General features: G+C 41.9%; 1 long non-coding RNA gene across 1 annotated transcript; it reads left to right on the forward strand.

Annotated features, from left to right (window-relative positions):
- The first annotated feature begins 22,638 nt into the window (after positions 1 to 22,638).
- LOC119006446 lies at positions 22,639 to 42,476 on the forward strand. The gene is made up of 3 exons (XR_005070794.1): positions 22,639 to 23,629; positions 40,162 to 40,291; positions 41,665 to 42,476. It is a non-coding gene; the product is annotated as an uncharacterized LOC119006446 (long non-coding RNA).
- The last annotated feature ends 29,613 nt before the right edge of the window (positions 42,477 to 72,089 follow it).

Below are 72,089 nucleotides of genomic sequence, written 5' to 3' on the forward strand. Positions count from 1 at the left end.
CTCATTGCCATAGGGGCTGGAGCTAATGAATAGCTATGGCTAGCCAAGGAGAGAGAGAGAGAGAGAGAGAGAGAGAGAGGGAGGGAGGGAGGGAGAAAAAAGAGAGGAAGTGAGAGGGAAGAAAACGGGGATGTGGCGTTTACTGGCCTTTAAAAAGCCTTTAACTGCATGCAAGTGAGTGTTTCATTGCAGTACTGACCCGAGAGGATTAACATTAAGAACTCATGAAAGTATGTTTTATATGAAATTATATATTCTTTTTTTCAAATGGGACGTCTTAAGATTTTAAGGACAGAAATGTGCGACTATGGTGAGCGACCGCAAGGACAACTTCAAGCACGAGCGTGGAGAAGCGAAGGTTTCCTAAACGTGTCATTTAAAGTAACACTGTCATTTTAATACCTTCACAGAATACAGTCGCTTTCTATTTTAAAGGTGCACTATACAGTTTTGGGTGGAGAGATTTGAACCGGGAGAGACTGACAACCACTCTTTGTTTTCATGACTGCATATACAGAAGAAACAAACCGATTTTAAAGGACAACGCAGTTTCATACTGTTTTACTTTTGTCTCACTGTTTATCTTTGGCAGACCCTGCCAGCTTTCTAGCTTGAGACAGTGTATTGTGGACCTTATTTTCCTCTGAGAACAGTTTGTTCATTCAGTTATGGAAACATTAACATTTATGATTTTATATTATTACTTATTTAGTATAGTAAATCCTGAAATTCAAAGTTTGAATGTCTTCTCCAAAACTACAAATTCCCTCCCTTTAAAACCTGTTGCATATAGAAGCAGAAAGAGTGTACAAGTCAGCATACATTTAATCACAACTGCTAAGACTGCAGAAGCTAATCAACCATTCTGGCAATTCACAAACTAATTCCATTACTTGGTATTTAACTTCTCCGCGAATAATCAGCTGAAGTGAGGTGAGCCAACAGGCTGCGAGCCACAGACTCACCATCTATACTGTATACGCACATCTGCTGAATTCAGCTGCAGATGTATGCAAAGTACAGTAAACGTGTGGAGTGTAGAAAAACAGACTTTGGACAAAGAGAAGAGTGATATCAAAGTCTTCTCTTTGTCCCGCACATAATTTTATGCTAAATCTGAGCGAGGGAGACTCAAACATTGGTTTGAAACACTGGCTTAGAAAATATTCACAAGAGTTCGTCTCCCATTTCAGATGTTTATGTTGCTGCCTCAGAAACGGTGGAGGAAAAAAAACAAGACAAAACAAAACAAAACAAAAAAAAAACTGGGAGCATGCAAATCTGCTTTCAGATGATACAATTCCCACGTTTATTTATCAACAGAGTTAATTGAATTTTAAGGAAGGGCCTTCTCGGGGAAAAGATTTTTGTGCGCTGAAGTATTCGTTTGAAATTACACACTTTGATAGTGGTGTAAAGGATAGACTTATAGATAGAAGGATCAACAAAAAGCATGACAAATGGAATTCTAATGAGGCTGTTTCTTTCATCTGTGATCATGTTGTGCTGCTTTTTTTGCTTTGGTGTGTCTTTGTATACCAACTATTGATAGCGGTTGAAACCTGCTGTTTTCATGTGACTGGACATGCCTCCCCAGGACGCCCCGGCCTCTCACTCTTAACAGCACTGCTATCACCTTGATCACTGATCAGACTAACTCTGTTTCGGCTGCTTTGGGGTTTAAACTTCCCAGAGCGTTTAATTGGTTATAACACACGGGCCGAAAAAAAAAAGAAAAAAAAAATTAAATTAAAGAGAAAAAATATTAGACTTTTTTAGATATTGCCGTCATGGGTAGGTTTGAAAGGGATGCTAGTTCCCTTTCCGGTCTTTTGTGAAAAATATATCATGTGTACTTATCAAGCATCGCTTCAGTAAACTCCGCACTGTTTGAATTCAAATCATCGATGTCATCATGGCTCCTGAGTAGGCTAACCATGGGTCCCGCCCCCCTCGCCCTGGGTGTTGTGGGGGTCACAGATGAAAACAGCATTCTGTCAAATTCACTTATGCAGTAATGACTTATAGCCACAGCGATCTGGGACAGGGAGGGGGGTTGTTAGAGGGCAACCACCAATCTCCCCCCCCCCAAAAAAAAAAAAAAGAAAGAAAAACAGGGTTCCAAAGGGGTTTACAGGCTATTGATGTATTAGATTAGCTCTTTGTGGCACAGATTAGATCTTTCCATTGCAGCTGAGCAGGGACAAACTACATGGATGCTTCTTTTTCTCTGTTTAGACAACCATGACAAACCTCGATATGAGCCGAAAAAAAAAAGAATCAGGCTGAGCGCCCCGGAGTAATACAACCTGAGATAGATATGTCATTCGGTGATGCTGAAGATGATTCTTTAGGTCGGAGGTTCGTTGATGTTCCCCAGACGAATAGAAATGAATGCGATTGACCCAACACTTGGATGTCTACCTACTCATTTCCCTCTTTTCATTAATTCTCATGACTAAATTGGAGCAAAACATCCATTAGCGAAAATCATCTGATTTATCATACTGCAGTCATATTGCAAAGATGTCCAATAGTGCATGTGTGATTTGAATCAAACTGATATATTTTGTCTAGTTGTTTTTTTTTTTTTTTCATTAGGCTCGGAAAAGTGAACAGTGAAATGACCACATCACATCACAGACGAGGCAATTTGTCTGAGTTTATTGTTATAGTTAGTCACCTTCGCCGACTCTTCCTCACACACTGGCATAGCATACTGTGTTCACCTGGAGGTTACAGTGACAGGCAGCCAAATGAAACACACCTTTAACCAGAGTGGCACTCAGTAGAGTGCATACCTCTGCCAAGGCCCCAACCGTTCTCTCTCATTCAATCAAGCCCAATCCTATATCAAATGACACATAGTTTAATAAGCTAGCTTACCCGGACCTGCATTGGATTGTACTGCGACTGTATTGGGGGAAGAAATGCATCAAAATGCTGCTAAACTTTCATGTTAGCGGACAATTAGTTTTGTTTTTCAAGCTGCGATATGCAGATGACACGTAGAACCTGATGTGGATTATACTGGAGCTATTCATTTGCTACTTTTATTTAAAATGATCTGACTGGATGATCCCAACAATGGAACATAAATGCCTGTGGACTTCATGTAGTGGAGAGAAGTTCACCCTCACAAGGGCAGTTCAAAAAGCCCTTAAAGGAACAAGGGCGCTCTTCTATTTTGAGTGCGGCGACGGTGTTAGTCGGGAATGGGTGGCAGGTTGCGGCGCCGCTTTTTACATCACGGCCGTGTTGAAGCATCATTGATCCCAGCTGAAAAGGGAAAACCAATCTGGACAATGAAGTTCAATAACAACTGTCTCCCGTCTCAGAAGGGGCCAGCTGATCTGGCGCAGTGTAATGCTTTAGCATTAGTGGCACTCAGCTGTTTCTGCCAAACATTGGCCCACACCATGAAATCTCTTGTTAAGAAGAGAGAAATAGTGTTCGGCTTGTAATTGAACCATTTTATACCCCCCCTCCCTCCCACCCTGCCCCTCTATCACTCTTGTTACCCCCTTTTTTTTTCCCCACCTTCTTTCTTTCTGTCCCATCCTGCTAGTCCCCCATTTGTTTTCCGCTCAGCCCCGTCTGAACACACACACACACACACACACACACACACACACACACACACACACACACACACACACACACACACACTCCTTTTGTATGAGCAGCAGCACCCATCAAAATCTGGATCGATCCCCTGGTGTCATTGTGTGAGGAGGTTATTTATGTGGGCATCCAATCTGCACCTGCCGTTGTGTTTGAGCAAGAGGGGAACACGGCCAGAGTTTGTTAACAGTGAAAGGGGAAACATCAAAGCTGGGGGTGGGGGGTGAGGGGTGGGGGGATAGAGAGAGAGAGAGAGAGAGAGAGAGAGGGAGAGAGAGAGGGAGAGAGAGAGAAAGAAGGAAAAAAGAAGGGGTGGGGTTGGGGGGGGGGCATCCACCTCGGAGCCCCATGAGTACCCGCCAGCTCACTGCCTCGTCTCTCGTGAAATGAGCACTTTCACAGTCAGTTAGTCTTTAAGTAATAGATATATTGAGTTCATCCCTTGTAACGTTAGACAACTAATTTATTATTATTTTTTCCTCCCCCCCCACCCCTCGCCGCCCTCCCCCTTGTCCCCCTTCCATCTCGTCCCCCCTCGCTCCCCCAGCGTCCCCCCTCTCCCTCCGCTCCCCATCAACACAGGATTATGAAGGTTAAATAAACTCTGTGAAAATGAATGAATATTGCCGCCGACCTCCTCCCCTCCTCGTACCCCTTCTGCAATCAAACCACCGCCGCTGCCGCCACCCTCTTTCTCTCGCTACCCACCACCCTCATTGCCTGCAAAAAAATAAAAAATAAAACTCCAGTCCAGGCTATCTGGCGGCAGAATGAATGATCCTATTTATGTTAATGCATACATGAACGTTACACAGGTTTTTCCCCTGATAAGGCGATAGGTTAATGAAATGCTCATTTCATTTTACCAGTTGTTTTCTCTGTGAAGTTCCGATAAGTAGCAAACCAATGAAGCTTGTAATTACAATCTTACAGAAACCCGGCCAATCTGTGTATAAATCTCACCATCCAATTACAAGATGTAATAATTTTGCAGTCAAGCTGGTAATGAGGTCTAATACTCATGCATGTGATAATCCCCCCTGGATGCTGACTCTATCAGATGTTAGCTTTGTAATTATATGAGCTTGAGAAAAAAAAAAAAAATCATTATTTCATGTTCAAGTAGAAAATGAGGTTGGTGGGAAGTTAATTTTCTCTATGCTCTGTGAAGCGTAGACAAGAATTTAATGATTTAATTACAGTTGTTAGCCCTTTTTTGCGAGAGGCTTAAATTGAGCTAAGCATTTTTCATAGCCCCCGACATCAAGAGTCGGCAAACATCAAAGATTTTGACAGCATACAAAGTGATGAGCAGGCCCAGTGGCTCTGAGATTTTTTTTTTTTTTTTTTAACACCCATCTTGGTCGCCAGAAAATAACGTTTCCTTTCCTTTCCTTTGGGTTCTTCTCCTTTTTCTTTTTATCCCCTCCTTTCCCCTTCCTTTCCTCCCCTCGTTCCTCTCCTCATCGTCAGGGTAACCACAGCCCAGGGACACCAGACCCGCTGGATAAAAGCAACATCAACAAATATTAACCGCTCTGGCTTTCACCACCGGCAGCTAATCCACTGTATGTGAATTTGTCATATCAGATTACTATGACAGTCATGGTGCAGCGCAGAATGGAAAGCATCCTCCTGCATCCTCAAAAGGACAATATAGTTTTACTCCCCACCTTCTTTGAATTTCAAAACAGCCCATGAGTGGTGTCTGTAGTCCTCTGATTTCCATACAGCCTTTATATGAGAGAAAGAAACTGTAAATACATTCCTCAGAGTAATCCCTAGAAAGAGGACTGGCTGCTTTTGGCACTTTGAAAAAAAAAAAGTGCTTTGAGCAATGTAATTCAACTTCATAGTAACAGTAGCTACTTGGTTATGCAGGGTGTGTGTGTGTGTGTGTGTGTGTGTGTGTGTGGTGTGTGTGTGTGTACTGCTGTCATCCATCCTTTTATCAGGTTTTTTGGAACCTGGCATCTGGGAAGTTATTGATTCAGAATTTAATAACTTATTTAAGCTTTCAAACTTGACATGAGAAAAAATTTTGAATTTATAAATAATTCGTGACGGTGTAATAGTTTTATTTTCCCCATTTCTTGACTCGTGGGATGTTTGTACATCACAGACCATGATCCACGAAGATGCTGTATTAATGTATGTATTCATGTATTTTTATATGTATATTAGTTAGTTACATGTAGGCTTTGCTGCAAGGGCTGTTGCCAGCAGCATCTTGTCAGGAACATTACAAATATATATTTATACATATATATATAGTGTATATCCCCGAGCACTCAGAGCAATATGCATGGGTTAAACAGTTTTGATGGAGGTTAAGCCCAGTTATTTTAGTTCAGTTAGACCAAATTATTATGTTTAAATAAAAGCTTTACAGCGGCACAAAAACAAATCGATCAGTATAACATGATGACATGAAAGGTTTATTGTTATAACAATATAATTCTTTCTTGATAAAAAATGTCTATTTGTTGTTTATGTTATCATCATATAAAAACTATCCTGTTATGCCAAGAACATTTTGTTTTATAATAAATGTACATGACTACATGCAATGATCTTTTGTATCGCAATGTGATGCTGATGCGTTTATCTTTTCCTGGCGTGGTAGAAATATGCTTCAGTAAGTAATTTTACATGAGAAAAAAAATGACATCCACATGGTATGCATTCTTTGTGGATCATCTCTCACAATGTGTATATATTAAAAAGTTCTCTACCGCACCCTGATTTTCTTAAGATCATAGCAGTTGTACATGAAATAAATACCCTAAATACGACTTAACAGATTGGATTTTTAGTCATACATAAAGGTAATGTAACCATGGAATTTTGTTTTCAAGCATTTACACTGTCAATGTGAGCATTAGTCTTACAGCATCAAATACACCCGATGGTTTGAGAGTAAGCAAAACAAAAACTTTTGCAATACTTTTGCAATTAAAGCTGAGTTGAAACATTCAATTCAAATGCTCATCATAACTAAGAGCTATTAGAAGTTACACAAAGCATAACTTTTGAGAAGTGAGATATAAACAACAAAAACTAATTTACAGTTGATAATTGTATTAAGATAAATGGTTGATTGTGAAATGGATTAATTTACTTATGCTCTTGATGTTGTTTTTATATGTTGTCTGCCACAGCACGTTTGTAACATTTGTTCATGTGTACCCTGAAATGCCGAATATGTATTGACCTTTGTACATTTTTCACTCGCATATTTAATCCATTATGTGGATAAAAAACTGTTTAAAATTGAACATTACACTCCTACGGTGTGAAGTCACCCTTAGGAATCATAAAAAAAAAAAAAGAATAGCTTCCCTGATTCTGCTCTCCCCGCACTCTCTCCCCACTGTCTCTCTCTCTCCCCCCTGTCATCCAGTAGTCCCGGCCTCCTCTTTTGACCTTTTTTAATCTCCCCCCAGCCCTCTCACTCCTTTTCTCTGTGCTTGGCCATGTCCTGTTAAACAAGGAACGTGTTGCGGTGTTGTGACCCACAATTGTGGGCAGCTTCACGGCAGGTTTTGCAGGCCTTTTTTCTGCTCTGGTGTCCAGTCTGCCTCCATCTGCCACTGCCTCACCACAGTCCCACCGGGGGAGATGGGGCTAATTCTGCAGTCAATTAGCAGAAGGGCCGCTTTTGTTCTCTCGCCGGCTCCCATGGGCCCTATCTGCTTCACTGCTCCCTCACTCTCGCTCCATTTCGATGCTTCTCACTTTCTGTCTCATTTATTTGCTCGTGGTTCTCTATCCCTCTCCGGTTGTGTCACTCCTTTTGTTTCGTTTTGCTCCCCTCGCTTCCTGTTTTATCCTCTGCGCCTTTACTTTGTCTGTCACATTCTCTTCATCTCTCCTGTCTCGCCCGTCTCCCTCCCCGGCACAGATTCTTTGAGGTATCGAGTGTCCGCTCGCCATATTTCTCCTCCCGGCCCTCCCTCGCTCGGTGACCTTTGTGACATTGTTGGCCAAACGCTGTCTCTAGCAATCATGGGCCATAAAAAAGAGACAGAGTTATAGGTAAATAATGCCAGAGAGATTTTGATAAACTGTACCATAAAGAGTTATTAGTCTAAACGACACACAGTAAACCGCAGGCTACAATTCAGTTAACGTGTTGTGTGTTCGTGTGTGTTTGCGTGCGCAGTTTCCTGTGTCACATTTTGTTTTTCGTGTATGAATCACTCATTGTTCATCTCACTTCAACAATATTCTGCATCATTTCTTTAATTTTGCCCTGCAGATGTTGAGTTTAACCTCTGTGCGGTCCGCTTGGCCCATTATAGAAATCGGGTTTAAAATAAATTATGCAAGCTGCAGTATGAAGTCGTGCCCCTGATTTAGAACCAGGGGAGAAGGAGAAAGTGTAAAATTCACATATTGTGAGAAGCTGTCACTGTTGTTTTAATCTTAAAGAAATTTGACATAGATGGACACAAACGCTTGAATTGTTTTCATTTTTTAACAGGTGTGCATTATTATAATAAATGCTCCCTCCACACGGCTTACATAAGAGAGGGGGAAAAAAACAGTATTGGGAAAATATTCACTGTAAAATAAGGTAGAAATCATTCTTTCCCCTCCTTCTTTTGATCGATGCGGCACCCTGTGGGTGTTACCACGCTGTTGTCCCTGTGGCTCTACCTGGCCCTACTGAGCTGTACCTGTCTCAAGTTAATAAATCATTTTGGCATTATAAAATATTCAAAGGAGGGGGGGGGATCAGGCAAGGCCAGGTTAAAGAATTTCTTAAATTTTCATGGCATGACAGCCTGTTCCCCCTTCAGCTGCTGCTTCGTGTTCTGGGTTGTGCGTGTGTGTGGGTGTGTGTGGCTAGGGGTTGGGAGGATCTCCCGTGTCACTCTAATAGTCTAGAATTACACTTGTATCAGTGTCACTAGCATATGGGGTCTATGTATACCCTTAGGCCCATCACACTCCCTTTCCACCTTCCACTGTCATGGCATTTAAAATGATACCATTTGGGCAAAGCTAGTTTTGACAGAAAAAGTGAAAAGCTGTGTGTTTGCCTCCTTAGCCCGACGACAGAGCTGCAGCCACCAGGGGCCCCTGCCACTGAGCAGCCAATCAAATGATATTTTACAGGATAATGATGGAAAGTAGCTTTGCCTCCATACTGAGTGCTCTCTCTCTTTCTCTCTCTCTCTCTCCTTTTTTTTTTTTTTTTTACCTTTTCCCTCTGCTATCCTCTCCTGTGCTGCGGGATATAACAAGATTCCAATGGTAAGGATGGAGGATGACATCCTTAAAGAAATCAAATGTCCATTCATAGGCTGGCTGGTGGAATGAAGCATTATCTATGGTGAGATTTACATTAATACGTATTAATACGGACCTATTGATTATATTGCATCAGAATCTGTTTTTTGGTAACATCTGTTTTAAAAAGCATTGCTTGCATATGATATCGATGGAGCATCCAGGTCTGAAAAGTAAATCCAATCCAGACGTGTCTAAAACCTTCATTATTCCTAATGTCCAGCACGGTGTGACACCACTGGTTTCAAAAATAAGTCTGATTGTGTATAAGCTTATGAGAAGATGACCCAACCTCCCGCTTGAATTATTCTCTCAAAAAAATATTTCCTTGTTAATATATGGACTCAGCTAGTGGTTTCAGGTCTGCTTCAATACAGAATGATTTCAATGTTGTAAATAACTGTTTTGTTCGATGCCAAACTCAGGGTTTCAAAATGATTGTTCAGAAACCAATAGATGCCATCAGTGTGGGTTTACACTTGTTAACAGGCGGTAATGGCTGCAGTTCTTAGTGACAGCTTGTCATTCAAAGTTTGTTGAAATTGTTTAGATATTTGAATTGTTTCATGGCAATGTTCAGACAGATTTATATTAGTGGCTGTGTCTGCAGGGAGGGTGCCACAGACCGTTCCCACAGAAAAACAAAAACAAACAAAAAAAAAAACAAAAAAAAAAAAACTGAACCCCGTTCAAGTTTTGCTGCAATGCAATCCTGGCAAAGCACATTCAGCTGATCTATCTATCTATCTATCTATCTATCTATCTATCTATCTATCTATCTATCTATCTATCTATCTATCTATCTATGCATCCATCCATTCATCCATCATCAAACAGAGGCTTCCATAAACATAGTATGTTGAATAATTAATAACAAATTATTGGAAAGGCTTTCCACTACAAAACAAAACAACAGCAACAAAAAACCACCTTGCAGATCATCGTTTCCTTGCCTTCTCGCATGTTGTGATCACTGTTGTCTGTGACTGGAGATCAGGCATTAAAATCAGACCACTATGAAATGAATCTGTATCAAACAGCTGTAGAAGCCTGAAGTGAGTTAGCCTCACAAAGGTTAAACAGCACATGAAATAGTGATGAATGCATGGATAGAGGGACCAATTAAAGCTTCCGGCGCTGTCTCTCCTGTCTTTACCTCTGTCCCCCTCCCCTCCCCCCCCACACACACCTCTTTACTATCCCTCCCTCACTTTTTCCTCCTTCCTCTCATCCTCTCATGTCAAACCTTTCACCATCCCTTGATCCCCTCTTCCGCCCCACCCATGCCCCCCAATTCCACTCTTCCTCTCAACCCTCTCTCTCTGTTATATTCCATCCATCCATCTATCCTTATATCCTCTGAAAGACAGACAGGTTGATTGATTCCATCTGCATTGAGACTTCACAGTTGGTAATGTGGGAAGACAGGCAGGTGGGATGTTTGTTATGCTGCCACGTAAAAAGTATTCAGAAATATAAAGGACAGCACTGCCATCAAACTGTTTATCTCTGATTTGTACATAAAGAGTAGTGGAATGTGTAGGAAGCAATGTGGGAGAGAAGGTGGGAGCTGGGGTGGATGGTTTTGCAAAGGGTCCCGATGGTGCCATAGAAACATCGACATTAGACATTTACACGAGGGTGGAGAAATAGCTCTGTGACCACCCTCCCTGCAGCATAAAGCATCTTAGCACAGAATCAAATACAGTGCTGTGCATTAGAGGGTGACACAGGAGTTTTCACCTGTTTCCAATCCTGCTGACACAGAAACACTCCACTCATGTCCCAATCCTCACTGCTTTTATTATTATTATTATTATTATTATTATTATTATTATTATTATTATTATTATTATTATTATTATTTTATTTATTTATTTATTTTATCAAAGATTAAAAGGGGTGGTCGTCTTGAGGAAATGCAATGATTCTGATTGGCTTTCACACACATAATGTGCTCATTAGGTGACTGCAACCAACCAACCACCAGTGCAGACGTGAGAGAATACAAACAATGAAAAAAAGTTCACAGAAAGACCAACTTATGTTAAAAATAAAGTGACAATAACTGACCTATTGTAATTACATTTCCCGCCCCGCCTGTTCCTGTCGACTTATTTCCTGTCCTCGTCATACGACAAGAAGTTAAATCGACTTTTGGCAGGCCCTATTTTGAATGAAGAGTGGCCTTTTGACTTTTTAGAAAACCACTAAATGTAGAGCTGTGAAAAACAAAGATATTCACCCTCATTATTGCCTCAAATAAGAGCAATGAAGGAGATGCAGAGGTGATGCTTGCAGCTGCAGATCTAGCTCATTCTAAGCAACAGGTGAATCTTACAGAGACTTCTAAGTGAATGTATTTACCTGAGGACAGTTGGCACCACATGTGTGAAGAAAGTCTGAGCTTAAATGATTTTCTTTTTGTTAGAAGGTCAGGAAACATCAGAGAATTGCTGTCTCAACTCTGCCTCATCTCAACCCTGATGATGATTATGCTAATATGCTAAATCATAGGTCTAACTCAGGCCCAATTAAGCCAAACACATCCTCAGGCTGCATCAGCATCTTCAACAGCTAAGTCACGCTAGCCCTCGCTGCTTTACTGACAAACACACATACACATACACACACTTTCAATATTGATATGTTTTTCCTCTTTATCTCCTCCTATCTCGTCACCCCTTCTGTCATGCTAGTTTGACCTCTCTGAAATCCCTAATAAATGCCAGTAATTGCACTTCAAACCTCCATGCATTATTTCAACCCCAAACTCTCCCCTATATCCAACGCACACATGCATTCACACACAGCACATTCTCGCATGCAAACACACACGTATAAATCTGTAATTGCATGCGTGCATTTACAAGCACACATGCACACACACACAAACATGGCTCGCCGGCCTTGCCGATGGTGTAGGACTCATGTATTTTGATGATATGAAAGTTGACCACATTTACATGCAAATCGAAGTTCCAGATTAATAGGGTCCACATATGAGGGCGAAGGAAGACTGCATGGTAATATGCTATTATGGCTTTTAAATACATTTACCAATGTTTTGACGCAGAATTAGCATGGTCCGAGCACAAGGAAATCATGTCGGTCTGATAGCAATTTGGTTTTCCAATTGGGAATACAATTTCATCAGGTTCAACTGTCGTTTCTAATAATGACTCAGGTTGTGCTCACTAAATTGGAGATTCTTTTCCTCACTTTTTTATTTCTTTTTTTTTTTTTTAATACTCCAACCTTGGTGGATGAAATAAGTGCTGTGTTAACAGAGGCTCTTGCAGTTCAGAAATTGCTGTACCTGATACTATTTACAACACATCTCGCTGGAGATATGGTACAAAAAAATGAATGTGCCTCTGTTCACGTATGTCTATTGCAAGTTTCATGTTTAGAAAATCACTAAATTGTGATAAGTTATTTCTTTTTTTTTCCTTGGAGGGAAAAATCTGTGTTAGCACTGTACTACAAAGTCAAGTCAAAATGACTCTTGGGCACCAGTGATGGTCCTTTTTCTCCTCCTCAGAGCACATTTGCATATTCCACACAAGGCTTAAATCTAGTCCAGACTCTGTCAAGTGATGGAGTAAATATGACCAGTCAAATCACTGCTTGTCAGCCGCAGCCAAAATGTCAATCATCCCTCACCCAAAATGGTCCTGACAGCTAAATACAGATCTCAATTTTCCCCCCAGAGAATTCATTACTTCAGAATAATAAATGGCAAAATAGATTGTTTAATCTTTGCATCTCTTTGCTTCATGTTTTGTCTTCAAAATGGCCAATTTCAATATGAAGGCTGTTGACAAAACTGAGAGATCTAGTCGTCTGTGAATGATTATAGTGGGAGCTGACCTAAAAGGATAAACCGACTGCTCTCTACTGTTATAATCCTTGTTTATCAACGTTGCCTTTAATTAATGCATTCAACAGCACCGTGGTTTGATATCCTTTGAGCATGTGCAAACATGAGAGAAATAAGGAAAAGGAAGGATAAAGGGAGGCAAACCCCCCCAAACTAAGAAGGGAAAAAAAACAGACATCATCCTCGGGTGTTAGACTTGTGATGTATTTCCTTTAAGTTTCCCCACTCAAGAAAAACAAATAATTAACAGCCCCATGGGACATAACACACAAATAGAATAATGTATTTGTGTCAGTCAAATGCCTTTCCACAGCTTGGCGTAAAAAACATAATAAATGAATATGAAATACGTAAACAGAGCCCGGATACCATCCAATTAATAAACACCATTTTTATCGTGTCTTCTGGGGGCTAAAGTACTTTTGAAAAATCGCAGCATGCCTTTTGGCGTCCTTGTCAATTTATGTAAACAGCCTGCAACCATTCTAGGGGCGAGGAGCACAAGGAGATCATAGATTATTAATGGAGTTTGGAAATAACAAAGGCTGTGTCAGCTGCATCCTGTGCCATGGTATCAATGTCACCCAGTCGCTAAATGGTGGAGAATGGTTCCTTGTACACCACAGGTTCAATATCAAGTATTCCTTGGCGTTAGTTACTCCTTCAGGGGCTGTAACATGGGTGGTCTGACCAAATGGTGATAAAAGTTAAAATGGGAAGAAAATAGCAGCAGAAATAATCTTTATCTTACTCAGGCTCTGATGTGTTGAGGGTCTGCTAATAGCGGGGGTGGGGGAGTGAGGCTCCTGGCTGAGCAGGCCAGAAATGTTAGGCCTTTGACATCAAGGATCGATTCCACTCTGAGAGGGCTGAGCGAGGGAGAGAGAAAGGGGGACTGTGGCGATGCATGCCCCTTCTCATTAGCTGACCGCGGGGGAGCGGAGGCGTTAACTTGGCTTCTCCTTTGGGACTCTAAATGGGTCTAGGGCCACTGCCGAATAGGAGGGGAGGGGGGGTGAGGGAGAGAGTTCACAGCCACAAAAGTGGGTCCGATATTGAGTTAAGCTAACTTTGTTTTTCCTTCATCGGACCAGCTGGTCTGCTAAGTAGCTCGCACAAAATGGCCGGGAAGACAAAGTGGTGAAACATGAAGCAGGCAGTGCAGGTATGCAAATTAACATTCACTCACACATTGAACGCACACGCACACGCACAAACAAACACACACACACACACACACACCACTTATTGAAACATAAAAACAACAACAAAAAAAACAAAAAACCAAGCGCACCTCTATAAGAACGAGGCATCATAGCAGTTAACGAGATTACGCTCTTTAGTTAATTAATCTCATACGCCCTGTCATTAAACTTGCGGGTAGCTGGGAAATGTTAGTAGACAAATAGGCCACTTTGACTAGCAAGGTTGAGATAAAGGGTTGAGATAATGAGGGACTAATCATCTGCATCAGTTGAGTCCACCAGGCCCCTTAATTTCCCTAAAAACAAAATACCGTACACATGGAACTAATCTCCACCTTTTATTTGTTAATTTCCCATCCAGAGGTTCAGCAACGCGCTAATAAGGCACAGGAGCCGTGCGAGCATGCATTTCTAGCCCCCTCCTTTCACACACGCATGGAGATTAAAAGGTGTTATGAGCCATGGACTGCAGAACAAAGAGGGAGAGATTGTAAGTAGATAAAGAGTGTGCTCATGAGGAGATGCAGCTCTTAGGATAATGAGGCATTTGAGGCTTCACTGAGGGAGCTTCTCCCTATTCCTCATCTTCCTCCTTCACCTTTCTACTGATTTGGTGTCTCTCTTTGTCTCTTCCCCCTCTCCACCTCCAGCCAGGCTTTTTTTTTGTTTTTTTTTTCCCTACAGTGTTGCATGCTGAACGGAAACGTGGGATGCCTGCATGAGATTGCTTTACTCCAAACAAAAGCGCAAAGTTCTTCTTCTGCCATAGAACACAAATTTAATTGCAGTCTCCCTGCTTTGAATCTGACATCTCGCTGATTGACACTTGCAGCTCTCGGCCCCTCGCTGCCGTGTATAATGCTTATAAACGTTTTCAAATGAGGCGGATTCTCATACATGCTTGAATACTTACAAATCCATCCTTGGTAGATGGCCATTGTATTAATAACCAATTATTTGCACCAGTTGTAGCATAACTGTAAACCCAAGTTATAAAGGAGAGGGGCATTTGCCTGTCTCAAGTGCTCTAATTGGCCAGGCTCGCCGTCTCTGAGGTCTGCTCCGTCTTTGTTAAGCTGACAGATTTAAGGAGATAGAGAGCACGATGGAGAAAGAGCAACAGCCCTCCACTGGAACGAGATGTCTACAGTCTATCGCGACACATTTTTTAAACTTTCATGGCCTCCTGTTTGGCCCCTTTGCCAGCCACGTCCCGATGCACTCTACTGTCAGCGTAAGAGAACACTCAAGATTGTGTTGGTCCTGAATAAATAATATGACATTAATTAATTAAGACACAGCAGTCCCTAAACATAGTGTACATCGGAGAGGGGATGCAAGCGAGGCCTGGAAAAGAAGTTGCGCTGTGTTATTTCTTGGCAAGCGTCATCGGAGTTGAAGCGGGCCTTTTTCGTTCAAAATCGCGCTTGCAGTGCATCTCACTTCATACATCAAGTGCCTATTGCAATCTCTTACTCAAAGCCAATGCGTGGCGCGGCTTATTCCTTGAAAGATGACAGGGTTTGTCTTTAACTTGAAACAGATGTTTTGCATCACGGATCGTACCTTGCCTCCTTTAAAAAGGAAAGGGAGACATTTAACACTCGGAGCCGCTCTAATCCAGTTGTATAATGCAAGGCAGTGCTCCTCGACACGGGGAAGAGAAGAAAAGAACCAGCAGCAACATGGGCTAGCGAGCGCCATTAGAAAAGCTGCATGGACCACCAAAGGCCCAGAGAGCACAGCTAATATGACACCCCAAGGCCTAATCTTCTTAGCGGGGTGGGATAAAATGAGTATCCATTACGGAATCAACCTTCATCCCAACCCTCTCTACCCCATATTACCAACACTACTACTCCATCCCTCCTTCCTCCACCCGCATCCATCCAACCGCCGCCCCCCCCACCCTCCCTCTAGAGCCAGTGCTAGCATTGATAGCCAGCATTGAGACAATTGGCTGACTCTGGGCCCTAATCAGGTATTAGCCACTAAAGCTGTAAGGGAAGGCTGCTAATCTCCATACTCACTTCATATGTAGAGGCAAGGCCCCGGCAGCTTGTTTTCCTCTGGCACAGGCCTAGATCAAAGATGCCTGCTAGAAATCAGATTAGAGTAAAGAAGAGAGGACAGGGTGAGAGGGAGCAGGGTGCGAAGGCCACAGATCCCTCAAACCTCCCTCCACTTTGCCTTGCCTCTTTTAAAAGCTTTTTGCATAATCAGGGAGGGGAGTGGGTGACTTTGGTCCCCCCCCCCAAAAGCCTCTTAGCTGCAGATGAAACAAAAACATGAAGGGGTTGAGAGAAAGGTAAAGTGATGGGAAATGTCCATCGTGGCTTGCAGCTCTGTAATAATGGTAATTTTTCATGTGATCCTTCTTTAGTGACTGATTCACATGTACTGTCATGTTCCGAAATACAGGAGCAGAACTGACGAACGGATACTGTGATGGTGATAATGTGCATGTTGGTTTAGTGGAATTTGATGCTTCTGTTTCATCCATGATGCAGAGAATGAGTAAACTAAATAATATCTGACTCATATCTAAAGAACCGTCCATCCAAACTTCTTCACACTTGGCAGGTTTGTTGCCGAGGACCCATGGAAGTGCAATGTCGAATTTGTTGCAATTCCCAACTTGAAACTTTGGAAGTGACGCTGGGCTCACACGGGATCCTTGCCACCTAATCTCATAGGGAAGCAGATGTAAACATAAAGGAGATTAACGTGCCACAACACCTTGCTAATGGGTTGCGTAACAGCTATTTTTTCTACACACAACCCTCTATTCCTGGAGTATAAACCGTTGATACTAACGGGCATGGTTTGCTGACAGCTTTGAAAATCATAGACAAATACAACTCTTCAATAAACTTTTTGACTCAACAGGTAAGGAGCTAGCTCGCTTGGAGAGCAATCACGATAGTCCCTTTCACACATGGGCTGCAATCCTTATCTAGACTTTGCTTAAATGAGCTGTCGGCTATGTGTGGACGCAAATGTTCATATCAGTAGGACCAGACATTAAACAGACCTGATCCTGCCACCTATGTAATGTTAAATAAGTGTAACGGAGCAGAGATGATGAGATTTCGGGAACAAGGAATGGCACAAAACTTGGCTTTTGATGACCAAATTATGAACAAGCTACTGCAGTGTACTTATTGCATCTTGTGCTGACTCCTACAACCTCTACACAAGGGCCACCACTCATCTAAAACAAACAGTGTATTAGGTGAGAACGCTTCCGACATGGGCAGTCTCCTTTTGTGAGCAACATGTGTGAAAAGGCAACTCCGGACGATGTCCAGTCCTTATTTATGTGAGAAAATAGTTTCTGTCACCAAGCTTCCAGCACCCCCGACCCCTTTACAAGGATGGATGAACTTCGCTGACCAGAGTTTTAGAGGGGACAAGTTATCAAAGCATGGCTTTCAGTAAAGGGCCACGCTGAGCAAGGAAAGACAACTTCACTGTGGTGCTTGAAATCCAATTTTCAGCCTAGGTAGGTTGTAGCTTCACATAAACAAATACTTTGGCTTTTACAATGTGTATTGTTTTTTTCATCGGCCACTGCAGGGCACTGATTCACCTCGCCTTGACAATTTGTAAGGTTGCTGGTTTACGCTCACACATACCACCCGTGCCCCCACACACACATTCTTGTAAAGTGCATGGCTATTGTTATTGACTGGGGTACATTGGCTTCACACTTTTTTCCATGATGGATTCTGAGGTGGAGGTGGTCCTTTAATTGTGAAGGCAGCTGCCTGAGTGGAGCAGAAGGTGTCAGGGGAGCTCTGCTGTGTCGCCTCTCCTCTTGAGGATGGTCAAGGGCAAGCTGATGCCGGAACTTCACACACACGACACACACACAGACACACACATTAACTCTGTGTATATTATTGCTTTCGTACATATGAATTTTAACCATTATTTAGCAAATTTTGACAAAGCTCAACTGAGGCTTGCAATGTTAGGTTGTCAAATATTTTCGCATGCGTCTTCCTCCATTTTCCTACTTTTTATTTCCCTTTAATTTTCATATTTAGGATAACCCCTCTGAAAGACTGAGCATCTCATTTCCATATACACTTCACACAGTGTCTGTTTTGGCAGAATGTACATGCACGTCTTTAAAGTGACTCTACGACGCAGCGTGTTGCTGCACAACCATTAACTACAGAAGTGGGAACGGGCTAAAGCTCACCAATCTGCACACAGTTCCTGCATTCTCCATGGGGGACAGCCTGTCCTTAGCGAAGCAGACAAATGTTAATTCCCTTCAGTGAGCACAGGTCTGACCTCCAGACTTCTTGAGGAGAGCACACACACACAGACACACACACACACACACACACACACACACACACACACACACACACACACACGTACACACACAGTCTTCTCAGAAGGTCACAGAGCAGATGACACCAGCCTGTTCCCTGTTTCACTTCGATTGGCCCATCTTTTCTCCTTCATTACCGCACACAGCTGTGAATAAGAGAGTCTGTGTGTGTGTGTGTGTGTGTGTGTGTGTGTGTGTGTGTGTGTGTGTGTGTGTGTGTATGTCTGTTTCCCCAGTCTCTGAAATGGCTAAGTGCTGTTAGTGCAGTTTTTATCAGCGAGGCCACTGGCGAGACTCAGGGGAACAGACCGGGGCTATCTCTCTCTGCCGGCCCTGAAAATTGATATTGAACATGGAGGAGGAGTAGGGGAAAAATCTCACACGCTGGTAGCAATTAGCTAAAAAGGGATTTGCAACTCTGTGATTCATCACACCAGAGATCGAAGTCATTTAAAGACAGTGTTTTCTTTTCTTTTTTTTTCCCCCCATCCCCTCACTCCTTCCTCACCTCCTCTCGGGCTGCTCCTCCTTTAGCCCACTTACAAGACAGTGTGAGATTTCCTATTTCAGGTTTGTTTCTCCCCACTGAAAACCTGCACTGTGCCGAAGCACAAACAAGCTCTTTGATTTGACCCGCGGTGTGTACATACCTAACACCGGGGTGCTAAACTGATGCAAGGCCACTGTTGGTTTGCTTTAAGAGTTGGCAACGCGGTGTGACACACTGTCAACAGCGTGGCGAGGGGAACACACCTTCGCTCAAGGGAGGGGAAGCGGCGCAGGTTGAGCAAACTTTCCAACACAGACCCGAGGCTTCTTATTTACGGCATCCAGAGCCTGTTGAGCCCTGTTTACACTGTGTGCTTCACAAATACTTTGACCAAACCGCCAACTTCAGGATATGAGGTCGAAGTAGTAAAGCACACGCTCGCCGCCACACTGGCAAAGTTCATGTTACAGTGAGAGAGAAGAGACACATTCACCTCGCCTTGTTATCTTAACAGCTTAAAAGTTTGGAGTGCAGGAGAAAAAAAAGTCGATTTTGCCTTTTCAAACATGGACTTAATGAAACTCGCACACAGCAGACTGAGGGAACGTGTGCAATGCGAGCTCAGTGTTTATGCAAGTTGTGGGGATGAGGTCAAAAAATGCCTCAGGGTGAAGTGAACAGCTCATTGGACAGAAATACATGTTGTTTTTTTTATTTGCTCAACAATATTCATGTTGCTTGAGATAAATGCAACTCCAAAGGTGTTTGTTCATATTCGATGATCACAAATGGCCACTTGGAGTTATGTTTAGGGGTAATACTAAATAAATGCTTGTTAAGATACTATCACTGATCAGGATTCCTCTGATAGTTCAGTTAACTCAACAAATCACATTTTCAGTGCAAGATAATTTTGCTACATACGCCGAGACCCAAACCAATTATTTAACCTCTAAAAATATCCTCAAAAAAGAAACAACTGACTAGAAAATGTGTTTCAGGCACCACAATATACATGGAGACATGCAAAAAATGACTTTAGTACACACACAATGTAAAATTGTTCCACATTGTACATTGAATATTTGCGCCCAGAGCTTTCTGATAGGACTCCACAGACACGGTCTGTCGTTGCTATAAAGTTATGGGTCAAATGAAACAGCAGGGTTACTTGTTATGAGCCCTGCACCTGTAGATGTACAACTGGCATGTGTGTGCGAACATAACTCCGTGTAATAACAGGAATTGCCACGATGATGGCATGACAACATGATGTTAAAATGTGTAACAGTGACCGATGTAAATTGATACAGACTGTAGAACAGATGTAGTGGTAGAAAGGACCTCTGTGGACAGTGGATGTGGGCCGCGCTAATGTGAAAAGATCCACTTCCAGATGTGACTCACGATGTCGGGGTGAAACAGAAAGCATCCTTGTAGTTGTTCTATTCTCAGAAGTCCAGTCCAGCATTGGCACCAGCGCCATATGTTCCGCCGTGTTTACTGTCCCTGAATACGCAGCGCCCACCTGCCCAAGTAGGGTCTATTCTTGTTGAGTTTATGTTTTGACTTAATTTGAATAATTCATAGATAAATAAAACCCTCACTCCAAATACATTTGGATATTTCAAAAATATTTTCATGAAAACTTTTAATATTTTTGTTATTATTTCAACATCAAGACCTTTCTTTCTTTTCTCACCTTATTTCCCTCACCAAACACCAGTCTCACTTACTCACCTCCCCACACACACACACACACACACACACACACACACACACACACACATCCAATACAGAAAAATGACACATTCCTCATAAAGCATATACAGGCAGCAGGGGAGCTGTGCCCCAGCCAGTAAACCTCTGCAGTTTAAAACCTGAGCTGCAGCCATTAATAGAGCCGGAGATGACGGATGAGTTCATATGCCATGCAAGCAGCCCTAGACAATGGCTTTAGCCTGATGACAGATTGCCTGACCGTAACCCAGTTTATGTTAAACTCACTCTTGCTGTTCAATTTCACAAGTGTAATTTTGTTGGGCTGCGCCGCATTGTCCTCGACTGTGGGTGAGGTGTTGGGGTGTGCACTCGATCTCACAATCCCTACCTCCGGTAATGATTCCCCTGCTCTATTCTATTGTATTGTTTTCTGCATAATCAGGTTGGTAGTCAAGGGTTTGGGTGACACAGCCATCTGTCAAGTTCATTTGCTCGGCGAAATGCAAAGGAATAATGGCCGATCCTACGGGAGCCTATCTGTTATCAAATAGGAGAGGTGCCCCCTGTTTATGGCGCTGCTCCACTGTACAGCAGAATGGGATTGTGTTAGCACGCACACACACACATACATGCAACTACAAACACACACACATATATGCAACTACACACACGAACACTTGTATGTGAACTACACAGGATACATACTGTACGTGGTGGCCGCATACTGACACGTACTGTTGTGCTTGCTTGACTTGATCAGCTCATAGTATAGTTGTATGGGCATCCTGTGTTATGAAATCTATAATTCAGTTAACACTGTGAGCTGTTGTCCATCTGGAGCTCCGCGCCAGCTGTTTGTCTGACGACTTGTGCGCCCATTGTGTGTATAAGTGTGACGGGAGAGTGGCATGTGTTTGTTGGCGTTCAGTGCATAGACACATGTAATAGTCATTTGCAGTTGTGTACGTGTGTGTGCGCTTGTGTCACGTCTGCCTACATTCGTGTATACAGTCTGCTTTTGGTGCCACTTCTAACCTGTTACCTTATTACCGTGGCAACCATGCATCTATAATTGTGCGCTTATGCCATGCACACAGTTCCCAATTGTAAAGCCTGATGTAAAATAGATGAGATGAAAGTTTAATGACTGTTTTATCAGGAAAGGGTACAGCAACAATACAACTTCAAAACAGGGTCATACGAACAAAGGCAGTGTGTGCAACAACAGAAGCAGGCGCAATTAAAAGTGCTGTATGTATTAACAGGTCACCTGTTGAATATATACTCAGAACAAATAGGAGGCAGCAGAGTAAGAGCTCGCTGCTGTACTACTAGCTAGTTAGCCCAGTTAGCCATGCAGCTAGTGGTCCTATCATAGATATGTACATGCCCTACCCAGAACTGGAGCTCCAGACACAGGAGAGCATTGGTGTTGTTTAACGCTGCTAGCCCAAAAGCTTTGGATCATTGGTCAGCAAACTTTACCGGGATTGGACCTATCATTAACATCTTCGACAGTGGACACTGAAGTTGTTGTTTTTTTTTCCACATTCTGTTGATGATTTTATTTGAAGTGTTACATTATTGATGAGTTCATTTCAAAATTAGTGGTGCTAACGCTAACGGTGCTAATGCTAGCTAGCTAACCTTAAGGCTGCACAGTATGCCGGGCCCATTCTGTGCATTCGCATTCTCAGCCGTTTTTAAGATGTTTTCTTTTTTTTTCCCACAGTTAAGGCAACTACCAAGCCTTTTGATGCTGAAGAAAAACACAGATACCACATGATACCAACCCTGTTATATTATTGGCTCACAAACCTTGTGAAAAGCTGGAACCAACTGTGAGAATTCTTACTCAAAGATAAACAAAACGATCCTTTGGACACGACAAACATTGTAAAACCATTTATTCACAATCATCATAATGTTCATGAAAAGAGATGTTTTTATTCTGCACCATTCTGCAAGCTCTGTAGAAATATTGTTTTCTTGACTTTCAATTTCATGTTAAACTTAAATTCTTACATGCACCTTTAAATGGTCCTGAATCTTAATGGTTGAGGCAGGTTTATACAATGATTAGAAAAACAACATGTAATGCCCAGAAAATTCATCTTAATCAGAGCCATCATTATAATTTGACCCTGATTAACAACACATTAAAATGCTAAACCGCTAATTAGGATTCCCAGGAAAAAAAAAAAAAAAAACTATAGGTAACAGGTGTTCAGTTTAATGGTATACATATGCATTCTGACAACTCTGCCGAGAGGAATTTAGAGTTTTAATGGCATAATTGCATGTTGGAACGAGAACACTGTAATCTTTCAACAACTTGATTCAGAAGTTAAAGCTAAGCCAGACATACGGTGAGGAAAAAAAAGAATATTGCATAAAAATGTCTAGTTTGCTGCTGTGAGCACTGAGAGGCTGTGGGAAACTGAACAGCAGAGGCATGTAGACAAAAGTACTATGTAGGTAAAAAAAAAAAAAAACATCACAGACAAAACAACAAAGGTCTTCGGTGTGAAACAGAGACAAAAAACAGCGGCAAAGGTAACAAACTAAAACTGTATTTCACATTGTAAGGCAGACAGAAAGATTAAAGCAGAGTCTGTAGGTTTCAGATCACATCAGTGTTTACTTCAACCGAGCAAGCAACCCCAGAGGAGTGAAAATCTGAAAGAAGCACAAAAGCTGCACAGTGCGGACTCTGATCGGAGGGCGAGCTCTCGCCTGCACCTCACTCCTGTTTGCTTTCCCTGGCGAGGTTATTGATTCAACTTTGCTCTCTGAAGTCAGCGATCAGACACGAGCACCGTCGGTATAGGTGGGTCGGAGGTGATGTTTGAGTGAAGGGTCAGGTGAATTGAGTTAATGCAGTGATTTCAGCCATGGGAAGAAGAGAGAAGAAAAGAAGAGATAGCACTCCGGAAGACATCTTTTGATTCATCTACTCTGCTAATTGTCTGTTTGGCAATACGGGAAATGTTTCCTTCTGTCTGGCCGTCATCAGTGTGTACGAATGCAGGAATACAGCCACTTTTGGAGGGTGCCGGGTGAGTTAATAGGTGAATGATTTCCCCAATTACTGTGGCCTCTCTCAGAGTTAACTGTCATTAAACTACCATCACGATCGCTGACTTCACCCAGAGGGGAACGAACCGAACCTCAAAGTCAGCCATCGCTGATAGCGCACCAGCTGGCCAGAGCACAGTGGAAACTTCACAAATGAGTTACGAGTTATCTGCTTTAATGGAACTATCTTTGACAGCTGTGACAGTGTTCACACATTAATATATACTTTGTTGCAGAACAGAGCAAGTGATTCGATAATCATCGGCCATTTTTGAGCAATTTTAAAGTTCCAGTATGTAGGATAAAGCTTATTGGCAGAATAAAATGAATGCGATAGTCATAACAATGTTGTGTGCATAATGAAACAAACAACTGTTGTGGTTTTGTTATCTTACAATGAGCCTGTTACTGTGTTACTACAGGAGAGGCGGGTCCTCTCACGGATGTATCAAGAAAACAGGGATACAGAAGTGGAGAAGGTTCATTCCTATGAAAGATGCTCAGAGGCGCTAGAAGCTGAAAAAGTTTGACATCCCAGGTGTGAGAATACCTGGGTCTTCTGTTCTGTGTAGCCGTAGAGCATGCACTCTGGAGACTTCCCCTCACTGAGCCGGATAACTTCAGGTTTAGCCCCCATCTTACTTGAATAGGGCTAAAAAGCTTTAATCGTGCGGTTTTACTAGACATCCCAAATTTCATTGGGTCAAATTTTGATAGCAAGGTGAATCATTTCACGTGGGTTCTAATGCCCATATTTTTCAAAATCTTACAGAAAACAAAACAAATAGACTGTGACCAGAGTAACATCTAACTGCTGCAAACTTTAGCTGCCATTAGCCAGGCAATTAATTAGTTTGCACTGTTATGTTTCTGCACAAATGTTTCAACAGTAGTCCAGAATGGACAAAAAGGGATTTTTTTTTTTTTTGGAGTCCTTTTTTTTTGCAGCCATTGTTTGTTTTGCAGACATCAGATAATAATTTTATTAATATTAACTTTTACATAATCTGTTGTCAAGAAAGGTACAACCCCTTATAGAATTATGAACACTTGTTTTTTACTGTCTCTCCCTTGTTGTTACACATGAACTGCTTTCGTAACAGTCCATGCCCCAACGAGGAAATCGTTTGTTAATATTTGGACACAAACAGAAGAGTGTTTTTTTCATTTAATTACAAACCCAAATTGTTTGTTACTGCTAAATTATCTAAAAATTTCCCCAAATAGTTTCACATTTGGCCTTGTTATGTTTCATATGTTTTTTGATATCACTGTTTTTTTTATGTTCAGAAGCCTGTATTTGATGCTATTTTTTTGTCAGGCTCACACACTGCGAACAAGCAGATTAGAATAAATTCACTTTCACATTTCAAACAATGACTGCTCTCTGAATTAAAATGACACATGAACCCCCCCTTTTTTTTTCATCCGAATCTATCCTCTCAGTTTATCTCTCTCTTCCCTCCATGTCTCTTTTTTTCCAGCCTCCCTACGCCCCCTCGCTTTACTCTCCGCTCCCTCACCTAACCCATTATTCCAAAGCTTGTGTGAAAAGGGTAATCGCTCAAATCATTCAAAGGCAACTATCTGTGTGTGACACTGGGGAGCATAACCATCATCACAAGCAGCCGCTAATGGCTCTCTCTGGATCCAGCAAAAACGCTCCGCAGCTCGGCCTAGCGCAGCGCAGGGCAGCAGGGCCAAATGCTGTGGGCACTACAGCGCTGCAGCCAGGGCCAAATTTTACCCTAATGAATTTGGACCTTGCCAGGTTATTGCAAAAGGCAGCCACGACCATCCAATACCCTCCTAGATGATCTGAAGCGACTCCCGTGGCCACCATTCATGCCAGGGAGCCCAGTGCCATGTGGAAATGGAGGGAAGGGAAGGGAGATGCGGGGGGGGGGCTGTGGCTGTTTTTGTCTTTGGCACCCGTCTGCTCAGCTCAAGCGTTCATTCCTGCACACACACACACATACACACATATACACATGCACGCGCTTAACACACACACTGGGGCCTACAAGCAAAAGCAGGCATGCACGTGTCCATCCTCCCCAACACACGCATGCATCTCATGCACACAAACAAAAGAGAGGACAATTTCACAAGCACTCGTGCGCACACACACACACACACACACACACACACACACACACACACACACACACACACACACACACACTTCCACACGCTGCCCAACACTGGCACACTGTAGCTGTAATGAAGCCTGAAGAAAATGGCACGATATCCTATTATTTCCAGTGTTCAAATTTGGAGGGAATGTGTTTGTTTTTTTTTTTTTGTTTTTTTTCCTCCCCACAATGAACATATTGATTCTTTCCTCTGAATTGCTTGGAAACATTTGCATATTGTATATCGAGCACTGGTCCAGTCCACATTGGAATGAACTGTTTTTTTATGGGTTTTGGGAGAGATTTGAAAAGCTGCGATATGCTTTGTTAGCGCTAATTCTTGCATGCCTTTTCCCTGTTAAAAGCAGATTTCAAGCAGTTAGAAACCAGATATGTTCAACTACCCAAATGTTGAAAGTTGAACATCTGAGATAAATGAGTGAATGAAACAGCGCTGGTTATGTTGTTACATCATTATTGGAGTTCAAAGCCCTTGCCAGCTCCTCCTTTTCCTCTTTTTTTGGCACTTCTGATTTATTTGGAAGTCGTGGAGTAGCTCTGAAATTTACTCCAACATGAGCAAGTAGTTGGTTTAGATCAGTACATTTCTCTTTTCATGTGGCCGGCCACCCACGGTGCACGACTGATGTTCTGACAGTGTACCAGCAATAAGAGAAAAATGAGAGGGCACATCCTGAAAAAGACAAAAATCAACCAAAGCAACAACAATTAAAGTCATAATCGTTGTTGTTACCAAGTAATGAGTATTTCGTTTCTAAATAAAATTTGGTTAGGATTATTGTCGGGCCCCCGAGGCCTCCCGAGCAGCTGGGCCCCAGAAAGCTTTCTCCCCCTTTTTTTCCCCGGCCCTGATGCTAATAATTTATTAAACTCTTTTTTTTATCGCCCCACTCATTTCTTTGTCTCATATCATATCCACCTTTCCTCCATTCCTCCACTTCCCACGTCGATCTTCCTCCTCTCCTCTGTAACCTATCTCCTTTCCTCCACCACCTCCTGTAACACACACACACTATTCTTTTTCTCCCTGCCTGTTTTTCCTCCTGTCCAATATGCTCAAGGCCCCCCAGCTGTGTTACAGGTAGCGAAAGTCTCCTTCAATTAGACATAATCATCACTCACGGTCAATGATTGCGCTAAAGGCTAACTTCCAGTCTATGAGGGGGCCTTCGCATCTAATGCACTGATTCAGCTTGTCTCGGCCAACTTCTCTGTCTGCTGAAACCAAAGCAATTTATTCGTCGCCCAAGGCTCTTTTGGCAACAGCCAGTTGAGTGAGCTAACAGAGAGACAGATAGAGAGACGCGAGGAAGGCTGAGAGAGAGAGAGAGAGAGAGAGAGAGAGAGAGAGGGAGGGAGCACGAAGGAGGGGAAGGAGGACTCTCTCCTTTTTCTCTCTCTCTGAGATACAATTTAATCAGAGACATCTGTGCGCAGGCAGGCAGCTTTTCCTTGGAGGAGACTTAAGCAGAGTCTTAGTTAGGGGGCTGTGTTTGAAGTGCCGGGGAATTATCACTTTCTTCCAATAACAGTGCCAGGGATGGAGAGAGAAAGAGAGAGCATAGAAAAACAGAAAATCTAGTTAATCTGCTTCATCCCGGTGCGCCGGGGTGTGCTCCGGACACATGAGAACCAAATCCAATCATCAGACAGGAAAGGCACACAGCTGACCAATCAAGTTACCACCTCGCTGGCCAAATAGACAAGGCTGGAGGAAATTAAATACTGTAGGTTTAAAAGCGAGGGGTGGAGCAGGGACTATGTGTGTGCGTGTTAATGTGTTTGCTCATCAGCGATACTTCAAATAATGTCGTCCTCAAGCTCAACGGTAGGCTACATTGCAGGCAGGAGTAATATATCCGATAGCGTTCAGCGGAACACAAAACTCTCAGATTGCTAATGGCGGGCATGTGCACCCCTTTTTAATGTCCCGTTTTATTTCCTGAACTCGTTACTCAAGCCCGTGCTCTTAATTGCCATGAGTCACAACTCGGAAAATACAACGTGACGTCTCCTGTTGGTCCATTTAGCTCCTGTTTCCCTTCAGCCGACATCCTGCACAGAGAGGCCGAGCTGTGAAGAGACATAATTTGGGTGAAGTCTGAGAGGGAAGCGATAACCGCGTAAGAGCGGGGTGAGGAGGTTAAAAGGAAAGATAGTGCCTGCCATCGTGTGCTTTGCTAAAGGGCAAGAGACGCGTGGAAGCTCGGCACAGACGGGTGCACGCATACATATACATGGTTGTCCCGTGTGTATATGCATGCGTGTGCGTCCTCGTCCCTCCTCGGTATCTTAAAATAGTCGAGTGATGGAAGCTCGACGGAGATAGAGACCTTGAGCAGCTTGAAGTCACAGTTCAACGGGGCTGAGTGTTGCTAGACAGCGCCATCATCGCTGTCACATCAAAGGAGAGGAGTTTTTCTGAAAGCAGTGGCTGCTCTTTGCCCTCTTTGATGAATCTTGTATGATAAAACCCCGCGATAGGTATGAGAATTACGCGCCCGATGTAAACTCAACACCTACAGCAGCACAAATCCAAACATCGGGGTGCTCCCTCAAGCGTGGTCTTTGACAGAGTTTGATCTCAAGTGTGGCAGCAAAACCGGGCAAACAAAGAAGGCATTAGAATCTGCCTTTAGGAGTTATCCAGGTAGCTTGGGATCTCATTATTAAGGTACTGACAACTACTGGCTTAATGGAAAAACAAGTCCTTTTTAGAAAGTTAAAGCAACAATTTAAAGGCGCGATACACAGGATTAAAACATTGAAAAGGTATGAACAGAATGCAAAGAAATAATGGTCTATATATTGTATTGCAGACATATCTACTAAAGTTAGCATGTTAACCAGCTAGCCCCCATGGATTTGCCAACTGTCAAATTCATAAACAAAACAAATAGACTATGACCAGAGTAACAGCTAACTGCTGCAAACTTTAGCTGTTGTTTGCCAGGTAATTAGTTAGTTAGCTCAGTAAGCTGTGCACATAGTGGTCCAACATATAAGCCTGGAGCACTGTCGCTAACTAGCTGGTTAGCACGCTAACCTCAGCGCATTCTCCTTCAATATAACACATTCATTTCTTAACATTCTATGGATGATTTTAGTTATTTTTGAATGTTTTCATCTAACTTCTTACATATTACACCTTTAAATACTTGCTGACATTTATACCAACCTGTAAACGAGCGGACCCATGTCAGACTTGGAGTGTAATCCTGTGAAAGTGAATGCTGCACGGGGCCGCAGATGAGTTACAAAGTGAGTGGTAAATCAATCAGGCAGATTGTTGCATTCACTTGAATCATAACAGACACATGCCAAACAATGATGAGCTTCTCTGTCTGCCTCAACACAAACACACACACACACAGGCACACACACACAGCCTGTGATTACAGCTTGGGAAAGTAGTAATTTAGTCCATGATTACAATCTATCAGGCTGCCTGGGGCCAGACTCTGAGAAGTGTCTGTCTAAATGACACTTTAATAAGACGCCGTCAAACACACAAAAGGTACAGGCGCACATGCAGCCACACGCTCATGCAGCCTCAATGGTATCCACGTTACACACACACACACACACACACACGCGCGCACACACACACGCACACACCGAACATGCACATATAGGCATGCATAGACAATGATTTATGCACACAAAAACTCCACATACAAACTTGCAGCAAAAGCATGTATACTTTACGCACTCTTGCATGCATGACTGCACACACACACAGACACACGCGCGCACACACACACACACACACTCCAAAGATGGCATCTAGAGTGATTACTTTTATCGCTCACAGTGTGTCAGCCATGCATCATTTCAGATGAGCGCTCCCTTCTCTCTCTTTCACAGCCTGACACTGGATAAATGCAAATGAAGTTGTTGTGGAGCAGATCTCATGCAGCAAAATGAATAATACCTCTTTGTTTTGTTGTTGTTGGTTTTTTTTTGGGTTGTTTGTTTGGCCTACACTAGAGAGTTCCGACTGTGTTTCGCGTGGTGATTTAATTCTGCGTCCGGCTACCTTGATTAAGTGAGTAGCTGCTACTCGAGCTACTCTCCTTTTGAAGAGCAAAGGTCATCTGCACTCTCCATCAAGAGTGAAGACACGTGGTAATATTATCATTCGCCTTAGTTCTTCGTTAGTATTCACCGCTCCTGTTTGTTGCTGCTGAGTGGGAACATGGTGCTAAATATAAAATACTAACGGATACGGGGCTTCTTCTGGATGCACTTTATTTTATGCTTGAAAGACGCACATCCAGTGCATTGGACCTCTGTAAACAAAAAGAAGAAAAAAAAAAAACACCTCCCAAGCAATTACTGTGAAAGACAATTTATCAAGCAGCCATCACAGATTTCAAAGGTGTTCCTTCGCCTACACCAGCACATGTTTTACATATTTTACCTTGTCTAACAACCAGTTGTTAGATTTGTAATGTTAATGTGAGTCATTTCAATTCAATTACTTTTACACATAGCATAGTTGACAGTGCCAAAGAGGCATGCGGTTCAAAATAAGTGCTGCATTTCTTGCATGTTGAAGTGAATGGCACATATTTTATCATCGGGGGGGAAAAAAAAAGGAACAGAACACCTGAGCAAACAAATAAGTTTCCTATGCCGCGGAAAATTCAACAACTTTTCTTATCTTATCACACACGCCGTGTGTCCACTTTCTATCCACCAATAAGACTCTGGCAAGTAAGATCAATTCCACCTCAAGAAGTTCAAATATTTGCCTCAGAGGGATAGACACTCCGAAAACATGCTAATGACTAAAAGATTACACAAACACATTCGAATGAAAAGAGAGCCAGGTGAAGTGGTACGACGGAAGATTTTTTTGCTTCTTGCGGCTGACATCCACAGTACAACGCCATAAATCTAAGTAATCAAATCTAATCTGACACCCACCATTTATCATGATGAAGCTTTTCAGATCAGTTTAAAAACATCTGACTGAAGGTGTGACGCAGACGGGAGCTTCAAACAGTGCAATGCAAATAAGCATTAAAAAAATGCGTACTTTTTTCACAGATGTGTAATCAGCTCCTGAAATCAGCTGTTTTTTTGGTTTTTTTTTGTTTTATTCGTATTAGGTCAACAGTGTTTAGTAGTGATAATAGAGAGGCCGAGGCCTATTGGATCTTTACCTGTGACAATGAGCACTTGTACCATCGCTGTTATGTAACAGTTTTCCTCCTCTCAAACAAAAAAATATTGATTATTAGCAGAGTGGCACTCCTGCCGACAAACTAATACACAGACACAGGCGACAACATAACCCACTTGGCGGAGCAAGCAATAATAATAACTACTTATTTAAAAAAAAAAAAAAAAATATTCATATTTCCCGCCTAAGTATCAAAGTGCTTCACATGCATCAATTACAACGCATAAAACATGCTGTCACTTCACTCAAATATCACAATGGAGCAACAGAAGCTAAAATGTGCGGCGGTATTTTGTTTTCATTAGCGTGGCAGTGAGTGATTAAACCGGTACATGTTTATAATGAATCTTAATCAACTTGAAATAGCATATAAATCACCCAGGATAAGTCGGGATGACCCACACATACGCTCCGACGCAAGCATTCCTGCTGGATGTGTGCCTGACCAAGAACACGTACAGTGTATAAATACGCTCACAGTCCTCCACCACTCATACATTTCGTTTTTCTTCCACAGTCTCTTCTTCTGCTGTCAGCAAGATGCAGGGAGGCCTGGACACTCTCTCTCTCTCTCTCTCTCTCTCTCTCTCTCTCTCTCTCTCTCTCATGCTCCTTCTTTATCTCCCTCTCTTCTTCTCTTCTGTGTCTCCCCACCACTCAGATATTCACGGCCACATCTGGGACAGTTTAATGAGTTAATGCCAGTTAATTACTCACTCCGGTGCGGCTGACCGACCAAACTCTGCAGCTCTCTTTCTCTCTCTCTCTCTCTCTCTCCTTCACCGTTGATAAATGGTGGAGAGAGAACAAGAGGAAGGGAAAAGAGGAGCAATCAGCATCTACTGCCATCATCAACATTGCTGGTGTCTGGCTGCATTAAAGCTGGGAGAGAGAAAAAAGCTGGTTGGAGCGCGCGTGTGTGTGTGTGTGTGTGTGTGTGCCGAGACAGAAGACTGTTAGACCACTAATTGAATAGAGATGATTCCATTATCAAGCCGTTTGTTTGAGTGAGGAAGCCAGTTAGTTATCGGCTGTGGAAAAGAAGAAGGACACAGATGCCTCAAAATGCATCGTAAAGAAAAGGAGGGAGAGAGCAGGGGGAAAAAAATGAGAGTGAGAGAAGACGAGGGAGACGGAGACACACGTCTGCGTGTAGGTGAAAGGTTCTGACATATAGTGAATCCACTCGTCATTACGGGATCAGTCACTGACCACAACTAAGCTCCCCCACGGCTCATGAGATCTATATGTACATAACACCACACACTGGGAGACAGGGATATGCACACACACACACACACACACACACGCACTCTGGAGGAAAGCGAGGGGTATCGTTTCACCAGAAGTCAGTGGGGAAGGTGCAGCACACCTTCTCAATATTACGTAAATTGATTAGCGATTGTCATCTTAATTGCGTCTAAACAATAACAACACCTGGCATAAAAAAAAAAAAAGCATAAAAGCACACGGTTCATTCTGATCTGTTGCATTCTCATCACAGGGGGGAAAACAAAAAACAAGGACAGCCATTTAAGTCGAGATGGAATTTGCCGCTCCACTTAACAGACGCTTTGGTATCTCGCAGTAACTCCGGTTCCTGCGTGCGCAAATGAAACTGTATTAAGATTTACGATAAGAAAACAAAAGCTGCGGGGGGGGGTTGGGGGGTGCTGGATAAAACTTGTTTTGTTCCTTTTCTATTTTTCCTGTCTCGCAATTTGTCTGGCGGCCGGGGACCCAATAATTTATCACCTTTGGTTTTACAGCCATCGATTTCACCCCTCATGACCTCTTGCACCCGGCAGTGGCCTCTTAGTCAGTTTTTGTGTGTGTGTGCATGTGGTGTATGGTCGGGTGTGTTTGGAAATTGGTGCATGAGTACAGGGAGGTGTGTATGCATCTGTGTGCAAATGTGTGTGTGTGTGTGTATGTGTGTTGTGCAGGTTGTAGCGTGAAATCTTAAGGGCGCAGGCTGTTTCTCCTTTCAGCGCCGAAAGGTCAGCTGCAGTGTAAGAAGGATGGCCCGAGGTCAGAACAATACACCAGGAGACTCTCTCTGCCTGTGTGTCTGTGTGCGTGTGTGTCTCTGTGTGTGTGTGTGTGCAAGAGAGAGGGAGAGGTCATGAATTGATGTATGTCTAGAATTATCCATCCAAACTGCGCACAAGATATTCTAATCTTAGTTGTTCTCCTTAGAAAGGACAGTTCTGATGTGATGGGTATGTATTTTGTTACAGATTACATCTACTGAAGTTAGCATGCTAACCTGCTAGCTCCTCATACCAATTCCTCTCTGGGCTGTTAGGTGCACGGCTAACCGAGCTAATCAGCTAACAGCAGTTACAGTTAGCAATAGTAAGTGGATACTCTGGTGACCCCTGAAAACATATTCTTACATAATGCATCTTTGAATTAAATCACTGGCATTTATAGCAGATTTGTGAATACATTTTTAAAAAAAGCGAATGCCGACAGTTTTGAAATTAGTATGACTCAACCTGGAAAACCAAAAAAACCCTCATTTATTTGCACTGAAATTGGAAGGAGTTTATCTAACTGGACTGGGACACTGCATGACGTACAGTGCCACCTTGATTATTCGTAGGCCTGTGTTTTTTGTGTACGTGTAGGTGGGGATGTGTTTTTTCTGCGGCCTGCGAGTGATATGGAGCTGAGTCATAGTTTGTTTGTTGTTGCAGCGGTTGCTACTCTCAATTTACTTGGCACTAGTGGGGTTTACGTTGAGGGCTTGAAACTGACACTCTCGTTTCCACCACTGAGGAAAAGTTGTTGGGGGGTGAGGGGGGCGGGATGACTGAGGAAGACAGGAAAAAAAAGGCGTGATGGTGAGAGTTGAGACAAAAAGACAGGAAAGGAAAGAGCACAAGTGAGAATAAAGGAAGAGAGGAAAAAAAAAATGTGGCACTGGTTGAGACATGAAGTGTCACATGAATGCTTGACTTTATCATCCAGCGCTTTGGGCCATGACTGCATGGTTTATTTTATTGTGCCTATCATGTTTCCCCCTTCTTCTTCCTCCAAAATAGTTCCGTTGATTTGCTGATGTTCACTTTTATGAGTCTGCAAGCAGGGACTCTAAATATAAACACAAGCGACCCCTCTTATCTGTAGTTTATCTGTGCTGGACTAATTCATCTGCTGCGGAGTGTCATCGACTGAAGAGAGCCAGTGTATAAAGTACGCTGCGTTTGTTTGTGATACCAGGCATGTTCGACAACACTCCGGGATTTGCAGGAGGTTCATTTTGTTTTTTAAGCACGCTGCTGCTTTAAGAGCGCGCGGAGGACAATGAGTGAGAAAAGAAAAGAGGGTGAAAAACAAAACAGACGAAGACAAAGAGAAGGGAAATTAATGACCCCTCATATATTGTCTCCTTTGTGCCTTGGGAGAACAAAAGAATGCCAAGTTAAAATACAATGTACAAGGGGGGAAAAAAGAGAGATGAAAACAGAAGAGGAGGAAACTAAAATAACAAAAAGAGAGACCATGACCATAAAAAACGAGGTTGTAAATTCCGCAAAACATTAGCTTCATTACATGGCAATTACCAGTGACACAACAGGAAATTTCGCTCTCTCCTCACTGTTTAGCCATCCACTCCTCAGCACATATGGGCGTCTGTTGTTGGGTGGGAGGTCAAACCATTATTTCAAATTAAGCGAGCCTTGTGTTACTTGTAGTGTGCTTTCGCGCCAAACGCCTTATTCATCGCGAGCTTCATGACAAGAAAGGGCCGAAGTTCTAAGAATATGACATCCAGATGGAATGTTTTAACTTCATAATGACCCGAAATGCAAACGTTTCAAACTACATGTGGCCACTAGGAGGAGGAAAGGCAGACAGTTTTTGTTTTCTTCCCTTCCATGCTTCCATGTTTGTGCCACTTCTGCCTTTGGAGATAGGATGACAATCAGTTAGAAGGGTGTTAGCACACATTACTTGTCCAGGGAGACAGACTAAGTTAATGTGGTACTCCATAGACCACCTGGTCCTTATTCCAATTTTTAAAAAGAATCTGGAGAATTTATAGACCTGATTCTGATTAGTGACCCACAGAGGATCCAGGGCTAGAGAGTGTTGTGTGTTGTACAGACTCTAAAGCCATCTGTAGGCAAATGTACATTGTTATATTGGGCAACACGATTGAGGTAATATCAACTTAAAGCTGCTCTGATGACCTTTCATTTGTGTTGATTTTGGTGCCCCCTGTGGACAAACGTGGTACAAGCACAACCACCTCCTGTTGTAAAGATCTGGCTGGCACATGCACCACAAAGAGGCAACACATCTTTAACACCATGTTTGCAGGTTGCATGGTGATGTGCCTATAGTTTTTAACAGTAAATGTCAACCAAGGTAACTTTTACTGCCGTATTAGTGCCGTACCGTCCCACCAGACTACAGAGCAGCCTCTTTTCTCCAACTCATTCTCAGCCCTCCACCATGAAAACTTATTTTGATTGAATGACTTAGCAACCTGGGTAACTCAGAATTTAATGGAATTAGTCTGACAGGCATTTGAAAAAAAAAAAAAACAACAACAAAAAAAAACGATAAAAATATAAAAATAGACATTCTCACTGATTGTCTTTTGTCATATTCAGGCATCATCATTAAATTTAGACTTTCATGAGCAGTTAAAGCTCATTGCTGTTTCTTTGTTCCTTCCACATTTAATGTCAGTTAAAGATATAGACTGTCTGTTATGTGACAGCCACACATTTTTAAGGAGAGGAAGTAGTTTAAAAAAAAGGACGGTGCAGCACAGGTGGTGCAGTCATGGAAAGCTGGATATGCAAAAATATTAAAGCTCTGCTGGCAAGCTGCGAGCTGGAGCGGAGTGGCCCGGGAATGACCTCTCTCTGATATTTATTAAAGATAAGCAGGGAGTGTCGGGGATAAGACAGGAGTGAGTGTTCAGATCTGATACGCTTGTTATTATGTTTAATGTTAATGCCATAACTCAATGATAAACACAAGTTGTATAATAGCAGCTCAAACACTGACGTGGCGAAGTGGCACTCTCGCTGCTCTTAGATGGTGAAACCCACACTTTGATGTGTCACGCTGTATATGTGGTAGGCAAGAGTATGGAAGGAAAGCCGAGTGTCAACAGAAAGCCAAACCAATGTAAATGTGTTATTTTGTTATGCAACTATCAAGCATGGATTAATGGTTGTATTTAGGAGTTGTAAACTATCACCTCGATCTGCAGCAGGCCTGGTGTGTGTGCACAGCAACTGCTTTTCATTGGCAGCTATAATGAATATCTTGTTGATGCTTGGAGACCGATTTAAATATTAGATTTAATTACTGGTTTCTTTTCAAATTTGGATGAACAAATAATAAGGATAATAATCAAACACAATGGGCTGAGAGTAGATTTTATTGATCCATAGAGATTAATTCACAATCTACCATGCCGTATATGAAGTAATTTCTAATTAGCTCTACCTTTACAAGCTGCAACATAAAGTGATGTATACCCACCATTGACCATCAACAGCTAGCTTAGTTGCACCCATGAATGTTGCTAGGTAACTATCTAGCTAACAACATGCAAACTAAAAAAATGATAATAATACGTGGAGTTGGAGGCTAACGTTAGCTCCAACCTCCAGCCCCTGTGCCAAGCTAACAAATCCTGAACTGGACTGGACTGGACTGGACTACTGATATCACAGGCCATCAACCACAACTGCAATTAGCAACTGTGCTGTAATGACTGTATTTTAGATTGTACTATATCCCCTTACGCTACTGAAAAAAGTCATCACTGTAATCACTACAATATCTTCCTTACTGATGAAAACTGTATAGGCCTGTGCCATAGACTTTAAAGTAAGCTGTTATACTCCCCGTGTTCAGTATGTCATAAATGTGTACGATGAGATGAGATCATTTGATTCTAATGAGCAGCACTGACCAAACATTAGTAATATTCTGAAACTGTCTCAGAGCCTCTTTCAGAACGATTAGCATCCAAGCAGTCTCTAAGCTTCAACCTCTCACTTACATGTCTGCCTCTCTTCGTCCACACATCCGCCTCTATAATTGGTATAGATTCAACAGAGGGAATAATTAAGCAATTAAAGCATTTGGCCAATTCATTTTGATTCACCCTATAAGTGCGTCATATCAAAACAGTCTTCACCCTCCGTATTTTGAACATGCTGTGTATCGTGTGGGTCTCGTGTGGGTCTCCTTCTCCTCATGTGACCGCCGACATTCATTCTTTGAAAGGTTGAAATGAAATGAAATCTCAGAAGCAGAAAAACAGGTTATTTTAACCAACACCCTGCTTCACCCCCAAAACAAACCTCTGTAATACATTCTGTAGCCCTCGGCTATGCAAACACGTTTGAACAATTCCAAATGGTTTGAGGACAGGGGGCATGTTAGACATAAACAAAACCTGTTAATCCTCAACCTATGAGGTAATGTCAGGTTTTCTTTTTCCTTTTTTTTTTTTTAGACTAATGAGAAAAGCACTGCTACAGCTTCCTGTGTAAGCTGGTGGAAGGCATGTGGAATCCCCACTGTATGTAGGTTAAACAATACACTGTCAAATACCGAGACAAGATAATTATAGCTGTGAGACAGTGTGAACTCAGGGCACACGGAGAGAGAACCCCTTATTAAGAGCTGTGTAATTAGGTGTCAAATGGCTGTGATGTGTGAATGCTGTCTTATCTGTCAACTTTGCCCACTTCTTGAGAGAATAGACGGAATTACATTTTTGCAAGACAAATCACTCAGAAATTACCCACGTTGACCCAATAAAAGCTGCTAAAAAAGAATTGTTAGTGCTGAAGGTGGCTCGTCTCAGACGTGCTCAGGACTGTATTGCAATCTTGTTGGCCGTCAGGTTTTCCGCTGTGCATCATCAGTCAGCATAAAGCATTTCTGACAACAACATTGTCAGAAGTAATCCACTAATCAATCACTTAATTAATTATTTTGGTGAATTATTGATCACATTTCACAACACACTTCTTCTCTGATGTTTTTTGAAACATGGCGTTGGGGGAAAACCATGGGGCGCTAATATATACATTGCTTTAATCAGACTTTTGATCTTCAGTACAATTCTGCGATAAGTCAATTAAAACTAGGCCTGCCAAAAATGAATTATGCAATAAGTTTATTAAAACATTTATCAGCTGGGCTTATTATAAATGGATGACTTCCAATGGAAGACAGGCGGAAGCGATGAACAAGTCATCAGATTGGCTTCTTCTCCATCGCTCTTATTCAACTTGGTTGTTTACCATTTTGCATGCAGATTGTTTTTGATTATGGAGTCCTATATAATCTGCTGTTTTTGTCTTATTAAACTGCAGCCAGTTCAATCGGCGAGAGCGCTGTGGTGGTTTCTGACATCATGAAATGGCAGGCAGAGATTTGAAAAGTCATCCTGTCCTTCATCGTCTGCTTTTATCTCCATTTTTTTTTTTTTTTTTCTCAGTGTGTGTGTTTACTTATCAGTAACCGACAAATCCAGATTTGGCCCTAACAGACTGTGAGGCTTGGTACTGTCCTTGGGGCATATAGGGTGTCAGGGAGCACGCAAATGCCCCCCTGCCTTGAGGAATTGTCAGTGAAAACGCTACCACCAAATCAATCTCTCATGGGCCTCATGAGACATGGGTTTGGGTGTGAGAATAAACACCAGGAAGAAATATATAACGCTAGACAGGGCTTTGGCTTTGGCTGGGCTTTGGTGCAGGTCGGGCAATTGTTAGTTGACAATATCCGACAGAAAGCCAGTAATGGAATATGATGATGGATCCTTGAGTCCTACTTATGTCTTTATGTTGCCACATAACTTTTCTCTAGGGTCAGATTTTATTTTAAATTGTGACGACAATGTGGTTATGCTCTAGTTTGGTTTATTCACAAAAAAACACCTAGTTAGAATTAGGGAAATATCACATTTTGACTTCAAAGTGTTATTAATAAAATTCCATCTGTCCCCTTCCATTGCATTCTCAGCACAACACCGCCGTTGTGGTTGCCATTGCTTTGCACTATATAGTGTTGCTAAAGCTAGCTATCAAACCTCAGTGCTGCTAATGCTAGCTAGCTGATGTTAATGTGCTAATGTTTATTTGCTAATGTTAATGGTAATGACGCTACTTATTAACGTTAACATTGCTAACACAGAGATAAACTAAACAATCATTTTGGACTAGACAGAATGTTATCATCAATTCAAAATCATATCATGTTGTTTAAGGAAGGATTTGTTTACATAAAAAATGTATCTATATGACTTGAAATGCCTGTTGTTGTTTTTTTTCTCCACAAAAGTGGCTGAAAAATGTCCTTGCGTTTCGTTAAAAAAACTTAACTGGTTTCATGCTTACAAATGTTGAAATGCTCTCTCGCACAGGCTAGTCATCTCTGTAACACCACCATCTCCTCCAGCTCTAGACATGAAGGTCTGCTCATGTACAGTATATGTCATGTGAACGTGATACGACATGTGTATTGTAGGATTGTCATTATGGTACAAGGTTGGCAGAAAAGTAAAGGGCTGTTTTCACGTAGCTACTTTTGTCCTCACTACATTTATTGTGATATTTCACATCAAAACTAATTTCGCTCTGCTTTGCTCTGCTTTGTGATATGAGGCAAGATTTCTGCAAACACTTACAGGAGTTGTTTTACAATAGAAAGTTGCTTCTCTCCCGGCCAGCAACACATAAATCCTAAACGCTCAAGGTGCAACAGAAATCTCATGGTTTGGGGGCTGCTGTTACTTAATTAGACGGTTCAAGTGAAAACAGAAAAAAAATAAATAGAAAATAGGGTGCAAGACAAAAACAAAATGAAGGGACAATTATTTTGTAAGTGTTTTTCTCTGTCTCTGTTTATGTGATTCTTCTGGGCATTTTGGAACCTGTTGACACAGATTATTCAGGTGGAGGCCTGAGGGGCTGGCTGAGGGCGCTAAGCTGGGCCAGTGTGCACATCTCAGCGCTTCTCTGGAATGGCTGCCAGCTCCGTCTGCTCGGCTGTGATAATGGAGCCTCCATTCCCCTCTCTGTGTTGTGTGGAAATGTTTCCATTAGCCTTTGACAAGAAAAGTCCTCTCTGCAATTTAGTCCATCTTTTATGTCCATCTTGTTTCTTCCAGCATGCAGATTTTATGGCTGCCTCCCTCTCTTCCTCTCTGTGTCTTGCCTGCTAGTTTGCTCGCCTGCTGCACCCCTCAAGCGCTGCTGGAATGCTGGGGCGAGATAAAGAAGAGGCCCCGCTCTGAGCAGGTTCGAGTGTTTGGCTTTTTTATATCAATGACCTTTTTTTTGTGGGTTGTAAACACAAGGGATAAACTGCAGTCTGACAGAGGCCATTCCAATTCAAATCCCGGCCTCTCTCGCCGGCCATTTAGAAAACATGCGCTTTGACGGATGAGTTTAGTATGACAGAATCATAACACATTGCCGTTTGAATGATATCCTTGTTTTCCAAATGCGCTCACGTCCGTTGACACGAGCACATCTGGAAATTCTGATGTGACCTTTATTTGCATTACTAAGCTCATCAAATTTGAACAATAATTCACACATCCAGCTGAAACTAATGTGAAATATTTTGGCAAGCGCCTGAGATGAGTGTAATGCAAATCTCATGTCTTTTTGTAGCGCAAATAGGAACGGCGGCCAAAAGACTAACAGCTAGGCAATAATTCAGTCAGATGTGGAACACACTTACAGCGCAGTGGAAGAGAGACAGCGCGAGATGGAGAGGGAGAGAGAGAGATGTGAGGAGGCCATAGAAAGGCTAAAGCCTTTTAGCCTGGCACAGGAATCTGGACCGGTTGAGCCAAAAAAATTAGACAAATTGTGGTCCTGAGTGATTCTGTGAATTAAATTGCTTACAGTGGATGGCTTCCTGAACCTCTGCTTGTCTTGAAGACTTTGTGGAAATACTGTACTTGATCGTTGAACCCTGATGTCAAAGCATATGAGATTGAGATTATACGTATGGTTTGGTGGCAAGGATGCTTGGAAACATGGATTGGGGATTTTCTAATAGAGCATGAAGAGAACTGGAAAAGTGGTTCCGTGTTCTGGCAGGGAACCTTTGAGCTGATGCCCGTGTGAGAATGTAGTTTGGCCCTCATGCCAACAACTGCTGCGAAATCAGCAATTGCTGAGATTTATTTTTTATAGGCAATTAGTTTTCTATCTGTAGACGTGTCTCGACTTTGTGTTCACACCTTGAGTCCTTCCTGTAGTTTCTAATAAACTGATGTTGTATCGGCTCATTTAAACACGGCCCAGTCTGCCGAACTCTGTCCTGCTGAGCATGAGATGCATTTTATTTATACTTTCTGAGAAACTCATTGGATGCAATGAATTTTGAGGATTGCTAGGAATGGGTGATGTTTGATAGCACAGAGAATAGAGCAGAGTGAGTCCGTCCATACATATTTGGATACTGTGGACATTCCATGGAGATATTCTACACCTGACACAGTCAGTTATAAGTGACATGCACAGTTGCAGTTGATGTGAATACTTAGAATGCAAGTCAAAGGTGCAATATGTATGATTTTTAGTTGAGCTAAAATTATTGACAAAATGTGAAAAAAATAGCAATTTTGACATCAAATCTTCTGTGTCATGTGTTGCAGAGATAGCTGCTGAGATTATCTTGCTGACCAGCTAGCATCAGCCTGTCCAGCCTGAAGCTCCTGTGCTTGCGGTGAAACCACCAGCTCCCTCCCAGTGATCTGAATCTGCCAGTCCGGACTGCCAAACGCATGGCTAACCAAGCTATCTAGCTAACAGCAACCAAAGTCTAGCAGCAGTTAGCAGTTTCTCTGGTAAAATGCTGCCCCCCTTTATGTTTTGAATTGGCCAAATCTTACATATTTTGACTTTAAGATGCAAAACATGTGCACTATTCATGCTTTATCAGTGGTGTCCCCTAATCCTGAATGTTTCTCTCAGCACTGCTGATGCTTTAAAACTCAACAGAGCTTGTTGTTGTGTGTCAAATTACTAGCAGTAAGCTGTTGAAAAACTTAAATCACATATCAGTACAGTTTTTAACTGTAAGTTAGTGTGAATATATGTTCTCAATGCTTTAACACCATGTTAACCAGGATGCACCAGGGCTTCAATCAGGAAATTAAATGATTACTTCAACAACTACTGACTACTACTAATAATGTCTTTCAATATGCGAGCCATCGCTCGGTGGATGTGGCTAAATTAGCTCGGTGCAGGCTGTGATTCATAAGTACAATACATCTTCATTATTATCTGTGACTAAACTGTACAGCAGTAAGTAATTGTCCACTCAGAAATTACTCATGCAACATGTAGCCCGTAGCGAGGAGTGCAAGGCTGTGAGCCACAGTGCTCAATACAATAAACACTTAACAGCACTGAAACTACTGATAGTGTATCAAAAATTGGAGGCCTGTTAGTTCAAATTTGACTCTTGCCTTAGAAGACCAAGTTAGATTATGTTGCACATCTGATGGATCTTCTCTTAACGAATTACAAAACATCTGAAGGTTCTGGTTGGATGGCCCCGTAGCTGGAAATAATTAAAATATATATGTGTATATGCATGCATGTGCGTGTGGCTATATGTATCTAGGCCTAGCAGCAGGAGGCACTGGGTGATTGACAGACTTCTCTCATTTCCTCGAGGGCAAGGTTGCATGTACTGTTGCATCAGGTGACTGCAGCAGTGAGACTGACGAGCATATGAAATCCATTAACCCTTGCTGTTATTATTTACCAGCCCCTCTGAAAGCCCAAATGAAGGTCACATATCTACAAATGCAGCCAGCATGTCGTATGCGCCATATCTCTCTGTATCACTAATGTTTGTGCATCCTCCCCTCATCAAAGGGAGTGTGATATCAATGTGGCTCAGAGCGCGTGATAAAATATGCAGGAATGTGAGTGACAAGCATACAAAGCTGCCCCTGATTGTTGTGGTGCATTAAAACCGCTTTCAACATAGGAAGTGAGCTCAGAATATCAGTTTACACGACTTTGAACAAATAAGTAGTCTCCGGGATTACATTAGTGAAGAGCTAAATTCTCAACACTCAGCTTTAAGTAATATGCTGATTTACTGCTCGGCGACACATGCACTTCGGCAGGCTGGGACTGTTGCGGGGGGAAGCGGTTCTCAAAATTTGAAACTGGTCATTTACCGACCATTTGTCATTGAAACCAGAGTGTGTGCGAGCGTTGTTCAAAGTTATCACGCCAGGGAACAGATGTGCTGCCTTTTTCCGGTCTTCTGGAGCTTGCCCAGTCACACTTAATATAGATCCACTGTCACATACACTTCACAAGTGTTTGTAGGATAAGTGCTGGATTTCACCGAGTGTTAAAAGCTTAATCCATCCAAATGTGTGAAACTGAGAAGTATTTTGTTCACACCAGAAGGAGTAAATTGACCGAGGTTCGGTGTCAAGCACTTCGCTTTGCCATAAGAGGTTGGGATCAATAACGTGACCCTTCATAATGATTTAACTTTCAGCCAACTGTTTAACAGAGAGGCCCACTTTTAACGTTAGCCACCGAACTCATGTTAGAGTACCACACCATGCTACAAACAATGGACGCTGGTTTGATGTCTGTATGTATGGCTGATGTAAAAAATAAAAAATAAAAATAAAAAAAATGAAATGATGCTTGATTTTGTTTGAGAAAAGTGTTGTGAACATAATGTAGAATTACTCCTGTAAGCTCAGTTGATACAGTGGCTTTCATAGCTTGAACGAGCGTCACGACTGGTAGCAGAGAAAAGCATGGGCAGGGCGGCTGGGATTTCAACAGTAGGGGCATGTTTGCTGGAGAGTTTATGGATTTGTCATTGGAAACGACCAGATCTCCACGTTCCAGACTCTATAACGCATCAATTTGATTCCAAATAAGACTCCCGCGTAGGCCCCCATTCCTTATCAGCGAACATGTCCACGTCAGTCTCCAAGATTTAGCCACGGCTAAATTCCTCCGTATTTAGGCTGGCTGAATGATATGGACATCTACGCAGTTCCAATAGCTGCAGGCTGCGCCTCTTGAATAGCATTTTGTACATAAGCTTTAGCTTACTAGCCTAGGATACCAGGCCAATGCCTTATCCCTGTTAACAGAGACCCTTCTAAGACAGGATTAGTGGGGAAGATAGTCAGCGACAAGGGGGGACGGTCCATCTCCTGGGAAGCACCACCGCTAACCCAACCATAATTGCATTTGTTTAGATAAGGAGATCACAGCAAAATCAAGTGCTATGTGAGTCCAGCATTGCCATTTGATTTTTAATTCATAGCACCACATTATGTAGAGGGCCGACGTCTGTCAACAACATGTTTGACGTTTGTCTCATTCCAGTTTGACCATCATGTCCTTTTATTTCCTTTCAGCCATTGAAAATCACATGTACTGTATTATTCCCTGTAGAATACTGTTTCAGTCACATCATGCAGAAATGAATTAACTCTGATTTTATGCCCATACTGTACTGTATCATGTATTGTAGACAATAACATGTGCGGGTCAGATAGCTAGTTTCCCCTGTGTGAAATATCACAAACACAGACAGTGAGTGAGATAGGGTAGAGGGAGAAAAAAAACAAAACAAAAAAAAAAAAAAGCAGCCTGACTTTCAGGTGTGACCTTCCACTCTTCTCCTAGTCTCCCATTCCTTTATGGGTTAACCATCCTAAATGCTTTATGTATGCCTTGTGTGACACTCTTTGCATAAATGATACCAAATAATTGGGATTTATAAATTATTCATTGTGTATTAATGCAGGTGAAATGGCTTTTTGGCTTGGACTGCTGTCTGTCGTTCAGAAAATAAAAGAGGAGGAGGCGGGGTATCATAGATACTTCACCAGGGGAAAAAATAAATACCCTCACGAAAATATATGCAATCAAAATGCATGAGCCACGCATGGTCAGCGCAGCAACCTTAGTGACATCATGAGTAGTACTTCTCCTTCTCATAAACAATAGCTAATAAAGTCATTTTAAGTCTTAATTAAAGCTTGTGTTCACTGCGCACATTTCTAATGCAATAACTCCCCATAACACAACAGGTTGTGCGCAAAAAAAAAAAAATATATATATATATTTTTTGATGGAAGGATTAGATATTAAAGAACGTGACTATATATATGCCAAAGGGTGATGGAACCTAATCAGCAGAATAATTGTTGGCAGAGCATTAGTGGTATGCACCTCTTTGTTATAAGACAATCAATCGGCTTCTAGATACATGGACTCTGAAATGATTCAAGGATGATACATTTTTGATACAGGATGATTAGATGTGATTCAGTGTGATCCAGTGTGGTATGATGCCATCTAATACAGATCTTAACCCTTTTTTCATGTAGTCAATCATTTTCCATTTTAAATTCGAAAAAGCTCTTTTTTATTTATTTAGTTTTTTTTTACAGAAGCAGTAGCAGTACTTGTGGATACCCCCGGGAACCCCAAATATGTTATGGCATGGAGAAAAAAATTAAGACAAATGTCATTTTGAAGCTACACAGGATATCAGCAATGAGCATAATGACTGGTTGCACTGTTACTAATGTCCACATTAGACTGTCTTCTACTCACTGGCTGTTGCCAGTCATGGTTGTGATTATGAGTTTTGCAGTAGACACAGACAAAAACACATTTTGACCATATGAATGTGAACTCACACAGCCTGGCCCAGTGATTCATTGACACATAGGGGGGAGAAATATGAAACTATCACCTTATGATTACCTTAGACCTTGCAGAGTTGAAGCAGGAGAAACTATCTGATAGTCATATCTCTCTCTTGTGCTTTCTTGTGGACTAGCATTCACATAATTACTCCTCAGTGCCTGCATGCATTTCATCACACCGTCTTGTGCTACCGGTGAACTTAATCACTGTTTTACAGACAACTAGACTTTTGTCTAGTTTTTCCTTCTTTCTTTAAAAATCCAAACTTTACACTTATTGGTGCGCTATGAGCCGTGTCATTGCTGTCGAACATTGTTTTTGTTGAGCTACTGCAAGCATGGAGCCAACAGCAATGGAAGCATTGTGCTAATGTAACTCTTGTAACAGTAAAGCGAGGATCTCCCTCTGAACTTTAACCTTAACAAGTGTTGGAGCCACTGTGCAGAATTAGCAGCTAAGCTAAGCCTCAAAATTTGGCCATCATCCAATTAATTGTACATTATATCGATGCATGGTCCGTACATCGATGTACTCGCATCTCTACTGGTAAAAAAAGACTTCTGATTCATATCAGTGAGTCTTTACTCCCCTACCATGCATGCAGGTACCATGGGTACCATGCATGCAGTTTTGTTCTTCATGCTCAGTTTTCAGTTTCATGTGGTGTCAATGCTACGCTTATGGTCTGGTTAGGTTTAGCACCAAAAACCACTCAGTTAGGATTAGAAAAAATAAATAAATAAATAAAAATCATGTTTTGGCTTACCTGGTTCTGTTGCCACAAACATGACTTGAAACTGTCCTGATGTCTCATCAAAAATATGTAGTTTTGCTGCCACTAACACAGCTTCTGTTGACCATCTTGGACAGTGGCATCTTGCTTGGTGGCCATCCTGCCTAACTGCCACGCCACCACCACCCCAATCCACCATACTCATGGGGCCAACATTTTATTCTGGAGCTGAGATGATCCTTTTGGCATTTTACTGAACATGCGGACAAAACAAGAAAAGCCACAAACGGACTTAACCTTACACTAACAGTTTCCCCCCCAGACTCACTGGCTAAAGGTCTGTATTCAGTGATTTAGTGCTAAAGCAACAGTTGTAAAGCAATGTTGTTGATACTTTAACTCATAAAGGATGGTGTCATTTGTCAAATGTAGTGTGCCAGGATCTGTCAGAGGTATGCATCATGGTTCCCAGCTGCTGTGGTTCAACATTGTGCAGTCTATCACCAGCACAGACCTCAGCTGCTAAAACTAAAGCAAGAAAACAATAATGCACAATTACATCAGCAAGAGAAACAAGTGTCCACTAATGCTTTTGACCATAATTATAATGTCCGTAATCACAGAGTGCTCTCTGTCTCCTGAACTGCAAACTGCCCTGTCGTCTCCGCCTCCGTCTTGAGATAGGCAGCTCTTGAGCTCCCCTATTCTTGTCCTAAATGCCTTGCATAATATCGTAATTACAGGGCTCTCGTGACCTTACTTTAGCACGTACTGACCCAAACATTTGAAACCGGGAGCTCGGGAGGCAAGAAATATTTAGACTGATAAAGAGGGACCCTGCTCCTTCCCTGGGCGGGTTTTTAGTGCGACATAATATTTCTTTTGGCAGGGGTCACGGGTGACTCGACGTACATCATCACTAACTTATTAGATCTCGAGGCAATTAGCCGAAAACAAACAGGCCAGACAGACTGGCTATTGAGTTGCCTGAACAGGGAGAAAATAGCCTATGGCGCTCGGTCATTTCAGAGCCGCATCAAAGAGGAGTCCGTGGCATCAACAGAAAGAAAGAAACACATTGTTGCGGTGTAACGCCTATACAGTACTGGGGGCTTAGCGCATTATTTTTCCAGTGATTCAGGTTACAAACTCAACTTGCCCCAGTATAATAGGGTGGTGGAAAGAACTTTTCACCTGAACACTATATGCAATGTGCAGCATGGTTAGTTTAGGATTAAAAATCCATTTAGGGTCCTCCCCTGACATGGGAAATCAAGCCTGTAGATTATAATGGTGGGGCTAGTCCTCAGTCTGTCACTGAGGTCAAGGGGACATCTTGATGTGCAGTTCTATAATGACTGCAACAAGACTGGGCGCAGAAATCTTAAACCACCCTGCTTAGCTCAAAGGGGGGAGGGGGATATCACTTCCTCACATAATTGTCTGCAATAATTACAAATTGTCTTTTGAGTTGCCCTCAGACTGGGAACATGAGGTTGTGCCTTTCCTTTGTTGCACTTTTTAAATATGCTTTAAAACACTTTGAACTTGTGATGGTAGTTAAATGTTCAGAGCCTGGCGATGGTGGTGAATAGAGCGCAGTATCACAGCAGTTTGTGAATCTGTCACGTAATGTAATCTAAGGTCCATGTACGAAATTTCAGTCATTACCATGACTCTCAGGAAGACTAGCTTTTGCGCCTTACCCCAGCTTTCTTTGACATAAGGAAACGCAACAGTTACGAGCTGCGCTGGAGTCGCAGCTAGGCAGTCGGGGTCACTGGGGGGTGTACAGGGCTGCCACAACCAGAATCCTGGATTGCATTCATGGTGCGGTGAAAGATACTTTTAGCTTGTGAGACAGTCACAACATTTTATCTATTGGATTTAGTTTCTTTAAGGTCAGGGGAAGTTCAGGATTTTGGTTATATGTTCAAAATACATAATTTCTTGAAATGCTGAGGAAATTCAAAATGGCATTAGATGTGTTTTTCTTTCTTTTTTTTTTTTTTTTTGCTTAAATGTATCATTCTGAAGTAAATAGTTAATCTTGGCTCCCTTTTAAGAAGGCACGAAATCTCCCAAGAAGATGAAGCCTGACTGGTCTTTGCAGCCGGGTTGGCGGCCTGGCATTCTTTCCATCTGTGAGTAAATAAACTGACATTACCACCTATGTTGTTGCTACAATAAGGAAACAAAAAGTCTACCCATTGTCCTCGTCACCATCACACCAACAATAATACCACGCAGTAATGCTGAGGATGCAGTAGGAGCATGTCTGTTACCACTTTAAACCTCAGGACTTTACCTTTACCTAAACCTTTAAACTTGTCTAAATGGGTGCACATTTCTACTGTCACGAAAGGAAATGAACAATTCTTGCCTATATATAATGTACAAACTATACTCTGATGATAAATGTATAGCGGGAGAGTACAAGAAACAAAGTTTGAGTTAAAATAACTTCAAGATGTTAAAGCAACAAATGTGCAGTTACGCACATTTGCAAAGCAGATTGAAGTGAAGAAGAAAAAGACACATATGTTGCATGCCTACAGTGTGGGAGTCACGCACCTGTGCACAGTTATCTCACAACTCCTGTGCTGATGTTTTATCTTTGTTCAGATCATAGTTAAGTAGGAGACATCCTCACCACATATCAATTATTCCACAATTTAACACAACAGGCAGACATTTGAGAAACAAAAGGCACTTTCATCAGCCCCTCGGAGGTGGAGACAAGGGGAAGAAAAATGGGAGTCTTTTGGCTTTTCAGACTTATCGGTTTCATGTGAACGGCCACTGGAATGCCAAGATTTTAGTCTGCCGTTTTCCCACCAGATTTCTTTTCTTTTCTCTCTCCGTCTTTTTTTTTAATTTGCTCGTCATTCCCTCCTCAGGATCTGGTTCCTGGACATGATATGCCAAATTACCTGTGGTATCAGTTGTGCCACTGGCGATGTATTGTAAGCTTGTAAATTCCACACAAACCCCTCAGAAGGATTTGCCTCACCGCTGTCACTAACTTCATTGTCTTTGGAAAGTGGCGGTACAAAAGAGGAGCCTTCTGAAGTTGGGGGCTTTAGGGCTGGCATTATCATAACAGAATAACTTTGTGCACTGGCAAGATGAGGAGCTGTTACAAATTGAGGGACTCAGATGAGATTTGATCAGGGTAATTATTCATGTCCAAGACCTAAACTTGTCTTTTTTATTAGAATTTTACAAAGGCTAACATTTTATGGTTCTTATACTACTGATACAGTAGTTCAGTTGGCGGTAGCGAAGCATGTTAACATCACAGACACCTCGGATATTAAACGCTATATTTCAGTGTTAAATCTATGCAGCCCATAACTTAGTGGTCATTGTGAAACTGATCCAACCGTGGATATCATGTTCTGACATCCCCTGTTACAGTATCTGGGCTCACAGATGCAACACAACCCATGAATCATTGCTCCGGGACTTCGTACATCAGGAGGAGCTTACTGCACCCTTTGGAGCCCACTTAGAAAAAAAGGCGGCTGTGGGAGTTACGAATTTTTGCAACAGCCAAGCACATTTATCCTTTCCACAAAGGTGACTGTTCGGAGAAGCTGACATTCGCTGGTCAGTGAGTGCAGGAAAATGGTCCAACAATAAATAATAACTCACACTCAATATTCATAGAGAATGCCAAATAGTTGTGGGATGGGAAACTTTTCCTTGGGCTGTTGTGGCTGTCACCAGATTTTTTTTTTTTTTTTTTTTTTTTTCCGGAAAATGGATGATAAATCATAATTTTAACTGAAGAAATACAAAACCTCAAAGAAAATAAAAACTCTGTGTCTCTGATTAGACTCCAAGATCTGGCTCAGTTTATTAAAAGTATGAACCACTGCGCTTAATGACGACGGCACTGTACTCTCCTTAAGGAATTGTCTCTGTTGGATGTCTCATTAATCGTGGTTGTGCTTTCAGTTTATTAGAGTTGGATGGATTGTATTTTTTTTTCTCTCTTTTTTTTTTGGATAGTCTCCAATAACAGCCTAACAAAGCAGAAGACTGGGGGTCTGCATTATGTAATTGCACCCTGGTGTTACCATCCAACAATGGATGAGGCTAATATCCTTTACAATATCAGTATACAAAGCTGCTTAACACAACTCCCATGCTGAAACACTTAAGGAAATTAAGTCTTAATTAGTCTTTATTTCTAATAGACTTTACCACAGGTCGGCGTGAATACTACAGTATTTTCATATGAATAATGCTGAGCAGCAACCCATGCTGTAGCTCACTCGCATATTTGTTTGAAGAGTGAATTAATGATTATGCTGCAGCTTTACTTTGCAATTGCACACATTTGATTCTCTGTTAGGCACTCACACATAGGCCTACTGGAAAAGCAAGGAGTTTAAGATGATAAACAATTCACGTTTCTATTGAACATATGTGAGCGAATTGTAGCTTGTTGTGAGAAAAGACCTTCCCAGCCTCTCCTGGTTGCCTGTACAAGCAATCTGTTTAAGTTGTTTAAAGCTGCTGGACTGTGGATGTCTTCGTGGAGGACTCGGGTCGGATTTTAGTCGTCAGTCCCACTGATGCCTCATCTCAGTTCCTCACTCTCTCTGCTTCACTAACAGAGAGCAACAGCGGCTAAGTTAAGTTTAGACATACACTAGTGACAACACAGGACCCACAAAGCTCGTTTAAATGTAAACCACATGTTTGCCGTTAATATCAGGTAGTTTATCGATTTTAATTTCATCAAAAGTAAAAACTGACATAGACTACACATATAGCATATAGCGCAAAGAAAGAAACCAATCACAGGGATCAGAAGATAAAGTGCACTTAAAATGCGTACAGATAAAAAAAAAAGTAAAAATAACCAGTAATAGTGCATGAGTAATTTAATCTCATTGATCATATTAATAGATACATAAATATATGAAAATAAGAAATACACTACAACTACAGTGAACAGGGTCAGAGGTCAAGCATCCAAAACACGGCGAGTGCAAACAGAGAAGGCACAACGTGACATCATGCCGCCACATGGTGTATGAACAGATGTTTAATAAACAGAGTAGCATGTTAGGTCTCACTGTAGCATTCTGCTCTCTGTACTTAGGTGCGTTGTATGAAGCTGTAATTCATGGTGCCACCCGGCTCCACTGTTGGCGGCGCGTTGCGTCACACTGTTATAACACGCAGTCCTGAATTCAGCTGTAATTGCTGTTTCACTCCCAAATATCCAAAATATGGACAGAAACCGCAAGCACGTCCAGAATAAAAAGGCGATGTGATTCGCATTTGAACGTTTTTTTTTTTGCAATCCATTTTTGCAAAACGCGTAGAACCACACATTGAGCAGAATCAGCACATTTTAAATTACAGGACAATTATTGCGTCTCTTTGTTCGAGTTGGTAGTTTTTCATGATCATTTTGCCGCCGTGATGAAACAGTCTGTAGCGGTGTAGCAGCGAACAACAGAGACTGCTATTGTATCTGCTTTGCATAGAGAGTATCATCACCGAGGTCTCATCTTAAGACTTTTTTTAGCGAGCCATGCCGGAGTGTTTATCTGGTGGCTGTGTGTAGAGGTGGATGATCTCACGGGGGCTGCTGGGTAGGTGGTGGGGTTGGAGCTGGGGGCTCATTGCCTATGCATGACGGTGTTGTAGGGAGATTAGAATAACATTGACTATATTCTGTAAATGAAGAAGAGAAGCAAGGGAAGCCTCAGGAGTCCATTATGGATTTTAATAATACATCAAGGTAGTGTAACTGAATAACCGATCTCAGAGGAAAGAGGCGAGGAAGAGGGGAGAGAAAAATAGACACGTGACATTTGGCTAATATTACAATATGAATTATGAAAACAAAAAGGACTTTTAGTTGTCTCGTCTCTCTACTTTTATTCATCTTTAAGCATTTTTGTTTTTTTTCTCCTTTTTTTTTCTCCCCCTCTAACTTCCCCCTGAATCCAGAACACGGTGTAAACAAATAAAAGTGGAGGAAAAACAGTTTGGCATCTCTGTAGATTAATTAATGTGCCTGCGACTTGGCATCACCGGGCGAAAATTATGTGCATAAATAATATCACTAATTAAAAAGATGCAGATTAACATGCAAATAATGTTAATGAGGATCTGCAATTCCAGAGTGTATTCGCATAACATCAACAATTTAATGTGTTGGAAGGACTGTGTTTGCATTACATTAATAAAATTCAAAGACCCGTGCATAGAAAATTCTGTCGGAGTCTGTGTTTCCACTTGTGAGTTGTAAATTCTGTGGGCAGTAACAGCCACTTCTTTGGCAGATGCAAAAGTTATTATCTCAAAGGCTGGCTGAAGTGGTGCCATGAGCCAGTACGACCAGCTGTTAGCGAGCGGCCAGCCAGAAAAGCACTAAGACAATTAACTGTATTAGTTGTTGGGCTCTGCTGTTTATTTTCTCTCAGATTAATTTCACATGGCCGACCAGAAATCTGCTGGAGAGAAGGGGTGGGAAACAGACACAAAACAAACAAACAAACAAACAAAAAAAGCAAAAAACACTCCAACTGGGAGCAAATGTGTGAAAAAGCAAGCTCCCCTTCCTAGTTAGAGGAGCAAATGCTATCAAGAGATATACTTGTGGATGTGGCGTCAGCAGCGTCTAATCCATACAACTCTTCTCTTTTGCGTACGTGTCCCCTCTGCGCTGTACTGTACATTTGTAAAACATTTGGGAGGCAGGGGGAATGTGTTCTGATCCTGCTGTTTTTGGATTGCCTCATCAAGCGGTTCCAAAATGCATTTCAGCACTTGTGTAAACTTTAGTTCCTGGAAGAAGATTTTCATCTAAAAAAACAGAGAAAAAAAAAAAATAAAAACGAGACAAATACTGTACAAGCATGAAAAAAGAGACCCTCAGTGTGTGTGGACTTAATGGATTTCACAGTAGAAATGAAATGACAAACTTGAGTGAGCGCACCCCTTCCTGTGGGGCAAATGTCTGCTGGATTTGGATCGTTACCTGCAGAATAAACAAGGCCCTTTCTTAACAAGGAAAAATACTGCGCGTGTCTATCAACACAGTGTTGAGCGGGGGGGGCTCTCCAGTCTGCGGTGATATGCATCGACTGTCCTCAAGAGGACATTTTCTCCAAAGCCATACATTTCACAATGGGGCGAAAAGGCTCTGAGCCTGTTCATCTCGCAGTGGGCAGAAACCCCATAACAATAACATTTATCATAGATGGTACGACGGCTTCCACTAATACAGTCACGATCTCACCACACATCGGATAACATATTGAGCAATACGTCTTTATAGGAGGACTTACTGGAAAATGAGAGAAGAGTGCACACGAACATCATCTACGAACGATGACAATAATCAATCAAAAGGCAGAAAACAGTAACCATTTGTATACTCGAGCCAAATTGGGCACCGATTTACTGTTTTCTGTCTCAAACTGATATTCATTTTCAGCTATGAGTAAAAAAAGACGACTAAACATTAACATACATACGGGGCACTATGTAGTTTTGGAGAAGAAATCCAAACTCAGAAATATGTATTTTCTACACAACTGAATAAATAAGCTGGTCCCGAGAACAATGTTTGAAGCGAGAAAAAGGTGGCAGGGTCTGCCAAATGTAAACAAGTTGAAACTGTGTTGTTCACTAAAGGTTTGTTTAGGCATTGAATTTCCATCCAAACCTATATACTGCACCTGTAATATTGCACTTTTCTTTTCTTTCATAACACATCATAACTGTATGGCTGACCCAGCCGCTCCTGCAAAGATGATGCAGTATTAACTCATGAGCTGTCACGTCTTAAATGGCAGTTGTTTCCCGACTGCAGCCATGAAGCGCGTGACATTGCATCATGACAGGCAGAACATTTAGATTCTAATAAAGACGTGTTTGCAGAGAAACTGTCCAGCGTTTATTACGTTGAAATTCAAGCAGCTGTGCAACATAAATCCTCTCAAATCACGGGTTTCGAACACTTGACTTGTCTGTTCGACATGGACGCGATAAAGCTTCTCTGCTAAGTTTCGTTTGAGAGGAAAAAAAAGACAAGTCAAAATGCCTTCACCGTGTCCGCTGTCTTTGTCTGCGCATGGTGAGGACTTGGGGCCTGCTAAAATGTTCAGCCACAGTGGATGCAAACGATAGCTTCTCAGGACATACGGTTTGTATTATGCTTGGCATTGGGTGTGCTACAGTGTGATATTCTGAGAGGAAAGTGCAGCGAAAAAAGAAAAAGAAAAAAAAAAACGAGAGAGAGAAACACAATGACCTCTTCAGCTGGGCACGGAGCTAGCAGCTGGCCAATAACTTAAACAGGGCCTTGTAATATGCTTGCTTTGGGCTGCAGGGAACTGCACAGACAACACATAAAAATATGACAAGCAGATGATGGATTAGGGTCATAAGTCTCAGTTCAGCCGTACAAACAAAACATCATGATCGTGTGTTACGACAATACGGTTAATAGACAGAAATTAGCAGATGTTGATTGCAGCCTAGATACTGTCTGCATACCAACAGGCTCTCGGAGAGAGAGAGGCTGGGCAGGCAGCTTGGCTGGATGGCATGAACCCACACATGGAGCCAGGGCGAGGTGCAAAAGCACAATCGCAGATCCGCCAACGCTCTGTGTTTCATAAACTGAGTTCTTTAGTTTCTCCCACGATACCCCCCGTCCACCGCAGACTGACCTGTCCGAGTAAACCTCGAACTTTCATAAAAAAAGATGACGAAAACACTAAAGAGTGGGGTGTTTTTTTGATCTGCCGCGGTGCTGTTTTCAAAGTTGTCGGGGGGGGGCAACTTGTTTCAATGTAATGATTCAGGGTTTTTTATGTTCTCCTCTCATAGCCTAAGGTGAAATGCACATTTCATCAAGGTTATGGAGGGCTGCTGTAGTATTTGCTCCCCCTCATGAATGCAAAGTTGCCTTCGCCTCTCTGAAGACTTTCAGTGAGATTTGAATGCTGAACTACAAAGCACTTGTTAGAGCAGAGCTTGGCAGATCATTAAATTCAACCCTCCCAGTATCTCTCAGCGCTGGACAGGGAAGCTGGAATTTCCTAAAAATTAATTGCTTGCTTCCAGAACTTGTTGATCACTTGCGTCTCTGTGTTGTGTCGTCGGTGCTGTTGTGTTGTTTGTCTGTTCTTTGGTGTTTGTAAGAGCCCCCAAAAAAACACACTAGTACACATTTCAGTTGAATAATTTTCTTTCACTTTTAATGTTTTATTCCTGTTTACGCATAGTGATTTATAATGATAACGAACGTTTTGACTGAGCATGATCCACTGGGGCTTTTACTTTTAAAGGTGCAATATGTAGTTTTTTAGGGAAGAACAGAAAGATCTTCAGTGATTGATTTGTAAATGTAAACAAACAAAACAAACAAACTATCTTTGTTTTCAGGACTGATTAAACTGAATAAACAAACTGACCTTAAAGGACAACATAGTATGAGACTGTTTTACTTTGTTTATATTTGGTGGACCCTGCTACCTTTCAAGCTTCAAACAATGTTTTGGACCTTATTTTCCTCTAAGAGCGGCCCCTTTAAGCAGATATGTAAACAAAAAAAAAAAAAAAGAAAAAAAAAAAGAAATCTCTGTCACTATTATTGCTTAAGTAATATTGTAAATTTTATGCTCCAAAACTAGATAGTGCCCCTTTAAAATTGATGTGTCTATCCAACTTGTTCATACAAACACTTTTTGCTCTCTCGCATGTTCAAATTGGGAATGTTAGCTGCTGCTGCGTCTTTTAATAACTGCTATTAAGGGTTTGTATCTAACGCGCAATATCAATCATCAAGAAATGGCATCGGAAGCCTCTTAATGGCTGAACAGTCCATTTAAATGTTCCTGAATAACATCCAGTCAAAAAGTAACAAGTGATCTTCTGTTTCGCAAAACGATGATTTACAAATCTCGACTCGGAGGAAATTGAATAAGCCCATCCATTCAGCTTTAACTAATACAGAATTAATAGCACTCACAATGGCCAAATTATTTCCAAACTCCAGGCAGACAAAAGAGAGCGCGGAAGAGGGAGTGAATTAAATCGCAATTATCATAAAATCCATCATTGTAATTCACGCCGGCTGAGTGTTGCAGTGTTTGGATAGGTAATGATTTTCTAATATGAGGAGGCAATTTGCATAAATAGCCCGGAGATGGGTTATCGTCGTCATCATCATCATCATTTTCGATTCCGCACAATTACAATCCCTGCACTATATATCAGAGCTCACAGCTATGTAAAACCACAGCACTAATTAATAAGCCATTTACAGACTAGCAGCTAGTTACAGTTGGTCCTGCTGATGACCTTAGCGAAGATGAGCCGTCTCAGAAGTGCCTGTGTGTAACTACAAACATAATGATGTGCCAGGAGGGAATCATTAAAAATAATTTACACAAGCCTTCATTTACCCAGATCTTTTGATAGCACGCTTCCCCCGGTGTTTAGATCCGTGGCACAGAACCTCCTTACCATTTGGAAAGTGCCGGCCGGGGGAACGAGTGGGGATACCTAAGTGGTTAATTAAGAGCTGTTGGGGCGCCGGGAGAGCCTCCTGAAAAATCTCTCTGATGTCTGCCGTGTCAAGTGTCTCTCCCAGACTGAGCAGCGAGAGGTGGCTGCCACACTAGGCTAATTACTGGGGAAGGCAGGGAGCAGCTGAGGAGAGGAGAGGGGCCCCCTAAATGAATCACTCTCTCCAAGAATCTAAGCAACACACACACACACACACACACACACACACACACACGGAGGCAGCACACAAATATTTGGGCAATCAAAAAAAAAAAAAAAAAAAAAAAACCTTTTGAGTCTAGTTGCGAGGCTGGCTGCTCCACTGAGCACAAAGAGGGGGTATCAGGGGTGTGCTCAATCTGTGAAAGGGTTAACTACACCTGGATGGGGAACGATGCTCCGACAGAGAGGATGGTGTGTTTTCATAGCGAGGGCAAGGACAGGAGAGGGTGGAGAGAGGGAGGGAGGGAGAGGAGGAGGAGGAGGAGGGAGATGAACAATAGGCATGTTACTCAGATGATATGATGAAACGAGCTGCTCATACAAAGTCCTGTTGCTGTAACTCGGCTAATGGTGTCACTCTCTCCTTAATTGTCTTATCTGCGGAGGGAGAGGTTCAGCGCGGTGAGTTTGTGTTAAGATTAATCATTAAGATTTACTTTCCGAGCGAGACATAAAAGAGTTTTTTTTTTTTTTTTCCTTAAGCTCAGGAGCTCGAATTCTGGTTTAAATGTACAGATACATAGGCTGATAAATAGAATCGATGGCTACGCGGTTAAGCAATCTCTCGCAACAGGGATTGTTTTGAATGAAAGAATAAACACGAGAAAAAAATAAAGTCCCCGCTGCCCGTTCCTTCTTAATGCCTTGATTAAAAATTTGCACCTTCCCCCAACGCTACAAAGTGCCAAGAAGGAAGTGTACCAAATATGTCCCCTTTAATCTGCAGAATTCCCCACTGCAGTGTCAAAATTCTGTTCAAACGAAAGTGCTGCCAGGGAGAAAGGGGGCTGAACAATGCTGCGGGATGCAGGCAATAGCTGCCGTGAAAGCCTATGCTGATCATGATACTTTGGACCAGACCCTTGAATGTGCTTGGCTCCGTCCCCCTTCCTCTTCCCCGCTCTCTGCCTCCCTCTCTCTTTCTCCCTCTGACTCCAGACCATCCTACGGAGGGAGCAGAGGGAGAAAAAGGGCTAGCCGGGGGAAAGATAGACAATAAGGGTTTTAAAGCCTCGGAGCTGCCTACAGCAAAGCCGCTTTCCAGGCAGCGAGGAGCCAGGCAGCCCGCTACCAAGCCAAGCGCTCCAGCCACATCAGCCATGACAGAAGGCTGGCAGAACAATCATCTTAACAATATGGCTGAGTCGCTGACCCCACACTGAAATGGGGGCTATCGCTCCAACTATGGCTAGTGTTATGGTTGGCTTGCCACTGGCGCTAATAGCTCGACAGCGAGCCAGGCCTTGGACCGGGCTGGTGGTGATGGGACTGCTATAGGCTTCGTGTTGGTTGTCGAGGAATGTGAAGTCACAGAAGCTAATGCAGTCAACGTCTGCTCGGTTTGTGATCATTAACATGAACAAGATGGCGATTGATGAGAATCACAGCGGCGGTGGTAATGGATTTAACAACGACGAGGGTGATCATTTCTCAATAGGTTACAAGCAACTATGTTCGCAACTGCCTTCACAAGCCACTGCCAGGTTAAAGGTTTGCAGGGTACGTTTCTGCAGCCCATGGATTTGTTGAAACTTGATATTTCTTTAGCTTAACTTTTCAGTTTTATCTTGTGACAGCGCTGTGTTTATGGTATGGTTTGCTTCAGGCACAAAAACCACTTGGAAAAGATCACAGTAATGCATAAAATACCTGCTTTGGTTGCTACGAACACAGCTCGAGATGTCCTGACTTCCCTCAGAAATATCAATTTTAGGTTGACACAAACATGGCTGGGAACTGCTTCGAGGTCTCCTCGAAAATACCCGGTGGTTTCACGCTTGCTATTTATAAAGTACAGTCTTGAACTGCGGTCGCTGCCTTGCCAGCCACCTCGCCTGTAACTCTACCACCGTCCCCTCCGCCTCTCTGATATAAGTCAGGTCATAAACATAGGACGTGAACATGATATGACACATTTTGTAGAAATGTCAACATGGGAATAAGCCTATGACATGAACAAATGTGAATGTGTCAGAGTTCTTCATCTGCCAACATTTAATTTTGGCAAGGGGGCTGCTTTTCATGGATACGTTTTTGTTTTTTTTTTATGGACACATGGCCATGTGAATATTTTTATCCTTGAAACTTCTTCCTCTGACTTAATTCTAAAAAGAAATATTTATTTTTTTTGCAATTATTGTGCAGGGATCTCAGACACTTAAAAAAAACGCTAAAATTGCGATGTCATCCTGAACCGCGTCCACGTGACTGGTCGGGACCACCGCGCGCAGACCTGTGATCCGTGTTCGGTCCCCACCCGCAGACTAAGAAGCGCTGCATTAAAGCTAACCCTCACCAAATGACTGTGTGCTCTTCCATATAATCAGTCGCTTTATAAGAAAAGTAGGAGTTGGACTTCACAGCTCCAATTATGTGCAACTGCAAATCCCTAAATGTTCTAAAATACCCAGACCTTGCAGTTATCACAGAAATACTATAATTATTTTAATTGACCGGGCTACTTCTATCAAGCCGAAAACCTGGGTATACCTTTGTGAGCTGGAAAGCTGGCAATTATATGTTTCACAACGGAGTGAGCATTTTTTTTTTTTTTTGAGAATGCTAAAGGATTAGGGGTGAAACAAACGTGCTATTAAATGATTTCCGCTTGTGTGTATTGTGCTTTAAAGAGGCGCTTTAATGCTTTCCTTTACATTATAAGGCGACATAGTGTTTGACTTCAGATGGATGTGATGTAACGGGAAGGAAAAAGAAAAAAAAAAAAAGTGGGAGACCGCTGTTAGTGTGCCGTGAATCAAATGTGATGCATCAGGTAAGAGCAAAATCAACTGCTCTTTTACATTAAAAGAAAAACAAATAGAATGGTCTCCATTTTTGTTTTTTTTTGTTTTTTTTAATTAAGGACACAAAAATGACTATAACCTGTAATAAACATTACACTTGTAACTGATCTAAAAAAATCTATTCCTTTGGCTACAGTTTACCAAAACAAATACAATAGTAAACACACTGAGTGAGGCTGCTGCTGAGATGCAGAATGATTTGCAGTTTAGCACTTTAAGCAACAGAAACAGAGACTTCCGTCCTTCCTCTGGACCTTTATTCCCCTATAATTTTATAGGATTTGTGTAAAATACAGCTGTCCACAGACTCGTTGTATTATTCGAGTCAAAAACAGATATTTGCACGAAGGCTGAAGTCCCCAGACTGAAAATGAGAGGTGTAGGACGGCGTGGCGGGGCCCCAGGGCGTGGGCACTGTCGCCAGTGTTCTCAGTGTTACCCGGGGCACACATAAACACACAAAATGGAAAGGAAGTGTCTTGTTGTGTGTGCGTGAGCGCGTGTGTGTGTTTATGCGTGTGGCCGCGCAAAGGGATAGCACACAAAGGATCGCAGCTGCAAACAAGCGCACACACACACACACACACCACACAGATGTGACACACAATGCCATAGTTGTTTAGCCGGGGCGTGAGGCAGCTACAGAAGTTGACGGAACTGATGTGACTGTGCATTTTTTTAAAAATGTGCAAAGAAACAAAGGGGCTGGAGTGAGATTTGAGTCTTATCCTGAGTTGTTCCTTCACATCGTGAGGTAACTGCGTTTTCCTACTTCGCCGAAACCAACAATTTAAACCAGCGTAACACTTCCATCTTCCCTCACTCCTTTCACGTCACCACATAATGAGCCATTGGTGGGAATACGGAAGACTCCCTAAGTGTCGTACGCGCTCATGGTTTCCGTATTTGCATTCTGCTCCCCTTTTTTTCCCCTTCTTTTTTTTTAATGAGATGAAAATGAAGGATTTCACTTTTAATGCCACATTTTCATGCCTGCCACGCTTCACGCAGCCCTGCGAATAAACACTGGTATCAATGGTTGGCCAGAAAGTAGTGCCATAAAGGCTGCCATGAAATTTGTTTATCTAGCTGCTGAATTGTATTCAGCTGGGGATATATGGCATAATAATGCAAGAACTGTGGGCTCTGTAATTAAGTCTGTCTTCAGATGCTTTCGAAGCAATTCATTAACACAGTCTCCCACTCTCAGCTGAGATGCAGAAAGTAATGCCATTCATTACGCCACCAAAGTTAATTTATTAAATGGCATTTTTTTCTTAAGTTTTTTGACTAACCAAGGATAACTTTTTCTCCTTCCAGTTTGTTATAATTAATATTTCTCATTATGAGTTTTGCAATACAATAATTGGTGTTCCAGAGTGAAGTCAATTAAAAGCGACATGAACATTTGAGTAAGTTTGTGATTGTGTTCTAGAACATTATGTATACTGGGTCAACTTCCTTGTGTGCAAAAAAGAGAGACTTTTTACATCATTTTTGCACATATTATAGGAGGACAGGAAAAGTTGTCATTTCTAAGTAGTTAGTGTCATAAGTAACTTAATATTGGCAGAATTAATCAGATGAGAGACTTTAGTCTGTATAACAAATAGTGGAGGCTGTCTGAGGCTACCTCACATTACATAATGGTTCAGTCCACTCCTGCATCTGCAGGTGCATGAAGGTGCGTCTCCAAACAGCTTAACGAGCCGATGGCTGGTGCTTATCAGGACGTGTCTTTCCCCAAAAAAGCAAAATCGAAAAGGAAAGACAAAGGAAAAGGCAGAAAGAGAAAGAAAGCAAGGAGAGGGAAGACAGCTTCTCACAAAATTATTTCAAAAGAAAGGTGTGCACAGTTCACAGCTAGCACAGTTTAAGAACAGTTAGAGCTAATGTCAGCAGCTGTAAAGATTGAAGTTAGTCAGGCAGCCATGAATTTAGTTTCTCAACAGCAGCAGGTTCCTCATCCTCATCTCATCCCTCATTAAGTGGTGACTGAAAGTTATTATTACAAGTAATCATTTCACACTGAGGTTGTGGACCTCGCGGTAAAAATAGTTCAGTAAGCTAGCATGACATGTTTGGTATCAGTGGATTCATTTCAATTCCAAGATTTCTATGATGCGTAAAAACTGAGCATGTGACGGCCTTCAGAACACGGTAATGTTAACGCCAGATGATCCATCATCAGACCGCGGACCCCTATTTGATGAGATTTTGTCCCAGGGTCCCCATCTGAAGATATTTTTGCTTTTAGATGTTTTATTACAGAAAGTGCATGAACCCCATGACCAAAATAGACATAAATGGAACCCCAACCCACTTTGAGAACCACTGAGTTAGAAAACGAGATGTTTTTTTTTTTTTGTTTTAGCTTTGTCTTATACCTTGGGAGTAATAAATACTTAAATTAAGCATGATACTTCATCCGAACAGATGTGTCAAGTGCATCATCATCAGGAGCAGCAGCTGTCTGTCAGCCTCCTATGAAATTAAAATTAAAATGCATATCTTTATAGAAACAGCATCATATTTTTTTTTCACCGGGCTATACAAGAGCCCAATTAGATTTCTTTTCATCGGGCCCAAAATCCCTGGCGGCGCCCCTGGGTGGAGCAACAGTGTGTGAATGCTTAAGTCTCCAATGAAGGCTATAACTGTAGATGGCAGTCTGGCCTGTACAGAGAGTATAGTAGCTCTCGTTGTGTCATGTGAACTGGATCATGTTTTGATTTAGATGGATGCAAAAACAATAACCTTAACACTAAACACTTAAGCTTCAGGGATGCAAATAGGTGATGAAACTGACTTGCCACAATACCGTTTTTCAGGTTTTTTTTGTTTTGTTTTATGGTTTTTTTTGGTGGGGGGGTGGCTTTTTCATGACTTTATTTAATAGTACACCTGAAGCATGACAGGAAATGTGATGACTGAGTCGGGGGATGACATGCAGCAAAAGGCCACAGGTCAGATTCAAACCATGGGCTGCAGTGACAAGGACACAGCCTCTGTACATGGGGTGCACACTGAGCTACCAGGGTGCCCCCAAAATTTGATTTAGCCCATTAAATGTTTATATTGAAACAAATAATTCAGATACTTCAGAGAACAGAGAATATGAACCAATGTTTATGCTGCTTTATTTTTTTGTTAAAAAACTATAGACTACTTATTACCTCATACTTACACTAAACTGAGAGAAAGCAATTTGTAAATATAAATGTTGTTTTCTCTTGCCTCTCCATTCATTCTAAAATTCATTCTTCATCTCAACACAATCTGTGTTTGCTTCTTGCTCGTGGTCCACTGTTAACGTACAGTTTGAGCACCCCCGTTTCTAGAGGGACAAGACACCTTGGTATTAACCACAGCTGACGTGTTGTAAAGCTTACACGATTGGACGAGGAGATGCTGCTATTTGCAGCACTTATAGAAGAATGTGACTCTGTTTGACTTAGCTGTGCAAAGACAAGTTGCTTCAAACGGTTCCTGTGTCATATAAAACCACGATAAAGGCTCATAAGTCACTTGAGTTTTCCCCAATACATGATGCTTACAATAATTGCGAGATAAGGCACATATTGCACCGTGTCGTCGAGTATTCTCATGGTGACGCGCAGTCAGAAAAGCCTGTTTCCTTTCTTACATTTTGGACACTTTTCAATTTGCCGCAGAGGCTTAGCCAACTTTAAAGTGCCTACAAATTATGAAATGAGGCTTTTGCCCCCATTGCGCTCTTGCCAATTGGCTGCCTATGGCAACGCATTCAAAGCTAAAAGTTGGTTTTTCAAAGCCAGGCCAATTAAAGGATATGAAAAACAACATAATTTAAACTGTGATCGTTTGGCAGAACCTTGGAATGAACAGTGGCCCCTGTAATGGCCCATCTAAGGGTGCTTCTGACTGCTCTGGAGGGACACTAAACATTCCCCATAGAGAGAGAGGGGGAGGGAGGGAGAGAGATTGGGGAGAACCTGCTATCTGCATCATGTTCTGTTTGCATCTCATGGACTTTCTGGGTCAGCAGCGAGAAAATAATAATTTGCATATTGAGCACACACATACACACACACATCCGAACACAGATTTTATGAACTGCTTCAAGAGGGTGGAAAAAAAAAATGAAAAAGCTGCGTAATAAAAAAACAATAAAGATAATGCCACGGCTAGATGCATGTCAGTGATCTAAAGCATACTTTACGGGAAGGAACCTCGCAGTCATTCCTTGACAAAACAGTCATCTTATTTACAAGGCTCACAATAACCCTACGCAAATGTCGAAAAGAGGAATAAAGAGAGGGGAGGAAAAAATAATTAGCATATTAATCTTTTTTATGCCGTCATCTCTCAGGTCCAGGGGACCTGCGGTGTAATTTAAATCTAAATGCTTTCCCTGGCATTAGAATTCATTTTAGATGGGTCAATTGTTCCATAATAAAGGGATAGAAGGTGTACTTCATGCAGGAGATTTATGTTTGCCATTTGTTCATATTCATGTGCTACTGAATACCCCTCAATTCAAATGGTGATGGCAGCTCATATCAGTCGAGCTCCAGACCTACAGATCACTAACCGGCAGCAATGAATTTCATTTGCGGAGGACAAAAAGAGCGAGGGGAGGGAGGGAGAGGGAGAGAGAGAGAGAGAGAGAGAGAGAGAGAGAGAGAGAGAGAGAGAGAGAGAGAGAGACGTGGGGGGATCAGCTCCCCAACACAGTTTATTGATTTTTTTCCCTGCTCGACAGAAAGCCTGTATAACAGCTCTATTGCCCTCATAATGATTAGTGACAAAAGTTTAATTAAGCAATTATGAAGCCAATAATAGAGTTGTCTGGTTTGCTTAGCTTTAGACTGTTTAAGACTTATCTCCCTCTCGCACATCACAGCAGCTGGAATGTGCTTGAAGAGATTAATGCCGCGAGAACACAGATGCCCACTTTAATACGGCGCCATGATGCCGTTTGAATGAAGTTGAGAACACAAGCTTCTCTTTATCAAATTACAAGTCTGCTTTTCATGAATATGGAGGGGGAAAAAAGGGAAGGAAAGAGAAATCAGCTATGGCTTCAAGGTGTAATTATAAAGACAGACAACAGAAAGACACACAGTTCTGTTTTAGTAATCTCCCCGTATGAAATATGCATGATAATGTATTACTGAATAAAGACTTACAATGTTCTAAGAGGCTTTGGCATTTTACATTTGCTCAGACAATTGGATATTTCTCAATGTTCCCTTAATGTTATAGTCGATCCCCCACCTCTTCTTTTCTTTTTTGTTTTTGCTTTTTTTGTTCCTCCTCTGAAAATTGATTAGATTATCTCCCTCCTCCACACAGACAGTCACAAACGAATGAGGTTTGAAGATGCAAACTTTGCATTCAAGTTGACCTATGTGGGTGGCGTATCGGCAATTTACATAGATATCTGTAAAATATTCACAATGATAAGAAATGAGAGAACAAACACAAAACAAGGTGGAAGTGTGTGATATTAAAGGCGCAGCATCTAGTTTGGGAGAAGGGATTCAATCTAACAATTTTAATATTTACAATATTAACCAGGTATTAATACACAGCTTTCCCATAACTGAATAAACAAGCTGTTCTCAGAGGGAAATAAAGTTCCCAGAACACTGAGCTAGAGAAGTGGCGGGGTCCGCCTCATATACAAAACAGCATGAAACTGCGTGGTCCTTGAAGGTCAGTTTGTTTATTCAGTTTATTCAGTCATAAAAACAAAGAGAGTTTGTTTTTTTAGTTTCAAGATCTTTTTCTTCTAATTAAAATGACATCCTAAAAACTACATACTGCACCTTTAAGACCTTTCAATCGTATCATTATATAGCAAAATTAAAGATATTCTCACACTGTGGTGGACATCCACTGATTAATTACCCGGACAGTAGTACCCGGACAGTTTTCTGTCCTACAATTGCATCGTCGCTTAATCTCCAAAGAGGACTTGTTTGTTAAATCACGAGCTGGGATCAGATGCAGCGTGAGAGGACTTCAGCGGTGCCACTGTATTTGAGGAAGAAAAAGCTGCAGATATGGCATGAAAAAGCCGCGCTGACTGGTCTATAAAAAGTCCTCGCTCCTCTGAGCTTAACCACATTTACTATGAGCGCAGCAACACAAAGTTGCGCGCTGTGACGGCCTAAACCCTAGAGGAGGCACACGAGCAAACAAGCTGAACAGAGGCTGCTGTTAGTGTTACAGCATATCCAGTATTTATATGTTCTCGAATAAAACTATTATAAGAGGGGAATCTTAGACGGCTCTTGGACATGTTTACACCATTTTAGATAATGCCCGCTCTTGCTCTACATATTGAATCGCAGATTAGTCTAATATCAAGTATTACAATGTGTCTGTATAAAAGGAGGTCAAACTCGGCTGGATTTAATGGGTTTGCTGAGCGTGGCTTTCTAGTTTTAGAATCTTTAGTAACATGGTGCGGTCTGCTGGAGGAACGGGCCTGAGCTACAGAGTTAAAACTATATAAACCGCACGTATAACATTTATTATCTTAAGCTTGTCGAGTAATGGCGCAGAGGCATAAGACACAGTAAGATGACAGATGGACGCGCATGTCTGTGTTTGTGTTGTGTGTTTGGCTACGTGCAGGCATGTGTGTCTACAGTGTCATTAAATCAGTAGAATTGTTCTTTTTTTTTTCTTTTCAGTAAACTTTATTCAAATAGATCTACAGAATGTAAACAACATCTCCCGTGTGTCGCCTTGGTCTATAATCACAAACATGCCAAAGGTTGTAGAAAGGAAAGATAAGAAGAAGTCAAAATGAAAACAAAAAGCATTTTAAAAAGATATATTGTAAAGCTTACGAAGGTTATATATGTAAAAACTTTATTTTAGGACATAGGGAAATGTGTTGTTTGATGTAAGCTGCCAGTTCCAAAAAGCTTGCTCAGGAATTCAGATTTGTGGATATAAGATTTAGTCCAAATAAAACACAGAGTTGTGAACACAGATTCCTGTCCTGTTCTTTGAATCCACATTTATGCATTTTTTTCCAAAGCAGTGCAAAGTGAGGGTGAAAATGATCAGCAATAAATCGTGATAGTTGCCCTCCATTGTTGCTTGGTACATGGGAAAGACCCCAAAAAATGCCCCAGTACAGCTTAAATCAATGTCTGTCGTCAGTCTGCAAATAAAAAAACATGTCAAGCATTTTAAAGGCTCCTCTTTGACCTGGTTGGTCAAGAAAAACTGTTGAATGCATACCTTTTAAACCTAAATTGCATCACTTCTCAAGGTCAGAGGTCACCCCAGGTCTCCCGCGATTGCCTCCCTCTCAGTCGGGCGTGTCTCGGTTACTGAGAGACAGGAAGCAAAACACGAACAAGGAAGAGAAGGATAAGCACAACAACAATAAGCACAAATATCCCACAGCACATGCTGTGTTGTGGGATGTTGTGCTCCCTCTCTCCTTTTTCTCCCTCTCCCCCTGGCTTCCTAGGACAATGAGATGACATGCTGAAGGTGGGACTGCATCTGGCATCATATTTAAACAGGGCTGCCACATCTCAGGAACACGGGTCGTTGCCAGATTGCAGGCTAATTAAGGAGCTTCTTGGATGACCATCAGTGCCTGTCGGTGGGCAAGGTAGCGGGCTGAGCCTTGCTCCGCCACACTCCCACTGCGAGGCCTTGAAAAGACGAATGGCCACCGAAACCCCCCCCGAGACCTCATAATACTACATATTTTCCTCCAAAACAAAAGATGTCCCTGATGGGATTCCTATTTCCCTTTGTCTCCTCCCCCCTGTTTTCAAACAAGTGTAAATTACCTTGCCTTTTGGATAAGTATTCAAGTGGCCTGTCCACACACATTAGCCAATTGTCGCTAAAAACAAATAGGCACTAAAATATGTATTTCGCAGATGCTAGCAGCTGAATGCAATAATTAGCGGTGATATAATATGCTGTGAAGGTTATTTAATGACTTTGTCCTCTAATTTTGCGATAAATAATTATTTTGTATAATTAAAGAGAGGAAATGTGATGAAATTATGGGCTTGGCTTCAGGGGGAAAAGACCAAAGCCGCTATTGTGTTGACAGATAATCACCTTGTTAACTGCTTAAGTGATAACATTTCTGCGGGTACAGTTTGACTCGCTGTTAATTGCATTGTGAAAAAAAGTTGTGCCTTGGCAAGGGCGGGCTCAAGCGAGGAAGCCTCTCCATTGTTTTTGTGTTTGGCATAATGCCTGTTTATGACAGGCAATATAACATAGCAAAGTGCGGCCGGTTTGACAGCAAGTGGGAAGGCGGAATTGTTTACTTGACTTCATTTCTTTTCCCCCACTTGCTGCCTTTATTTCGTGCCGGTGTGAGAAAAGCGGAGGGAAGCAAGACGCGGTTGAAAAATGCAGCTGGCTGGCTGCTCGGCTAATAAGATGCCCATCATGCTAGCTAGCACGGCTGATTTGTGTCTCCCTCTAACTCTCTCCATGATTACATTCTAAGAAGCCCCCCCCCCTCCTCCTCATCCTCTCCTCCCCCCCAGCTGATCCTCGTCTTGTTACGTGGCATTAATGACACTTCAGTCATTGTGGCTTTCAAGCAGAGCCCTTCCACGGCGAACAGAGAGTTGACATTTCCTGACATTTTCCCAACTAATTACAGTACAAATAATTAAGCATGTTCCTCTATGTAACAAATGAAGGCGAAAGCCGTCTGTCAGCCCGGGCCATGATTGATGACACTCCGGGAGACTTTATCTGATGGGTCCTGCCACGAGGTACAGAGGAAGCAAATTTATTAGAACGAACAATGCAAATTTAGAGTCATCTCATCCAGTTATGCGCCAAGGCAATATCCGTGTCAAGGTGAATGTGACAATGAAAGCAAAATATTAGCATTTTGTGGAGCGGGCTGAAGGGGAAATCAGAGCACAGAGATGACAGGCCTAATTATTTTGGCTCACACAGGCCAGGACAGCTGTTTCTGGTGTCCTGAACAAGCCTGTCACACAGGTAACCAAATAGGGTCTGCGTATGAGCCTCTGTATGCGACACTCGGCGGATGTGTCTGCCACTAATGACCAATGCTAATGTCGCTGCCATGTCTATAAAAACGGAAAGGGGGAAAAAAAAATGCGGAGGTGTCACCATGGAAGTTTTTTCTTTTCTTTTTTTTTCTTTTCATCAGTCAACATTTTTCTACATAATTATGTGTTTTTAAAATTAATGCCTGCCTGTCACCTATTGGCCACCCACATTTTCTATATGGTAATTTTGACATGTCAACAAAAAAAAACAAAAAAAAAAAACAATTGAGCTCAAGATATTTACATTATTGTATTTATGGTGACACCAGAGTCAAATTGGTTGAAACACTTTAAATGAAGATATATATATATATATATATATATATATATATATATATATATATATATATATATATATATATATATATATATATATATATATATATATACTGAAACAAGACTTTTGCAGGATGATAAAAAAAAGACAAGAGAAGAAAACTCATTATAGTATTTAGCAGTGGCTCGTGGATCAGTTCTTGCCTGTGTGTCAAAATAGGTAAGGTCTGAGCGTGAACGTATATAATAATTAGAGATCAAATATAAAAATGTACTGCAAGCATGGAGTCATCTGTGGATTAAACAACAGACTAATTGAAGCTTTCTCCATTAAACTCACATGAAAAGAGAAAACAAATGTGTTAAGGTCAAGAAGAAAAACCAACACATCTTTAACAGTTAATGTCAAGTATTTCACCACAAGTGCTCTGCTCTTTCCGCACTGGAGAGCCACTTGTGATATACGAACCAACAATGAACAATGGGCTTAGGCTTTTATGCTACCAAATAGCAATATGTTGTCTGCATACATCTGTGCTTTGGGGAATACAAAGGTTGCCGCCCACACTCATAATGAATCTAGAATTTGTACTCCGGGGCGGCCTCACAATGGCTCTTAAGGGGCAGGCAAATCCGGATGGGTTTGGAGGAAAGAAAAAAAAAAGAGAGAAAATCTACACGGGGATCAAAGTTTGCTGCTTAGTGGCTCGCTGGCTGCCTTGGAACAGATGGGCGTCGGAGGCACTATGAGCCCATTGAGATTCAGGATCCAAAGTGGCTGCTGCTGCTCTGTACACACAGGCAGATGATGCCTTTGTGTCAGTGGATTGGCGATATGCATTTAGGTAGGTAGGGGAGGGATGTGGGCTTTTTCTTTTTTTTCTTTTTTTTTTTTTGGCTTCTGACTGCAGAAGTAAAGCAAAAGACAAAGCAGCAATGGAACAGGAGTTAGTTTAAAGGAGAGTGTGCTCGGGGACTCACTCGCACAGGTTGGGTAAAATATGCAACTTTCGTATGCCTTGGTTGTAAGCATTGTAATTGAGTTTGAGAGTCTTAAATGAAAACAACAGGCACCCGTTGTACACTTTGCCACAGCGTTTTTGGTTTTGTTTTGTCTCTCAAACACCACAATTAGCAGTAGCTTTGTAGGCTATACAATCCTCTATTGTGTACACAAGCTTCATATTTGTAAAGTGAATTACTTTGTGACATATAAAGGTTTAAATGCATATCATGGAATTTCCACTGTGCCATTTTACAAAATCGGACTAAATTAAAATTGCTCTTGAGGCGCATTTTAATTTTACGCTGACAGGAATCAGCCCCTCGTTTAGAGCTTCCTCCTCGACTGAAAAATGCTTTAAAGGGTAGAGTGAGACAGTGTCACCTTTTCTGACACTTAACCCCTGACCTTAAGGAAGACGATAGCAGGGAGAACAGGCTTTAGCAGCACTGCAGGAAAGGACACTAGAACACACTAGTACAATAGTTTCATGCACATACTGTAATATCAGTATACAATAAGCTGTAATATCCAGAAATGCACACTTTTTTACATGCAAAAATATATGCAATGTATCCACTTCCTGAATGTGTGATTAATTGTAAAGTATGTTAAAGTGTACGTTAGTAGAGGAAGCCTTCAGATTGAATTCCAGCGCTCGCTAAACATTTCCTGTTCCAGCAGCCCCCAGATGTCAGAGCGCTGCCATTCCTTTAATGTTGAGCGTGGTGACGTCGCAGCTCTGCGGGTCTCTCACTGTTGACAGCTTTGAAATGCCACAAAGTTGAGCCGGGTTCAGAAACAGCGACTCAGAGCCCGACTCTCTCCTTCCAGCACGGCAATTAGTTCTTACAACACCGAATGTCAGCAACTTCAAGCGACGGAAGAAAAAAAAAAAAAAAAAAAAGGCATTTAACAATGTAAAACAGGTTTAACATTTTCTGTTATGGAGACATCAGTGATCTTCGACAGTGCCCCACGGGACTCACCGCTTGTTGTTCGTGCTGTACAAGCTGGACTAATTTAGCGGGGTATTTATTTCACTTTTGTTTTTTTAAAATTTCTTTTGGATGGAAGTTTTTCTTGCACATTTGCTGGATCATTTGAATCACATCGTGTTTCAGTTTGCCATCAATTCTTTGCAAGTGGAATCAGTGGCAACACTGGAGTCTGCTGGGGCCCGAGGCAGCAACGATGTACAGTGTAGTGTGTCTGTGGGAGGTGTCATAGGTGTTAAGGTGTGTCTTAGTTGTATTTGCACAATGTGCCAATATGAGTTCTAATTGCAGAACCCTTTTTCCTGAATTTACCTTATTTAACCTTTTTTTTCTTCTCCCGACGCCTCTGTGCGGAATATAATCTCAGAAATGTAGTCAATGTGCACTTCCCCACAAGACGTCTATCATGTATTCAACTAACTGTAACTCTTCAATAACAAGATAAATCTGAGGTAGAAAACACCCTGAATTTAAACTTTTGTGACTTTTACAATCAGGTAGCATATTCTGACTCAGTGGTGTAAGGGACGGCGGGGAAAGATGTACCGAATCCAATAAACTCCCCCCAGCGTTAAATATCCCGGCATGAAAGGTAGCCAACGCAGATCATTAAGGTAACTCAGATAAATGACAATAAATGTCATTGCAGGATTCCTATGATACTGACAAATGTGTAATTTTGCAGCGGGGAAGTA

This window comes from Acanthopagrus latus, chromosome 17, assembly GCF_904848185.1.
Source record: "Acanthopagrus latus isolate v.2019 chromosome 17, fAcaLat1.1, whole genome shotgun sequence".
Lineage (NCBI taxonomy): Eukaryota > Metazoa > Chordata > Actinopteri > Spariformes > Sparidae > Acanthopagrus > Acanthopagrus latus.